The sequence below is a fragment of the Acartia tonsa genome, chromosome 7 (assembly GCF_053477335.1).
Source record: "Acartia tonsa isolate MP-2025a chromosome 7, ASM5347733v1, whole genome shotgun sequence".
Classification (NCBI taxonomy): Eukaryota; Metazoa; Arthropoda; class Copepoda; order Calanoida; family Acartiidae; genus Acartia; species Acartia tonsa.
In genome coordinates this window covers 36,313,862-36,385,950 of record NC_137266.1, presented here as the reverse complement: position 1 = coordinate 36,385,950, position 72,089 = coordinate 36,313,862, and the positions used below count along the sequence as shown (strand labels likewise).

General features: G+C 38.8%; 1 protein-coding gene across 1 annotated transcript; it reads left to right on the top strand.

Annotated features, from left to right (window-relative positions):
* Window positions 1-21,507: 21,507 nt before the first annotated feature.
* On the top strand, window positions 21,508-65,043 carry LOC145323674 (uncharacterized). Its single transcript, XM_080166120.1, has 28 exons — window positions 21,508-21,564; window positions 22,330-22,390; window positions 22,735-22,804; window positions 23,416-23,492; window positions 25,512-25,563; window positions 28,137-28,242; window positions 28,579-28,756; window positions 29,090-29,176; window positions 31,788-31,863; window positions 53,410-53,459; window positions 53,742-53,801; window positions 54,153-54,267; window positions 54,847-54,957; window positions 55,205-55,292; window positions 55,431-55,480; window positions 55,595-55,667; window positions 55,860-55,924; window positions 56,006-56,072; window positions 56,187-56,240; window positions 57,524-57,577; window positions 57,826-57,903; window positions 59,723-59,807; window positions 60,575-60,708; window positions 62,792-62,878; window positions 63,292-63,419; window positions 63,641-63,723; window positions 64,299-64,461; window positions 64,751-65,043. The coding sequence occupies exons 1-28, from the start codon at window positions 21,558-21,560 to the stop codon at window positions 64,775-64,777; spliced, it is 2,286 nt and encodes a 761-aa protein (XP_080022246.1). The 5' UTR covers window positions 21,508-21,557; the 3' UTR covers window positions 64,778-65,043.
* Window positions 65,044-72,089: the final 7,046 nt, after the last annotated feature.

Below are 72,089 nucleotides of genomic sequence, written 5' to 3'. Positions count from 1 at the left end.
TAAAAACATTTCTGACCGAAAAAGAATTTTAAAAAATTGAGTTTTAGAACGCGACCACTAAAAAATATATTTCATTACTTATTAATATGCAAAGACGACATTTAAATTTTTTTTGAATCAGAACTATGGCTTCATGGTGCTCCCTGGAAAGGCCTTGAGGAGCTGAATCAGGAACTTTTGTCCGTTTTAAAATATCTCGTTTCTAGCCTTAAAAATCACTAAAAAACCACAATTTTTAACGTTTATTTAGAATTGTCTAATTTGTAGAGGTTTTTTAGATATTCTCAGGCTAGGAACGAGATTTTTTTAAACGGTCAAAAGTTCCTGATTCTACTCCTCAATGCCTTTCCTGGGGGCACCATGAAGCCATAGTTCTGATTAAAATAAAATTTGACTCCCATTTACAAATAGCTATACAATTGAATGTCTGGTCGTCAGCGGTTTTAAGACTTAAAAAATTTATTAGAAGTTGGCTCCCCCCTCCCCTTGAGTGCCCATAGAGGCCTTTAGGGGCGTATCTGTTAGTCTAGTTATAAAGTAGCAGCGCTAATAAAATAAAGTGTTGTCATTAAATACAAATTGTTCAAACGTAACGTTTTTGCAAAACAACTCTACTTTTGATTTAACATCAGCAAAATATTTTTAAAGTGTATATCTTGGGGAAACTTTTAAGTTACCCAGCCCTATGATGTACAGGGGAATGGGGGTCGATTCACCCCTTAGGTTAGAAACCTTTTGTAGCCTTGTTTTAAATGTTTTTTTAACTTGTGGCTTTGCCAATTGCTTTTAGAACCTTTAAATTCTCTGGGTAAGGGGGATGGGGTAAGAATATGGCTTAATCAATTTTAAAAAATGAAGCATCTCTTAAAATCAAGAAACTTTTCAGTAAAGTAGTAGGCGAAATCATAACAGACAAATAAAAAGCCTTACTACTTTATATAACACGATGGTTCTACTGAAACTTACTGAAGTACATTATTTAAAGCAAATAAAATTAGGTTTAGCATAACGTTTAGATAAACTTACAGATACTAACTAAAGTAGCTTCGCTACTAAAAAATATAGCTTTATTGTATGAACGTCTAATAATTATCACAAAGGGTGGTAAATTTTATAATTGATAAAATTTCAGGGTTACAGGGATGAGACAATGGCAGTTAATTCAAATCCAAACAAAATTGAGAATTCTAAAAGATTTATATCATGTCTGAGAAGGAGGGGACATTGAGGTGTTTATTACAATAGTCCCCAAAGTTTAGCAATAACGTTTTCATATTAATTGGCTTAACAACTTTGGATTATTGATTGGTTATTTCATTTAGTTGAGTATTCAAACCTTTCAACCACTAACTTTAATCTAAAGAAGGGGTAATTTTATGTATCGTCATTGGGAATGTAATCAATTTATCGGCCATTGATCCCTGTCTTAAAATACTGTTACGGACGTACGGACATACCATATCAATAAGTAGCTTCGCTACTAATAAAAAATATAAATGTGACAAATTAATTTTTAAGGCTTGATGTTATTGGATAGAATTATACAATTAATAATAGATCTTTGTCAGAGATCTAAAGGGATAAGACAATGTTCGATAAATTGATGACATCCCCAATGATAATACACAAATTTGTATTCTGTAGATTACTATTAGTGTTTGAAACATTTAAAAGAAAACGTTATTATTAAACTTTGGGGACTAGTGTAATAAACAGCCCATTGTCCCTCTCTCTCTGAATCTTTGTATATAAGTGTCAATACGATACTGTTAAATAAATGATCACAAAATGTTTATTTTTCGGTTTCAGCTTATACTCCCCTTTATAATGGCCTAAAGCCTGCTCTGAACCATTACCTAGCTTCCCAGAGTATTTTAGACTTTTTTTTAGGTCCAGCCGTTCAGAATACTTACACATACAAAGCTCCTATAGTACTTTTCATCAAAGAAGTTTTAATGCTTTGGTTTTAGGCTATTTTACGGAAAAGTGACACAAGCATATTTTAAAGTTCGTAATTACATAAGAACAAATGAGGGAACGAACATTGGATTGCAAATAATGCTGTTATTGGTGGCTTACAAACCTAGGCTAGTTTAATTCAATCTTGGTTCAATTTAACAGTATCAAAACTTTTCAACCACTATTTTTTGTCTCGGAAGGGGTAGTTATGTTTATCATCAATTGGGATGTACATTATTATATTGTTCATTATCCTATCCATGATAAGAACCAATTTTGTTAACAAACCAATCAAAGATGATTTTTAGACTACCACATCAAGTTTTAGAATATTTTTCAAAGTTTTAATAAAAATGTTAACATGATCGAACATTAGGATGGTAGGATGGACAAAATTAGTCAAATAGTAGCTTCACTGTTAAAAAAGGTAAATAAGGCAACTTTAAGAGAGCCCTATGTAATTCTATAATTAATTGTATAATTAATTGTGCTTGGTACTTGAAAACTGGAAAATGACCATACCATTTTTATTTGGTAATAGGAAACTCATAGATTTTATTTTACAAACAATTTTTAAAGCAAAGCTTTCCTACAATTAGGGTCTGTCCGTATGAAAAAGACAGCTCTAATCAATAATTTTGGCATGTTAAAATCGTCTTTGGATGATGATTCCTAGAACAGTTGGGTACAGCTAAGAAAGCGTAACAACTCTATATTCATTACCAGAAGGTCAATACGTCCAATTGAGAAATGCAGTTTTTTTTTTATAACGTTTAGCAACACTTAAAGGATTTATAGTCCAGTGTTCTGTAAATTAACTTAAGTTAAAGACTTTACTTTTAACCCCATACTGGTAATTATCTTTTGCAGTTACATTTTTGTCATAATCAATAACTTTTTTGTTGGAGCGAGGCTACTCTACAATTTATACTCATTGGTTTGTTGGTCTGTTGTTTCTATAAATTATGTATCATTCTCCGTTATATCTCAGAGAGGGAGGGGACATTCGACTTTAAATTTTACTTGTCCCCAAATTAGTTAAGCTTTTACTCATTCTTTGACTTAAAATCTTTGGGTACACTGTTGCACCCTCAGATGTAAGAACTTTGTTTTAGTGTTTGGCCAAATTGACTTAGCAATTGTATCTGTAAGTACGTCTAATAACACCCTTTGCTATTTTTAAAATCCGAGAAAATTTTTTTTGCAAGAAAATTGCAAAAGTTTGCAACCTTTATTCGCCCCACTACTTAAATCGAGTTTTAAAACTTTTTATATAAAATAATTTTTACAAAAAATATCAATAATTACTTAAAATTAAGCCTGAAAGAAAAAAATCTCATTGCACGTGTTAATTTTCATGTTTTAGGTCTTTTTTTGAGGAAAGTATAACTTCTCCTTTTTTGACAATAATATATTTTTTTAACAATTCAAAGTAAAATATAATAAAACTTAAACGATTTTTCTTGAATTATCTGTTGAAAATTTCATCAAACATGCAATTTAAGTGATGAAAATTTAATAAAATCATTTTTTGAACGTTTAGAATTACCAATTTTCTACATTTAAAACAAAATGTTAACACAATTTAACAACATTCTAATATATAACTTTAAAAATCAATAACATTTTATAAAATGATGTTTTAAAAAATAAATCATTAAAAGGTATTAAAATGCATTTTAAGTTACTTAAAATTAAAACGAGAACATCTTTTTACACTTTATTCTTTGTATTAGAGATTAATCGTCACTTGATGAAAATGAAACATTTAATAAACTAATTGAATCTTTTTGTGACCATGTTTAAACTTTTTAATTTTTACACTAAGGTGTTTTTTAATGAAAATCTTTGTTGATTTCTCTTTTGCGACAAAAAAAGAAAGGTAATTTTTTACTATTTCTAGGTTATCTTATGTAATTTAAACTATATAATATGAAATAAATTTTAATTGTCTTTCTTTTGAGCCACAAAACACTGTAAAATGTAACATATATGCAAAAATAAAAATTTTTTTAATGAATTTTATAATATCCTTATATGACATTACGCCAGAGCATATTCTTCAGATCATATGTTCATGAAAAGTAGCCATAAACTTGGAGGGTTGCGCTATTTATTAGAATATTAAATAAACTTGAATAATTAAAATATTAGCATAGCCTTTGTCAATTCAAATGCTTTAGGTATATTATTCGGAAAGTTAGTTAAAAAAGAGAGAATTTGCTGTGTATACTGTCGAAAGACTTTCAAAAATGTAAATTACAAAGCAATCCTAAAAGATCGGGTCGTAGGCGAGTCTTAGTCGGGGGTTTTCTGATAGCAAATATTGCGTTATTGGTATACAATGTAAAAAAAAACAATATTTTAAAGAAATTCTTTAAATAAAACCCAACGTGTATTGACAGTACAAACATTTTAATGCTAGCAGACATATGTTTATCAACATTTGCCGAAAACTATTTCCACAAGAAAAATTATTCTGGTTTCTACTTTATAATTTTAAATATTTTTTTCTGATAAAATGTTTGACATATATCGTATAATCATTTACCAAAAGAAATATTTTGATAATTTAGATTTCAGAGAAGATGAATCCCTTCAAAAAACTAAGACGACATTTTGCATTTTCTGCTATGACATTTTAGAAAAAAATATAAAAAAACAAAATTTAGTATGAAAACTATTTTTATCGATTTTTCTGAAGGTATTATTGTATTCTGTGGGTTTGTTATTACCATTTACTTATATCGAAAGTGCCAAACATTGTACCCTAACTTATTCATTTAATAAAAAACTAACCGTGGGTACACTTACTAAATCTTGATTGGTTGGTTCAAACTAGCAGTGTTCAAACTTTTCCACCAATATTTATAATCTACAGAAGGGGAAAATCTTGTTTACTATCATTCGAGATTCACATATGTTCATCGTCCATTGCCTTATCCCTTTAGATCCCTGAATATTTTTCATACACCGTCTGTCATTGTACTAGTTTGGTATTTAAAAGCGAAGCTTTTCTATAATAAGGGTCGGTCCGTCCGTCCGTCTGTACGTCCGTAACGGATAGCTTTTTTCGTTAATTTAGGCATGTTAGAATTGTCCTATCGATTTCAAATTTTGCATAGTGATTCCTTTAGCAGTAAGGTACGATTTTGAAAGCGTAGCAACTCTATAATCATTACCAAAATGTCCGTACTTCCATTTTAAACATGTTGATTTTTTACTTTTTTAACATAAAATTTTTATGTGATCTAATCATCGGATTGATCTGATTTTTCGTATATTGATTCCTGGGACAACAAAGTATAATGTAATAATCGAAGCAACTCTATAATCAAGTCCTAAAAATGTAAGTTTGTCCATAAACATTATCCTGTATCAAGCAGTTTTTTAACAAATTTACTTACAATTTTGCTTTGACTCTTATACATTTATATTAAGATTATTCAGTTCTGACACTCTACAAGTGTTAATGTCCGTTTGTCCTACCATTTCAGTGCTTCGCTTTTATGGATGTTGTCATCCTTGTTTAATATAAGTTTGTGCAAAAATAATTATAATTACATTTCATTAATTGCTGAACTATAAAGAGTAATTTTAATAACCTATCATTAGAATCGAAGCTTATCAATGATTAAACTAATATCGTATGTCTATTAGTTAAAGTATCCAAACTTTTGAAATATTGACCTTTATGTACAGAGGGGGTAAATTTGTCTATCATCATTGAGGAGTTAAACCAATGTAGGCTTGGTTTGCTTTTTAATATCCCTTTATATTGTACATCCATTCTAATGTAACATTAGTCTATCAGTAAATCCAGAGAAGGTTTAAAACTATTTTTAGGGGCTGGAAAATGACTCCTACAAAGTATTAAAAACTAAAATTAAAATATTGGGTTAACTTCCCCTTCCCCTTCTCTAAGTGCCCTTAGAGGTCTCTAGAGACAAAGTTGTTTTGAAGGGTACATACAAATTAATGTTTCGTTTATGTGACACAGAATAATGATTAACCTATCAAGCTAAAACGTAAAAAATGTGAACCATTCTATTGATCTAATTAACTTTATTACCACTTACTGTATTTTTTTCATTCAGTTCAAAAAAATATTATTGTTTTATTGATGCATTGTTAGAAAATAATGCATTTATATATGTATGTCTTGACTGTCCGTCCAACTTACTGTTAACAACAATAAGAAACTTTTTTATAGTGACTATAAAAATGACGTCATACTTACCTACCATTTTGGTCAATTAAAATGTATACTAGCCTGCCATCGGTAATTTTGTTTGTGTATCAGCCTATCGTTGGTCATTTGTATTTTATGACGTCATTTTTTATAGGCAGTATAAAGATCTTCCAACAATGACTCTATTTGCCTAAATAAGTATTCATCTTGTAATAATTTAGTCTTCGCTAAAATTTCTGAAATAATAAGGTATACTAATTGAAGCACAGCAACTCTATATGTGACGTTATATGTTGCACTTTTAATCTTTTTATTATAAATGTGTTCTTTAACAAATTTATAAGATTTAATCTTTTTCGGAGATGTTCTATTGCCCTCTTTCTATTTTTAAGCTTCGTGTTCATGTATTTTGTCATGATGCTTTTATAGAGGTTAAAAATTATTAGTTTAAATGCATAAAAATACACATTTTTATTACAAATCTTTAAATTTATTCAATTATATGATCAGTATAGGTTAAGTTATATTGGGAACTTGAAAGCCTTGCAGGGTTAGGCATAGGTTTAAAATAATATTCTTAATTTAAATGTATTTCGATAAAAAAAAGGGGAAAAGGGGTTTTCAGTGCTTTATGGGTATTTTGAAAGAAGCACCAAGCTTGTTTTTCTTACATTATTTCTTTATATTTTTTTCTTAATGTTTTTTCCTTTTTTCAGGTGGCTTAAGAGCAGACCTGTACACAGTCTGGAAGTTCTTGTAAATTGATCCTGTGGTAGTCTAAACAAATACTAAACGTCGTCGGAGATCCATCAAAAGTCGTCGGAGATTGCGCAAAGGTCGTTGTTGCTTACAAAAAAAAGTCGTTGGTGATAGACGGAAAGTCGTCTTGTTTGTGGAATTTTGCAGTGATTTTATTTTTAAAAACAAAAAAGAACAACAGCCAAAATATCAGGAAATAACCAGAATTAAATAATAAGTTATTTAATATTGCCACAAGAATAACAACATCCGTAACTCCACCATTATAAAAAAAGAAATATGCCATAATTCATAATATTATGAAGGTCTATTGAAGCATGATTTACCGACCGGACGGACCAATTAAATTATAAATTGATGATAATGGTAGAGCGAATCGTCGCAAAAATTTCAGGTATCTATCTGAAATAGCAGCTGAGAAAGCCACATTATCTCCTTAATGTTAGGAACTAACTGACAAAATGAATTTTAGAATAGCTTCACAGCTAAAAAGCTTTTTACTAGCCAATAAATTACCAGAAGATTTTTTAACAAATTGTCTTGAGAAAATTAATATTGTTCAATTTATTCTAATAAGATTTTTCCGGCTTTTTCTAACTAATACGACATTATGATTTTGTTTGAGAATTGCTACCATTCATTTTAAAGAGTTAGATCATAATTTTTTGTTAGCGGCAGCGGCCCTTAAATTGCTACCATTCATTTTCATTGAATAATATTTTGTAACATGATTTTGTATTAGCGGCAGCGCCCCTTAAAGATTAAACCATCCATGAAGATTCCATAAAATAGATAACACATTTTATTCAGTAGTTATTGAAATCTTAAGCTTCAGACAATTATAACCTACTATTTTAGGAAAATCGTTCTTTTTGCAACATTAATTGATCAAAATATGGTTAAGGCTTTTGACTTAGTCTTTAAAGGGCTAATTTCTCAATTGAATTTTATATATTACCAAATTTGCAAATTGTTGCGAATTATCAAATCTAAAAGCATTTTTTTTACAATTTATTAAAGTTGAGAAATTGATTTGACTCTTTAAATTTGATATAATCTATATTATTAATATTCCTATTAATTCTATAGACAAGTATTTTAATCCCAATTTAAAGTTTTTTTTTAAAGAAGATTTAATTTGATACCATTTCCTTCTAATATTATGTAACAATTTTGGAAGATTTTTTATCAAATTACCTTTAATTTACCCTTTAAAATATTAAAAATAATAGATCTTAGGTGATTAATTTTGTAAATTGGAAAATAATAAGTCTAAAGACAAGAAAATATCTCAGAAAATTGGATTTGATAAAAAGTTTTTGTCTTGAAGCTACTCTGTAAAAAAATGACCCTGCCAAAATAAAAAATTACATTGGTATCAACAAATTTTAAATAAAAGTTGTAATTGCTGACATATTACATCTAATGTCTAAAATGTCTTTAATTACATTGAATATGTCGACTTTGAAAAAGAAGCTTCACTGCAAAAGTTAACCATATTGATCTAGAGTTAAACGAGATACTTCGTTATAGATCTGGTAAGCCGAGCGTACTCGGCCCACGGGGTAACGAGTTCGGATTCAACGGGCCCTAGCCTTTAAGTATTCTACCAAACAAACAAGCAGGATTCAATCATACAGAATTATATATTTAAACTGAATAATATTTACAAGTTATGTTTACTATATATATACAACAAAAATATGACAATAGTTAGGTTTGAAGGGGGTGTGGGGCGCTAGGGCTTAGCGCCCGACGGTAGACGGCTGTGGGGGCAGCGGTGGTAAAAGGGGAGGCAGTGCCTCCCGATTATATAAGTGCATGATGGACTCGTGATAGTTGCATGTTCAAGTCCCCTCCCCACATTTAGGCAGGCTTAGTTTGACCGCCGGGTGCGGGGTTAACAGCGGTCATGAGATGGATAGTGATATAATAGGATTAGTGCGGTGGGTTTGTTATCATAAGTCACAGCGAAGCAACTCTGTATTGGGCCTGTCCGTATGGGTGTCGTATTACCACAACCTCCCCTTCAAGGGTTGCGTGGCTCTTGAGACACCAGGCCTTGAACCTGGGGATACGACAGCCGGCTCATGCGCCGGACAGGCAGTTCCTGGGGCACAGCTCGGTGGAGGACAGCTCGGGCTACACAGGCTCCTCGGGACACTCGTTGCTCGGTCTGACTGTGGTTGGTGATCAGCATTGTCAGCTCCTGGTTGGCTTCTAGGCGTGGGTTGGCCACGGCCAGGCCTCGCCGCTGGAAATTTTGCCTCGTCTGCAGGATCAGTTCTGTCTCGGCTGGTAACTGGACACGGAGGCCTAAGCAGATTCTGGTGGTTCCTAAGGGTGGAATGGTGATGGCAAAGGGCGCATAGAATTCCATGGGGGCGCCTGCTTGATTCAGGTTGCTTGGCCTCCTAGCTCCTACCCGGATGGGGATGGCTGTCATCAGCAGGGGGCACATGGCTTCTTCTTCTTCTTCTGGGGCGGCTTCTTCCATCGCAGTGGCTGGCTCTTCTCCTACAGGTCCGCTGCTGGCTGGCAGGTTCTCCATGTCCGCGTCAGGGTTCCAGATGGCATCTCTGAGTGGCTCTGGAGCGGGCGGCGGCGGCGGTGGTTCGTTGGGTTGCTCCTGCAGGTTTTCCTCCACTGGGTCACGATCTTGGCCGCTAGGCTGTGGGGCGGCTGCGGCTGGCTGGTGCACTGGGAACTCTCCTGGGTTGCTAGCTGCGGGCGCCGCCGCTCCAACTGGCAGCTCGGTGGCATCCTCGTCGCCGTCCACGTCAACTTGGATGTCTTCTGGGATCTGGTGGGCAGTCACATCTCCAGTGTATTTGCGCAGTCGGCCTACATGCGCGGTAACTTCTGAGATCCTGGCTACTGGAGAGGCAGGTTTGATGACATAATGGACTTCCGTAGCTTTCCTTACTACCTTCCAGGGGCCCGTCCATCTCTTGGTAATCTTGGCTGCCTTTCCTGGCACCAGGCGAGGGGCCAGGTACCAGACCAAGTCTCCAACCTCATACTTGGCCGTGCCTTCGTAAGCTGCCGCGCTCCTCCTGATGGCTCCCTCCTCCTTCTGCTGGATGGCATCATAAACTGCATAGTAGCGCTGCAACAGAGCTTGGACGTTGGCTGGAACTGAAGCATATTCGGTCTCTGGCAGCCGTAGCACCATGTCCACCGGAAGTTTGGCCTCTCTCCCAAAGAAGGCCAGGAACGGGGTCACACCAGTGGATCTACAGGCCTTGGTGTTGTAGGCAAAGGCGATGGCAGGCAGGTGGGGCTCCCAGTTGTTATCGTCTCTGTCTAGGAACAGGCGCATGCCTGTGTTGAGCGTCCTATGAAACCTCTCCACTCGGTTGGACTGCGGATTGTAGGGTGGTGGATGTGTCAGGCCAATCTCGAGCCGGGAGGCCAGTTCCTGGAATACCTGGCCGGTAAATTCCATTCCATTGTCGGAATGGATCTTCAGGGGGCACCCGAACGTGGCCAGGTGGCGGTGCAACAGGGCTTCAGCCACCGTGAGGGTGCGCTTGTTGGGGATGGCGTAGAGGCTGACAAACCGGCTAAATCCATCTTGGCAGGTGAGGATGTAGCGGTTCCCAGCTGGGGTCTCTGGCAGTGGCCCCACCAGGTCGATGAATAGGACTTGCTGTGGATACCCCTGGCGGGAGGGCACGTGGATCCCCTGCTTCAGCCTCTCCTTGGTAACTTTCTGGACACACTCAGGGCAGGTTTGTACCATCAGGCGGACGTCACGGGCCAGGTTGGGCCACCAGAAGTGCATGGCAACGCGGGCGATAGTTGCGTCCATCCCAAAGTGCCCAGCCATGGGGGTCCCATGGGCTAGAAAGAACGCATCCTGCTGGAGGGCCGCCGGCAGCAGGTATCTTGTCCTCTCTCCTGTCAGAGTCTGGTCAGTGGTGGTGAGGCAGCCATGCTCGTCAAGCCCCAGGGCTGAGAAGCGGCTGGCGTACTGCTGCTCGTCTCGTTCCTTGCCACGCAGCTCAGCCTTGGTTGGGGCCTTGCCATCAGCCACCCATTGGCGGACACGGAGCAGGAGGGGGTCCTGTGTCTGGGCTTCCAATACTCTAGCTGAGTCCAGTCGGGCGGCAGGAGGCCGGCTAGCTGCGGGCTCCCCTAGCTGGGCCAGGTTGTGGATATACTCCGCCTGCTCTGCTAATTCTTCGGCGCTAGCCGTTGGCATGTTGGCATCTTCCCGGCGGCTGAGGGCGTCGGCGTTGGTATTCTGGGTGCCAGGCCTGTGGCAGACGGTAAAGTCTAAGGCCGCTAGCTCCTCCTGCCAGCGGGCCACCATCCCTGTGGATGTGTTCAGTGATTTCATCTGTAGCAGGGCAGAGGAATCAGTGTTGATCTGGAAGCTGCGGTAGGACAAGATGCCGTGGAATTTTCGGATCCCATAGATAATGGCGGCCATCTCTCCCTTCCAGGACGGGTAGCGCGTCTCAGGGTCGGTTGTCTTGCGCCCCACGGCGGCAATCAGCCTCTCCTTGCCCTCCTGGCATTGACTCAATATGGCAGAGATGGCGCGGCTGCTGAAATCTGTGGTGAGCTGGAACGCTGCTGGTAAATCAAACCTGGGCGGCGCTCGGATGGGGGCCTGTCGGAACTTGTCCTTGAGTTGCAGCAGCTGGGCTTCCATCTCAGGCGTCCAAGTTAGGGCCTTGGCCGTCTTCTGCCGATTCATCTCGTATGTGAGGTCTGCATACTCTGGGATGAACAGGCGGTAGTATCCAAAGAAGCCCAGCAACGCCAGCAAATCCTTGGGGGTGCTAGGGGCTGGCCAGTCCAAGATGCGGTCAATATAGTCCTCTTGCATGGCTATCCCCTCTCGGCTGAGGGTGTGACCCAGATAATCCACCTTGGACCGGAACAACTTGGTCTTGGCTGGCTTGAGGCGGATCCCTCCCCTGCGGTGGGCTTCCAAGACCTCTCGGAGCCTGGCCAGGTGGGCCCAGGTATCCTGGTGGAAGGTCAGGACGTCGTCAAGGTATGACTGGAGGTTGGCTGTGCCTAGTGGGTTTAGGACCCCTGCAATAAACCTGGAATAGACAGACGGTGCCGTAGCCAGGCCAAAGGGCATCCTTTTCCATTGATACAAGCCCCTGGGGGTGGTGAAGGCGGTGCAGGGCCGGCTATCCTCAGACACACGGATGGTGTAGTATGCGGCCACCGCGTCTAGAGCACTGTAGACACGGTGCCCGCCAGCTCGTTCCACCAATTGCTGGATCCTAGGCAGGGGGTAGCTGTCCAGCTCCAGACACTTGTTGAGGGCCCTGTAGTCGACGGCCCAGCGGGTGCTCCCGTCCTTCTTCTTGATGGGCACCAGGGGGCTGCTCCAGGCGGAGTCCGACGGCTCTATGACTCCTTCCTGCAGCCAAGTGTCCAGTTGTTTCTCCAGTTCAGCCTCTTGCCGCGGGTTCAGATCCCTAAATCTCTGGCGGATCGGCTGGGTCCCTGGCTTGAGGCGCAGCTGCAATTCAACCACATCTGTGCAGCCGGGGGTAGAATTGGAGAAGACGTCCCTGTACTCTGACAACGTAGTCCAGACCTCCTTCTTGAGCAAGGGGTCCTTGCGTAGGAACTCATTGTCTTCCATCTCCAAGGCCTCCCACAACTCTTGCATGTCTATAGGCTCAGCAGGTTCTTGGACCGAGTGGAGACGCGGGGGAGGCGTATCAGAGACCTCCAGAATGTCAGGTTTGACCAGCTCCCCTGCCACTGGGAGGCCAGCATCCAGCAAGAGGGGCACCTCCCCCTCATTGACCACCAGTACTCTAAACACAGTGGCAGAGCCAGGCCTGTGGGCATACAGGCCCTCTGGAATAACAAGGTCCTCCCCAAACCTCTGTTCTGGGGCAGCTAGTTGAATGGCATCCTTGGTGCGATGGCCTACTAGCTCAACAGGGACTGCCATAACCCCGCGGCCTGGCAGGACCACCCGCTTGGCTGTGCGGAGCTGGGGTGGTTGACCGTCAGTTGGAGTGACAGCGCTCAGCCTATACGTGGCTGGTGAGGGGTCAGCCTTGGCTCCGGGACCCACCGGCCGCGACTTGACGGGCTCGGCTTCTGGAGAGGCTGACGGGTCGGAACCAGGCTTGGCCCCGGGGGCGTCCGGCCACGATTTGACGGGCTCGGCGCTGGGAGAGGCCAAAATGCTGGGTCCAGCTTTGGCTCCGTGGGCGTCCGGCCGCGACTTGACGGGCACGGCGCCGGGAGAGGCTGGGGCCTGAGAGTTGAGTGTGGCTCCGGGTACATCAGACCGCGACTTGACGGGTCTGGACTCGGGCTTGGCTGGTGGACTGGCTGGAGGTCCCAGGTAGAGGGGGCCAGGTGGACACGGCTGGCCGTTGATAAAAATGTCGGAGGAGAAGATTGGTTCTGGAGGGCTGGCAATCTCAGGAAACGTTGTTGGCAGGCTCTCCCTTGGCACCTTGGGCACTGGGGGCAACCCCATGGCTAGCAGGTTAGCGCCCTTGTGTGCGTTGAGCTCAGCGTCCACCCAGTGTGTGCCTTTCTCAACCACACGCGGCTGCTCAGGCAGGGGGCCTGGCAGAGGCCCCTCATAGCTTAGCTCTCTCTCGGCTGTCTCCCGGTCAATGGGGACGCCACGGAGTGGGATAAACTCCCCACGCGCCCACAAGCAAGGTGGTTGCATGTCGAAACAGAGCCTAGTTCCGAACTCCTTGAGAAAATACCCTCCTAAGTTCAGAGGGTGGGAGAGATTTCGGACCACAGTCACGTGGTATAGATGGAGTATAAGAGTGTGTGAAACTGCCATATATAACTCTTTTAATTTTCCAATTACCTGGAGGGGCTGGCCTTCCTCATTAGCAGTCAGGATCTGGGTGTTGTCCGGAATCAACATGCGTTGTACGCCCATCGCGTGCATGAGGTGCTCAGAAATTACAGCAGACCCTGGTACACGGTTGCCAGAATCAACCATGGCATCAACCTGTACATGCTGGGCAGGGTCAGGAGTAGGAAACCTCACCCTGATATGGCAGGGGAAGTGGAGGTCCTGCCCTTGGGACAAGGGGGCCTCTCGTTCGGCTGGGGTTGGCAGAAACTTTGGTGGTGGCCGCACCGCAGCTATGGTGGTATCGCTTACCATGGTGGCTTAGACTGTAGCTTCGAATCACTAGAGCTTATTAATTATCACTTGGTCAACAATTTTATATTTATTCTTATCACTTGGTTGACTTTTTATACACAATGATGTGTTGTTATCACTAGGAGCTCTAGGTGTGATTCTGGAAGCACTGGCAGCAGGGAATGTCCGTCCTGCAAGGTTCAGAGGGGTGACGGCGGTAGGGAATGACCCGTCCTACAGCGCCGCTGGTTCGAATCCCAACAAATGGCGGCAGGGAATGGCCCGTCCTACAGCGCCTCGGGTTCGAATCCTGGGAGACAGCGGCAGGGAATGTCCCTTCCTGCCGTGCCTGTGGCTCAAAATCTGCTATCCGTCGCAGTGGTAGGGCTTACTTGTGTGCTGAAGCTTCGCAGCCACACATTGCCTTCTTAGGGAGACCAGCACACAGCTGTCTGTCTCGTAGGTTTGGCCTGGGTGTCCTGGGGCTTGTCCCAGCTACACTTGCCAATTTAGACTCAGTTTTGTAGCCGTCTGAGCTAAATTATCCGGTTGCCGTGGCTGCGCACCTAGCGCTACTCCTACACGACACGGACAAAGCGTCTTAACCGGCGCTTTTAGCAGGCTAAATCTGCTTGCCGTAGGCCAGAGGCCCACATATTGCGTTCAAAATGATGGAAATTCGACCTAAAAAGGCCGTCTCACGGGTCAGTTGGCTTCTCAGTTGGCGGCTGATTGTCCCCTTACTTGCCAAAGGGTCCAATCAGAGGTAGAATAGGCTAGTTCTGTAAGGCTCGATTGAAACACGCTGACACCAAGTTCTGGTAAGCCGAGCGTACTCGGCCCACGGGGTAACGAGTTCGGATTCAACGGGCCCTAGCCTTTAAGTATTCTACCAAACAAACAAGCAGGATTCAATCATACAGAATTATATATTTAAACTGAATAATATTTACAAGTTATGTTTACTATATATATACAACAAAAATATGACAATAGTTAGGTTTGAAGGGGGTGTGGGGCGCTAGGGCTTAGCGCCCGACGGTAGACGGCTGTGGGGGCAGCGGTGGTAAAAGGGGAGGCAGTGCCTCCCGATTATATAAGTGCATGATGGACTCGTGATAGTTGCATGTTCAAGTCCCCTCCCCACATTTAGGCAGGCTTAGTTTGACCGCCGGGTGCGGGGTTAACAGCGGTCATGAGATGGATAGTGATATAATAGGATTAGTGCGGTGGGTTTGTTATCATAAGTCACAGCGAAGCAACTCTGTATTGGGCCTGTCCGTATGGGTGTCGTATTACCACAATAGACACAAAGATACCAGGGAGCTAAAGGTATAAGATAATGGCTTATAAATTGATTAACACACATTGTTGATACACAAACAAAATTAGTGGTTGAAACTTTTGGATACTCAACTAAATATACCAACCAATCAAAATACAATAAAAGTCCCCAGAGTTGTTAAGCCAACAAATAAGAAAACGTTATTATAAAACTTTGGGGACTAGTATAATAAATAGCCCCATCTTAGGTTTGAATACTACTTATAATTAATGTTATTAAAGTCGAATTTTTTCATGGGGTAATTTCTCTTGGAAGGATGGAGTTACTCACCCCAAAATAGTCATAAACAATTTCGAAGTAATATACGAAGCTTCACTGTAAAGGTTAAACGAGATACTTCGATAAAGACACAAAGTTGCACACATAGACAGACAAACATCTTGTTATTTTATATTTATTTTTTTAGTACTTTATATACTTTGACTAGCGGCTAACATTAACGGAGGGTGAGGAAGACGATCCCCCATTTAAAATTGTGGTTTTAGAAAGAAAAAGTTATTTTTTTTTTTGCGGGGGGGGGATCATCATTTTTTATAGGGGCGATTTTTCTTAGGAGGGAGGTGGTTACCACCTCCTCCCTCTCAAATAGCTATAAACCTTCCTAGGACCTATGAGAAGCTACCATAAAAGGAGAACCATATCGATTTTGTAGAATTGAGATCCTTTTACTTTATTATAAGTATATTCTGTCTATCGTATCAAATGTTAGGTTGTTATTACTGCGCTACTTATGGACATAATTGTCCATAATCTAACTTTATTTTGCCAAATCTAAATTTAAACTTTTCATATTTATGATTGTCATTCATTATGATAAAAATAGTTCAGTGTCACTGTTAGACTTTTGTGCTGTTATTATATCAACATATATCTATGTTAATATTATTAGAGTGTTATATGATAATAAGAAGTGGACAGTAAAAAGTAAATTTCTCTGGTACCCAAAGTTTTATAATCACATTATCTTGTTCGTTGGCTTAAAGTCTATGGGTATTATTGATTTTGATTGCTTGTATAATTGTCTATACTCTATACATTCAAAGCAATATTTAGCATTTAGAGAGGGGGGATTTTTTTATAATAATTGCGGATTTATCCATTAAGATCTATGAGTAATGATATATTGATAATATGTCAGAAATAAACACTTTAATAAAATGTAATTTTGTCGACTTATAATATCATAATTTAATGTCAATGCAAGGCCATCTCGTTCAACAAGGATAGTTGAGATAATAGCAGCAGTGTTTTTATTATTATTTATTTTAATGGTATCAAACAATAAAGTTAAAAGAAGTAGATTGATCTTAAGAATATTGTGATCAATCTGTCTCTCTGCCTGTTACTTAGTCAAGGCACCGAGTTTAAAATCTATTATGCGTCTGACAATATAACAGTTTAAAAAAAAATAAAGCAGTCCGGACAAAATGTTTAAATATTAACACCTTTTTTTTATCTAGTGTCTTTTTCCCTATAATTTAAAGGCTTCACCCCAAAAGGTGGTTTGGCAGTAACTCCCCTCTTTTATTTTAGATTAAAATGGGAGAGTGCATCTATAAATGGGATATATTGCAAAATCTTACATACATATAGGCAGACATTCATCCTGTTACTTGTTTATAGAATGTTAGAAATTTTCTCTATATTTTATAATATTCGTTCAAGCGTGGTGTGCTTTAATAAAGTGTGCCTGTAAAACTTTAAATTATTGAAATTAGCTGGATGTTTATTTTTAGAAATTGTTAGCTGTGCTTGTTAGGAAAGCTTTTTGGTGGCTAATACTTTTTAATCTTTTAAATACTTGATTAACAATGAAGTATGATCATTATTTAGGTAAGATGTAATATTTTACTGAATAAATGTTATCATATTTATTAATTTTTCTAAACTTGCTATATACCTGAACCTAGTCTAATACTCAATTTAAAAACTATTTTTGTATATTTAAAAAGAAATTAGAAAATTCAACCCCCTTCCCATTATTCATTTTGGTTTGAAAAAAAAATTAAACTTTGTGGGGAGTAAAGAATACCCAACCCAAAATAGTTATAATCTTTCTAAGGACCTATGAGAAGCGACATTGTAAAGGAGATCCATATTGGTTCAGCGAATTCCTTCAGTACAGACCGATAGAGATGCTGTTACGTTTATATAAGGAATTAAGCTATTGATTTGCTGTTTGATATGAACGTGCAAGCAGTTTTTAATCATTTCTACCATGTAATTCTCACTTAATTGTTTTACATCAATTAATAAATTTTCAGTATTGCTTCGAAACCGATAAAAATCCACTGGACAAGAACCGGTTCTCATAATTTTAATATCCGTGGAAAGCTGTCGATAATATGATGCGATAAATAACTATTAATTTATCTTTTTCGAATGAAAAGTTTAGCTCAAACAATAATTTCACCCCTATCCCATCAATTGTAAACTTTATGAGGGTATAAAAAATTTAAGTGCGCTACTCGCACCAAAAATACTTTGAGGATTTAAATTCAAGAAACTATGGTTTTAAAATGACACAATCAGCCAATAAATAAGACAAATTTTATAATAGCCTCAAACATGCCAACTTTTATCTGACACAGACCATAAATCCACGAAGAAATGAGATTTTCTCAGCTGCTATTTAGGATAGAAAGATTATATTTTCAGAGTAAATCCTATATGTGCATATTGTACAAATTGTTTGTTCGTCTGTATTTTTTATTTTATTTACAACAACTGAACTTCTGCTCTATTACTCAGCTTTGTCTGTTTGCCAATCTATTTTATTTTTGTGATTCGGTATGTTGTCATCCTTGTTCATAAAAATAGTTAAAATATTAACAGTAGTATATTTTGATTCTAATTGTTTAAGACCAGATGATATTAGTTATTTATCGCAACGTATTACAGACAGCTTTCAGCGGATACTGAAATGAAAAGTAATAACATTGATACCAGTTTTGTTGGACCGGTGGTGCGAAGGCCCTTGTCAACAAAACTGGTATTAGATTTATTATTGGTGGAAAAATGTCTATAATACGATACGACAAATGTTTTTTTAGTGTGGGTAAAAACCGCTTCTAATCCTAAGTAGAAAATTTTGTTGGATGGGAATTTTTTCGGAAAATGGAGTATCCTCCTCAAAAATAGTTATGATCCTTCCCAGACCCTAAGTGAATCTCCATTTTAACCATTTAGCGAGTTAGGGGTTAGCGAAATCCTTCAGTGCACCCACACAAACAGAGATCCTGTTACTTTTAAATAAGAATAAAGAATTGTCATTTCAATGAAAAAACTTTTAGGGAAATTTGCCTTAATTCAAGTTGTAGAGATTCAAAATTTAGGAATCTTATAAAATCTTTTATTACTTTTTTATTGCTGCGCTACTTATAGCTTGTCTTTCTTAGACAAAATGTTCAAAACTTACAGACAAAAGACAATTTTGAAGTACAATGATCATATTTTTCCAGATGTCTTATAATCTTATTATTTATGACTTATTGTCGTTTAATAATATAATATGTAGTTATCAAATGTAGTTTCTAAAAACCTTTGTTCTATGAACCATTTTGATACATTTTTAGAATCAAAGCTACTCTATTATTTGGTAAGTCAGTCGATATGCATGTCTAAAATATTTTTGGAGAAACGTAATTTTCTCAGCTTCAGTTTAAGATAGACGGCTGAATTTTATTGATAAGATTTGGATCAAGTTAATCAGCGAATTTCAAAACCAGGTTTTGGAATGCTCTGCTTAACTTGTCGATATTATTGACTTTTAACTGTTTGGAAATTCATTTTTTTTGCGATTTTATCAAATTGGTTTTTATACGTAAATGAATGCACACTGCCAGCTGGGTACTTGAAATCTTTTGTGTCTAGAACCAGGGAGGGAGGGGACATTGGACTCAAAATTACACTGGTGCCCAAAGTTATATACCCAAGTTTTCTTCTTCGTTGGATCAAAACAATTGGAAAAATCTGTTTATTTTAATTTGTTGGTACTAACCTCATAGTGTCAAAGCTTTTAAGCCATAGTTATTTCTCGCATCGTATTATAAACGGCTTTCCGCGGATATAGCCCCAAGGTGCCGAAGGCACCGGCTAAAAAAACTGGTTTTAATCTTATGATTGTACATTTTATATTCGTAGAAAGCTGGATATAATACAATGCTAGACATAGTTTTTTCGTATGAATGAGAACCGGTTCCTATCCACCGGGTTCGAATGAATACGAAAAATAATTTTTGTATATAAATTTATCATCAATTGTCTTATCCCTTAATTTCCCTGGTATAGAATATAAAAAAAACATCTTTTGTTGTTATCATTTTAACTTTTTTGGTATAAAAAATGACATCTTATGGCGTCTAAAGTTAAGTAACATTATGGTGGTTGAATTTTTCTAGTTAAATAAGTCTGTACGTCCGTTAGGTCTTGTTTTACTTAGTATATCTTTATACTAAAGTAACAGGATGTCTATCTGTGTGTCTGTGTGTGTGTTTGTGTGTTTGTTTGTACCGAAGGATCTCGCTAACCGCTGAACCGATCGGGTTCTCCTTAACAGGGTAGATTCTCATAGGTACCGGGAAGGTTTATAACTATTTTTGGGGAGGGTACCACCATCCTCCCAAGAGAAATGACAAAAAAATCATTTTTTTTGAAATTCAAAGAGAAGCCAACGAAACATAAACGTCAAACGCAACATAGACATATTTAAATATAAATTTAAGGGACGGACAGACAGACGGTCAGACGGACAAACGGACAGACAGACATCGTTCTACTTTGTATTATAGATAGTATTTAAACCAGCGTTGCGGAGCCGTTTGATTTTAGTGCGGCTCCGGCTCCGACCTAAAATCAAGAAAAACTCGACATACTTTTTTCCCCGCGTCTATTTTCGACTTTTGAAAGTTTTATAAGTTCAATTTTTGATAAAAATGGACTTGGAAAACTTAATAAGGGCATTTGCACATGACAAAACAGAGTTACCAAATTATAATATACTAGCGGCTACGCCCCTAGAGGCCTCTAGTGGCACTTTAAATGTTTTTGTTTGTTAAAGTTAATTTTTATGACGATACCTCTTTATTTGACGTTGAAGTCTCCCCTAATTTTTTTAAAATTTCGATTTTTTTGTCATTTCTCTTGGGAGGGTGGTGGTACCCTCCCCCAAAATAGTTATAAACCTTCCCGGGACTTATGAGAAGCTACCCTGTTAAGGAGAACCCGATCGGTTCAGCGGTTAGCGAGATCCTTCGGTACACACAGACACACAGACAGACACACAGACATCCTGTTACTTTAGTATAAGGATAGTAAATCTCTTTATTTATCTAGTCCGAAGCCGGAGCCGTTTTTTAACGAAAATTACGGCTCCGGCTCCAGCAAAATATGGCGGCTCCACGGCTCCCGGCTACGGCTCCGCAACACTGATTTAAACAATAAAATGCTGCGCTACCTAGTCATTTGTACAATAATCATTCTTGTTTTGAAGAATATTTGAGAAACAATTAAACCAAAGACATCAATAAGCTTTTTAGACACAGAACGCGTTTGGAGGGGGTAAATTTTTTTTTATTTTTCATTTTTTGTCCCACTTTTGATACTTGACCAAAGGTTGTTACTTTAGGAACTATTTGAACCTTAATATTCAGAGTAGCGAATTACTGAGTAATTAAATCAATCAGTCATTTTAAAACTTCGTTGTCTACCTGTGTGATTTTCTAGAGGAAATAGAAAAACTACAGATTATTTGTGAAGACATATACGTCCAAAAATACCCCCCCCCCACAAAAAATTTACAACAGGGGTAAATTTTTGGGGGGGCAAAAAAAATTTACCCCTGCCAACAGATTTCAGGAAAGGATAATTACCCCCCCAAGCAAATTTTACCCCCGGGGTAAACATTTTTTTTTTTTTTTGGGGGGGGGGGGGTAAAAAATTTGCGGCGCGCTTCGCCCGCCATTTTACCCCTCCCAAGAACGAATTCCCCCCCCCCCCAAAAAAAAAGCTTGGACGCCCCTGTGTGAAGATATCCCTTACTAAAAGAGCATAAAATTTACTTAGTCAACTAGAAAGAATTAGATAATTTACTGTTTTGGTGCTTCGCTCGTTTTGGATGTTGTCATTATTGTCTTTTTAAATTTTGGTTATTGATCTATAGATTGATTATACGAGAAGAAAATCATAAAATGAAAGGTAATATTTTCAATTATAAAATACTAGTAGCCAGGGACGGAGGGAACATTAAGTTGTTTATTACACTAGTCTCCAAAGTTTTATAATACCTTTTTTTTAAACATTGGCTTAACAACTTTGGGGACTTTTATTGAATTATGATTACTTAAATCATTATATTGAGTGTTTAAACATTTCAACCATTAATTTTAATCTACAGATGCGTTATATTGTTTATCATCATTTGGATGTACATCAATTTATCAGCCACTAGCGGATACGCCCCTAGAGGCCTCTAGTGGCACTTTAAATGTTTTTGTTTGTTAAAGTCTCTACGATATTTTTTTACGTACGAAACCTCTTTATTTGGCGTTGAAGTCTCCCATAAATTTTTTAAAAATTTGATTTTTTTGTCATTTCTCTTGGGAGGGTGGTGGTACCCTCCCCCAAAATAATTATAAACCTTCCCCGGGCCTATGAGAAGCTACCCTGTTAAGGAGAACCCGATCGGTTCAGCGATAAACGAGATCCTTCGGTACAAACAAACACACAGACAGACACACAAACATCCTGTTACTTTATTATAAGGATTGTCTTATCCCTGACAAGTAGCCCATATGATGGCGGGGAAAGGTTTATATTGGGGTCTGGTTCAATTATAATCACGTTCACCTATACTGTTTCTAACAGACGAAGTGACAGGTGGACATACATTTCAAATTACAGAGGATATTAGCTACTAAAAATTATTTTAAATTGAAACACTTATTTTTTTTTTTTTTACAGGTTTAAATTGTGTATTACTGGTGTGCAGTGTTGGTTTCTCTACGGCTATTAAGCTTGTCAGGTATTCAAAACAAATAATCAAAAAAGACATTTTCTTTGGTAAACAGCGCCGCAATAACCCAAAAATTACAATTGGAAATGTATCAATGTGTTATATATAAAGTCAGGTATTATAAGGGCCGATGGATGTATATAGTACCCAATGATGATAAACAAAATTACATTAAGATTTTAGGTTAAAAAATTTAGACACTATTACTATTATTGATTTAGTTTAGAAGTAACAAATCAAAGTACAATAAAAGTACCTAAAGTTTTTGAACCAATGAATAATATAACGTTGTTATAAAACTTTGGGTACCAGTATATTAACAGTTCATTGATGAATATGATTTGTGTTTCTAGGGAAGAATTATCAGCCTATCCTCTTGCCAAGTGTAATGATGGCAGTTCAGCTGTTTATTTTCATCAACAGGTATAATATGTCTGATTGTCTATCTATCTGTCTGTCTATCTGTCTGTTTATCTATCTATCTAACAGCTTGCCAAGTGTAATGATGGGAGTTCAGCTGTTTATTTCAATTAAAATGTATCTTTCTGTCTGGCTTCTTATCTTCTTTGTCTGTTTGTCTGTCTGTGTGTCTGTCTGTCTATTAATCTATCTGTCTGTCTGTATATATTCTTGCCAAGTGCCAAGTTCAGCTGTTTTTTTTCACCAACAGTTATCTATCTGCCTGTCTGTCTGTGTATCCGCTTGCCAAGTGTAATGATGACAGTTTAGCTTTTAATTTCCATCATCAGGTTAGGTATATATCTGTATGTCTGTCTGTATATCCGCTGGTCAAGTGTAATGATAGCAGTTCAGCTGTTTATTTATCAGCTATCTCTATGTCTGTCTGTATGTCTATCTGTCTGTATTTTCTTTTGCCAAATGTAATGATGGCAGTTCAGCTGTTTATTTTCACCAACAGGTATCTATCTATCTGTATATCTGTCTATCTATCTATCTATCTGTATGTCTGCATATTCTTTTTCCAAGTGTAATGATGGCAGTTCATCTATCTATCTATCTATCTATCTATCTAGGGCACCGACTATAAAGATAAGGATGTGATGATATTCCTGCCCGACGGTGGACACTGTACTAGCATCCAAAATTGCAGGTAAATAAATACACAAATATTTTTACATTTTTTTCTCTAGTGCAATTAAACATTTATATGCGCATGTGCAAATTATAATATACAAAAATGACCAATCAAGGCAAATACAAAGAATAAAAAACCTATTGCAGGCCAATATACATTTTAATTGACCAATGGTAGAAAGGTATACATTTTAATTGACCAATGGTAGAACAGTATACATTTTAATTGACCAATGGTAGGTATGCCGTCATTTTTATATATATTTTTATTATAGGCACTATAAAAGCTTCTACAAAACTACAAAATAGTACTTTTTGGGTTTTGTTTACTAAATTGTAGATCTTATTATAGACACTAAACCTTTTGATTACACGACCTTTGTCTGCAATTTGAATGCTTAGTAATGAGTTTTGCCTTTTTAAAGAAGTTGGTATATAGATGCAGGGTTCTAAAGGTATAAGACAATGACCAATAAATTGATGTACATCCCTTTTGTTAATAAATAAAATTACCCCATATGTTGATTTTCATGAGTGGTTGAAACGTTTGAATACTCAACTTAATGAACACTATAAAAATTCAAGAAAAGTCACCAAAGTTGGTGAGCCAACGAATTAATAAAACGTATTATTAGAAAATGTTGGAGACTATTTTAATAAAACGTATTATTAGAAAACGTTGGAGACTATTTTAATAAACATCCCATTGTCCTCTCCCTTCCAGATATAAATGGTATTATAGGTCGTCTTTGTAAAAGTACAAAATTGAAGCTTTAATAACTTATACATCCTATTGAATATTCTACAGACAAAATTTGAAATTCTAATATGTATTGTATAGTATATATATTGTATTTATGGCAGGGATAGTTTGGGATAAGACAATAGACGATACATTGATGTACACCCCATATTAAGAAAAACTAAATTACCCCTTCTGTAGAATAGAATGGGCGAAAAAGTCTTGCCAATGCATTTTAATAAAAATACACACAGTTTGTAAGCTAACGAATAAGAGAAAATAACTTTAACACTTTGGGTTCCATTAAAATTCACCGGCTAATATCCCCTCCCTCCCTCCTTGTTGTATGGATGGAATTTTTCCAATATATCGATATCAAGTTTGGATCATATAAAAAGGAAACTGCAAACTTAATTTAGAAAATGTATTTCTCGTAAGACCAGAATTTTGGTATGGTAGGTATCAGGAATCTTAAGGGATAGGACTATGGATGACAAATTAATATCCAAGTCCATTGCTGATAACATAAGCACCCCTTCTGTAGATTAAAACTATTGGTTGACAAGTTCAGACACGACTAGTTTGATAACAGCAAATAAGATTTAATAAAAGTACCCAAAAGTCATAAAACTTTCGGTACTAGTGCAGTTTATAGTCCAATGTACCCTTTCTCCTTTGGTGGATTCTGTCAGTCAGTCTGTCCTTCCGTATGTAAGATAAACTTAGTTAGACTTTTTCAAATGCCATTATGATACAGATATTATTTTTTCTTCAATGCGAATGTAACTATGGGGCACATTTGACCATAGTATATCAATGGTAGCCATAACACCATTTAAAAGCTTTTTAGCCGCTTTCATGTTTGTTTTTACTATTTATTGGTTAACAAATTTTTTTTTCGAGGCATGACATTAGTTGTTCGACCAATCTTTAATTGATTTGATTTATTTTTGGTATAAATAACTTATTAGTCTGTTATGTCTAATTTTCCATGTAATTTTACCATGCAATAAAGTTAACATTTTAACAAACCATACAAGAAAATGAAATCTTCAAAAAAAAATTATTTTATATTTTGAAAAGATTTATTAAAAAGGATGCTTACAAATAACGATAAATGAAGCATCTTATGGTGCCAATAAAAACTTACGTCATACTGGCCTACCATTGCATTGGTAATTCAGTCTGTATATCGGCCTATTTTTGGTCATTTGCATTGTATGACGTCATATTTTTTATAGTCACAATAAAGAGCTTCCTGATAAATATGAAACTAATTTTGGTAATGTTTAGGGAGCGTTGTGACCTAACCCCATCAGCTTGTGGCTCTACTTCACTTGAAAAGGTAACAATTTAGAATCCCCGCTGGTTTCTTTGCAAGTAGTTTTAGGCATCTATAGCAGAAGAAAAAAGCCTACGAATTTCTTAACTTCACCTTATTTTAATGAAAAAAAAACGGTAGTACAAAGTAAGTATTGGTGTATATTATCATTCATTATAAAGATTAAGAAAATAATGTATTGCGGTCAAACAAATTATCTTCCCTTTGACGGAAGGTCAAACGAACGTACTTTTTCAATTATATGTATAAAAGTAGATTTGCAATTTAGAATAGACGACCAATTTCATTAAATGCTTTGAATATTACAATAGTTTTATAACCACGTTTTAATATTAGTTTGCTAAAAAACATTGGATACTTTAATTAAATTGTGATTGGTTGGTTCAAATCTATTCGTGTCCAAAATTTTCTGTTAATAATTTTAATCGACCTGAAGGTTAAATTTGTTTATCATCATTCAGAACGTAAATCAATTTTATCATCCATTTTCTTTTCCATTAACAGTTAGGGAGTTGAATCTATTTTTATAGAAGCAGAAATATAAACTATGATTATGGTTTGGACCCTCTAAAACTGTAATCTACCCTTCCACTTTCCCCTCTCTTGGTGAAGATATCTTCAACGCCGATACGATTTTTGAAATATAAGATTCCACTTTTGTCTCTCTTGTTAAAGATATCTTCACCAAGAGAGGCAAAAGTGGAATCTTAAATTTCAAAAATCATATCGGCGTTGAAGATATCTTCACCAAGAGAGGGGAAAGTGGAATCTTACATTTCAAAAATCGTATCGGCGTTGAAGATATCTTCACCAAGAGAGGGTAAAGTAGAATCTTACATTTCAAAAATCGTATCGGCGTTGAAGATATCTTCACCAAGAGAGGGGAAAGTGGAAAGGTAGATTACAGTTTTAGAGGGTCCAAACCATAATCATAGATTATATTTCTGCTTCTATAAAAATGAATTCAACTCCCTAACTGATTAAGATTGTTTAAAAGTATTAATGATATTTCTATTCTGTATATTTTTGAATACATTAAGTTATCAAAAACGGAAATATTTGCTTGTTTTAAACGATAGAATCTCTCTACTTTTTGAACATACTCAACCTTTTTTTTTTACCTACATTGTATTTTGCTATAATCTGGGGTGCATGGATAGAAACATGGAATTTAATTACTCTCCACCAAATCCCACAATTAATCCTAGTTTGGAACTACACCCTAATCCCCTTCCCTCCCTCCGCTTTATTTTTGAAATAATTTGGAATTAAGAGAAAGGGTTCCAGGTCAAACGCAGGAGTCCCGAACGTCGGAGTGGACAAACGCATGAGTGTTAAAATATTAATTTTATCAAGTATTTCTATACAGATTAGGTTAGGTTAAGATATGAATGAACAAATAAGCACCCCGCAGGGGTTAGGCATTTAAAAAACCTATAATATGGTCTAAAATAGGTTAGGTTAGGTTGAGAGTCCACTCCGACGTTTGGGACTCCTGCGTTTGTCGTAGGACCAAAAAAAGGTGTTTTTTTTTTACTTTTTCTAACCCTAGAGGGGAGGTTTTAACCCATCGCCGCCTGCGGAGCTTACACCTGCAGTGTCCTAACCCTACGGTCCTCTCAGTATCTAATATAACCTAAACTAATCTGACCTAAAGCAATAATGAAAAAAAGGAAAAAACTACTTCTACCCACCTAATTTTCAATGTATTAAGGGAGGGGTTGTATGCTTAATAAGGCACTTTAAGGGAAAATGCCACAATTGCGAGGCTAATTAACGTAATTGTCCTTTGTTTATAAAGTAGAAATAATAATTTATCATCCATTGTCCTATCCCTGTACCCCAAAGCTGTAATAGACAATAGATTATGTTTTATTGCAATGTGTCATACAAAAGATTTATGGATAAAATATTTCTCATGCTCTTTTACACACAATTCTTACATCACCAGGGATCTTAAGGGTTAAGACAATGGAAGATAATAATTAATGTAGATCCCCTTTGATGTAATAAGTTACTACTCCTGTAGATTAAAATCATTGGTTGAAAAGATTGGATGCTACTAGTTAATAACCACCAATCAAGATTTATAAAAAGTCACCAACAAATGAGATTACGTGTTTAAAAACTTTGGTCTAATAAATGCCAAGAGATGATTAGTGAAAAACCCCAAACTGTACCAGTTTTGAGCAAGACGATTCCAGTTACGTCATATACGTTTCGGGAAAGAAAAAGGGAAGGGGGGAAGAAAATCTCTTCAAAAGAGATGGGAGAAAAGGGAAGAAATTTTCTTCCCCCCTTCCCTTTTTATATGACGTCACAGGAATCGTCTTGCTCAAAACTAAGACAGTTTGGGGTTTGTCTGATTAGTTAAAGGAAGCCTTGATTAAATACACCGAAGTACTGCTAAAAGACTGCCACAAGTAGGCCCAAAACCTCAAATTCGAAGTATTTAGCTTCAATAATAAAAAATCTGAAGGCTTCAAATGTGGAGTATTGGGTCTATTTATGGCAGGCTTTCAGTTGTTGGATCAATGTTTTTATTGCAGCCTTCCTTTAATCTAAACTATGTCCAGGAACTGTCAAGAGATCATGGTATCTGGTCAAGCAACGCCAAAATGAATCCGTTTGCAAATCATCACAAAATTGAGATTCATTATTGCACTAGCGATAATTATGCAGGTATTGTAATAAATTTAGTAGCGCAGCTACTTTATAACTGTGGCAGGGCTAAAACAATGTAGAGTTGCTACAATTTTAACATAATTCCCAATCGTCCAAATATTCAAAGTTTTAAAAAGTATGAAAATATGAAGAAAAAAAATCAACATGTCACATTTCTGGCAAGTGGCAATGATCATTTTTTAGCTTTCCAGATTATGCCTAGTTATTAAAGAGATCATCCTACATGATTTAAATTCGATATGGCCATTATGATTTTCATATTACATATAGATGGACAGACTGACATTAAATAGAGAAAAAGCTTTACTTTTCAATCATTAAAATTTGTCTAAGGTACAAGAAGTTCGTCCGCAGGGACCGGAAACATGTTCTTCCACGGCAAACACGTGATGACTGCCGCACTAGAGGACCTTTCAGCAAGGTTTGGTTTGGCCGCGGCCCGCTCAGTCACACTGGTTGGAACCGGTTCTGGAGCACGTGGCGTGGGATACAATTGTGATTATGTTGATAGGTAAATTAAGATAGATAGATTGATTGATAGATAGACAGACATGCAGACAGACATATAGGCAGAAAGAAAGACAGAAAGACATATATATAGAAAGACAAACAGACAAACAGAAAGACAAACAGACAAACAGAGAGACAGACAGAAAGACAAACGGACATACAGACAGATGGATGGATTTTCAAACACTCAGACATACAGACGGAAAAAAGACAATGAGACAGACAGACATAGAGACTAATAAAGATGAACAGAAATAAAGATAGACACACAGACTGACAACAGACAGATAGATAGATTAATATGAGGTGTCTGACAAATATTGTTATATTTTAGTGTTCTCCCCACAGTGAATGTGAGATGCCTGGCTGACAGCCCTGATCTTGTACCCTGGTGGCTTACCAGTGACCTTTGCCAGCAAGGGTAAGGTTTCCATGTTACCCGCGACCGTGGCTCAACACCTAGCGCATCTGCTTGTCGTCAGAAGGTGAAAGGTTCGAATCTTGGCAGGACACCATGTCATAACTAAAGACATTAAACAAAGACGTCCAAGGGAGGGGGTAAATTGGGGATTACTCCCGCCAAACGAATTTGGGGGTGCCGTAGGCACTCCAAAATTTTTTCATTTTACCCACCCCATTTAAAATTTACCCCTACCCAAGGGGTGCCGTAGGCAGCCCCAAAACATTAAGGAGGGGGTATTTACCCCCCCTAAACAATTGGGGGGGGGGGGGGAAATATCCCCCCAAAAATAAAAAATTCCTAACAAAAAAATTTTGGGAACTTTTAATGAATTTTGATTCATTAACGTGGGTGTCCAAACGTTTTAACCAACAATTGTAATCTTCTTAATATGGCATTTTTCTTATCATCATTGTTGATGTAAATCAATTTATAGGCCATTCTCATATCCCTTTAGATTCCTGAGTACTACTAGTATAGATCAATTTTATAGACCAATACAAAACTTTTGGTCGCTTTAACCTGCGTTGTTAACCTTGTTAAAGTTATCTGCAAAAAAATTGAGGGCTTGTCAATTTTTGGCAAAATCCTTGGGCTTATTTTAATATTTTATTTTCATGCCAATAGATGCAATTTTCTACTATACAAAGGGTGCCTGGGTTTAAAGACAATTTTATAAAATATAATAACCACAGAGTGACACTCTATTATTACACTTTATAATAACGTTTTCTTATTTGTTGGCTTAATTACTTTGGGGACTTTAGTGAACTTTGATTGGTTGGTTCAATACCAGTGTTCAAACTTTGTGAATTAATAATTGTAATCTTTGTAGAAAAGACATTTTGTTTATCAACATTGGGGTTGTTTTTATATATATTTTTGCACGGACGTACTGACGTACATATTGTACATATCCTAATTACAAAAGTAGCTAAGATACAAGAAATAACAATACACTTAACGATAGAGTAGCTGCGCTCCACTATTCAGTGATTATGTAATATTTTTATTCTAGAAATTCTACTAATGTGCGTTATGCATATTTTTCAGCAACATGTATTCATAAGAGAATGCTTACAGGGTGTTCAAAAAACAAGCAACAATGATTATGTCCAATTATACTTTATTAATTTTTGATAAACAAGGATAGTTGTGACCATAAGTGATAAACAATGGATGATGAATTAATGTACACCTTCAATTATCATGAACAAAATAATGCCTTTTGTAGTTTATTTTTGGTAGAAAGGTCTAAACACTGCTTATTTTATCGACCAATTCAATAAAAGTCCCTACAGATTTTTAGCTATGAATGAAAAAACTTGTTTATAAAATTAAAGTACTAGAATAATTTACAATATCCTCTCTCTCTTCTTGTTAAGTAGCACATAATTAACGACCTTGAAATATTTAATGCATAAATAGTAATCCTTACAAAGTCAGAATATATTATAATGCATATATAAATAGTTGTAAATATTTTTCGTATTTTTCGTCGATAAAACTGAAGCTAGAATGGCTAAATTTTAAATCCTTTTTTGTTATTTTAAGGGAAAATATTTTTTTGGCAGCCACCTTGTAAATATGAAAGTATGTATGTGTTATGTGGGAACACATTTAACCAGGGGCGAAACCATGATTTTTGGCGAGTGGGGGGTGGGGAAAGATATCAACCCCCCGTTTATAAGAACTTATCTTTTGGTACCAGATATAGGAGCAGTAGGAAATATATTTCTACTTTAGTTAATTTATATTTAAGAATATTTATCAAAAATTAATTTTTTTTTGGAAGATTGGGTGGGGGGGGGGGTTGTATAAATCTTCCTCCCCCTAATTGCGACTATGTATTCAACCACAAACTAGAAACCGCATTTTTATTATTTTTATTTTCAGTGACATTCAACTTTAGCTTTTTTGAATATCAAAAAGCATTTTTAAACAAATATCATTCAAATTTTTTGTATTTTTTGCTATCTTTCCTGTAACCCGGGACCGTGACTATACCCCTCGTCGTCGGGTAGGTAATGGTTCCTACTGCTGCTATGTCAGGTGCGTGACATAAATAGTTTGAGCAATGGGGGGATAAATTGGCCCAAAACAGGTGCAACTTATTACCATTTACAGTTTTGACTTCTGAGCCACAGTTAGTTCAATCAAAGGGTTTGTCGTCTGTTGGATGTTACTTAACATAATATCCACCATTGAGCGTTAGAGTATTGCATCCCATTACAAGCCGATGATGCCCTTGGGTTCTCTAGATGATCTCTTTAAATCGAAGGAGCATCCCGCCCCAATTAGGCAATAGGATTAGAGTATAACACCAGAGGAAAAAAGGGTTAAATAACAGTATCTCCCCATCGCAACCGCCTTGTGCAACCTTTCTATTGGGTCATTAAAAATCAACCAATGGTGTCGCTTATATAAACACAGCTAAGTAGCAGAAAATAATTTAGAAGCAGACGAAAGAGGTCTTTGAAAAAGAAAGTGAAATAGTTGTCTATATATACAGCTATACCATAGATCTGTTGTAATAGGTAATAAAAGAATTATGATAGAATAAATTTTTCAGGTATCCTGGAGACGAGGAAATGGTGAAGGTGTTCTGGGGAAGGGAAGAGGATGAATCTTGTATCAGAGAAAATAAGGTACATACTAGTTATAGAGAAGCTTCGCCATTGTAAACTCTTATAATCACTTCTAAATATGTAAGAGCATAAACGCCGTAATTAATTAGGAATATGAAAATCATTAATGTTTTCATCTGTCACATTAAACATTTATGCAACTGAAATATGGTCTTTGTGTGAATATAGATAAATTTTCTTAACTTTAGGACAATTATGATGAACAAAACTACCCCTTCTGTAAATTAATATGATTGTATGAAAAGTTTGCAAACCATTATTGGTTTTGGAATCAACCAATCCAAATTCAATTAAAGTAACCAAAGTTTTTGAGCCAAAATAACGCGGATATAAAACTTTGGGTATCAGTGCAATTAACAGTCTATTTTCCCCTCCCTTCCTGCAAATATATGATATAAACATTAAACATGTAATCTTTTGTGTTTGTATGGATGTTTGATAGTTGCGCTACTTATAGACATATTCAGTCTTGTTAATAGTGTAGCTACTCTATAACTAGGATATTTCTTTACATCCACCCGTATGTATGTCCTTTCCTATTAGAGTATTTTAGAATCCAATTATCTTTGTCTCTCTCCCGGATGCTAGTTAGCAAAATTAATTAATTGGTCTAGCATCACTTAGTATTCTCACAGAAAGGGAGAATCCTTATAGAACATGATGTTTGTCTGTTTGTCTGTACCGAAGGATCTCATTAACCGCAGGACTGATAAGGTTCTCCTGTACAAAATTTATAACTTTAAGTTTAGAATAAGCGGGTGTTAAATAATAGTTATTTTTAGCATCGTATTATAGACAGCTTTCCGCGGATATTAAAACGAAAAATTATAAGATTAAAACCAGTTTTGTTAGCCCCGAGTGCCTTGTATCCTTGTTTGTTTTTAAAATTCTGAATTTTAGAATATTTGTCTATTTTACAATTTTGTAAATCTTTTCATAATCATTGTTTTATAACTAAATGGGCTATTTTTAACTTTTTAGATAAACATTTAAAAGGTAATTAAAATACTTTTGGTGGGTAAGGTTTACTAAAGGAAGTTTTTTTTGTTTTAATATTTGTTGATAAATGAGGAGCTTTATAAGGAAAGATTGTCGTTATTACGTAAATCAAAACTATCTATTTTGAAAACTTCCATAATTGTGTGGTATCCGCCGAGGATAAATGGCAGACACCGGAGTTCAATTAGATTACGGCAGTGTGACAGACGTGGACACCTTACTATAGAGAAGCTACGCTTCTCTAGCATTCACCAAATAATAATCAACATCTATTTCAGTTGTCACTTTATTGCAGGTCTAAAGGGTACTAAAGCTATATACAACAATAGTCGTTCATAGTCGTTCATAGGGATAACATCTCCTCCCTAATGTGCAATTAGATAATAATAATACTATCCTATAAAAAAGGGGCGTGGCCATTATCAATATCTCCTAAACTAGTAGCTACTATTTGTGTAATCTATATCTTTTTTAAAGTGGAGTGAATCAGTGCATTATCATTCTCTATTCTTCTGAGTATTTCTGTGATTATAAACATTCTCCTTGTGACATCTTTTAGCTCAAAATGGATTTAAGTGAAATTACTTTACTAAAAAAGGAGATTGTGACCCTTAAGGAGGCTTTAAACCAGCGAGAGCAGTATGTTCGTAACTGGTCAGTAAGGATCAATAACCTTACGGTGCCCAGGGAAAATGTTAAAAGGTACAAAACAGTTGGGGCTTGTATGCTGGAAGCATACAAGCGCATTATTCTACCTGTGCTGAAAAGGGCCATTCCTGATGTTCAAGATCCTGAATGGGGACCTGTCACAGTACCCCCCCTCCACCAGCTACTTGAAAATGCTCATTTCCTTGGAAAGGCCAAAAGGTGCAAGGAGAGTAATGTTTTACTGCCCAGAACTATTATTGTCCGATTCCGTTCCCGCTACTGGAGAAACCTGTTTCTGGAGCACAAAAGAGACCACATCCCCTCTCCCACAGACCAAGAAAAAGAAGTCTTAAAAATTGAAAATTATTATGTTACCCCTGACCTGACCAAGATGAATCATGAATATCTCCTCAAGTTGAAGTCAGATCCAGAGGTAAAATCAGCCTGGACACTGGACTCTAAGTTTGTGTTCATACTGAAGTCTCATCCCAACACAAAACACTTCATTAAGAACACCAGCACACCTCTGCAAGAAGTGATTAGAAGTGCCCTCTCCAGACAGCAGGATCCTGTCCCACCAACACCTACAACTTCCGTCGGCATATCAACACCTACACCCACACCTACACCATCCTTTTCACAGATGGGTGCCAGACCAAAAACTCGTGCCTCAACCCAGCCTCAGAAGTGTGTCTTCAAGGCTGGCACCAGAAAATCAGCTAAGAAAAATAAGAAGAAGCAGAAGTTGAACACAGCACAAGAGTCCTTAAGCGAGAGCCATAATGACGTCATCAACCTGACAACAGATCTCCTGAACAATATCCAACTACATCAATTACCAACGGACAATGACCTCAAAAGGACTCTTTTCCAAGAGAAAAATTTTAATTAAATATTATAAGCCTAAAAATTTTATTTAGTCAATTTTCAGCTTTAATTATCATTTCTCAGCAAAAGTTCTAAAAATATTTTCATACTTCTCTCTTTATCATTTGTTAGTTATCACTAGAATGAAACTAAGCTAACAATATATTTCTTTATATTCTGAAGAAAACATACCTTCTCTTGGAAAATATAAGTAGATACAGGTTGAATTTATTTAAAACAGTTCAGGTTTACTTTTTTTTGCTACAAGTATGATTTATTAATAATTAGTTTGCTTCATCTAATACTGCTTGGAAAAATTTAATATAGAATAACATAATACTTTGTCATCTATTCTAAAATCTATGACTGTTCTATTTTTTCACACAATGAAAACATAATTATACATATAATTCAAAGTAACTTAAAATAGCATTAGCTACTTTAATATATGATTATGAAATTCCATTGTTTAAAGTCCACACATAAGCCGTTAAGCCTTTAATCCCCAAAATTTCGGAACCTAGACTTAATCTTTACTTATTTTCATAATACCTTCTTAAACTAGCTCCGCCCATTGTTATTCTACTTTACACTTTCTATGAGAAGCTAGGAATTAAAAATTATAATCCCCTCTTCTCACACATAATATCTTTCCCTCCCCCTTTTTTATTTGTAAAAGTAACTATTCTCCCACATTCTTCGAATCCAAAATTATATGAATGAAGTGCTCTGAATAAGATACAAAATTCTATAACAATGCATAAAAAATAAGTTTGTTTTTTAATAACTTGTATATATCTCTTGTTCTTTTAAAGTCTTTGAAAAATTATATTGCAAAGTATTTCCTGTATTCTTACAAAATGATAGCATCGTAAAATGTTTTACTTTATTTTATGACTTCATCAACTTAAAATTACTTAAAATATTTTCTACTTTATTTTTCTCTGCTGAAATTGACTTCTTAAATTTGTCCGCAACCCGCCTCTTTTATACGGATAGTATTTTAATCGCACATAACTTTGGTGCTGTTATGCATCTATTATTTTATTCGTTTTGTTTGCTAACCTTTCTTACACATTTTTACATTAACCCATTCCCCCTTCCCAATCCTTTTTCTCTGTGCTTTATAAAAATGTATTTCTACATGGAAATTAATGAATTTACTTAACATTTATAATCTACAGGTTGACAAAAAATTTGACTTTGTCCATGTTTTAAATAATAATGAACAAGATGAAAATTTTTCACCTTATGAAAGCATTATAATAGACAGCAAATATTATAGTCCTGAAAGTTTTATCCAATCTTTTCAAAACTCAAAAGATCTTTCTTTACTTAATATTAATATAAATTCGATTAAGGCAAATTTTCAGGGCCTCTTAGATTTAATATTATTTTTTAGTGAAAAAAACTTTTTCTTTGATATTATTTGTGTCCAAGAAATAGGTCAAATTGTTGAAAAGTCCTTATTTATCATACCTGGATATCATCCAATCATATTTAAGCAAAGAACTAAACATTTAAGAGGGGGAATAGGTATATTTGTTAAGGCCAACTATAAATTCTCAATTATTAACAATCTTTCAATCTTTGAAGAAATGATATTTGAAAGCCTTACTTTGGAAGTTGAATTCACAAAAGATAAGAAATTTCTTATATCAAATATATATAGACCTCCCTGTAGAAACAACCAAAACTTTTCTGTAAACCAGCAGCACCAATATTTTTCTAATACACTGTTGGGATTACTGGATAATATAAATAGCCATAACAAAAAATGTATCTTAGCTGGTGATTTTAATTATGATATTTTGTCTTGTTATCAGGACCCACATGTTGCAAATTTCATAGAGAATATGTTTGCATCAGGTTTCCTCGAAATTATTAAACACCCAACTAGGGTGGCCCAAAATATAAATTATTCTACTTCTTCATTAATAGATCATATTTGGGTAAATGAAATTAAAGAATCTTTCACAAGTGGGATTATAACTACTTACTTCAGTGATCATTTCTCCACTTTTTACATAATAAATGACAAAAAACCACCAGTAAGTTCTAAGTATATTAAAATTAGAAATTTCTCAGAAAATAATATAAACTCTTTTAGAAATGATTTAGAAAATGTTGATTTTAGTAGAATGTATGAAATGGAAAATGTACAGGAAAGCTTTGATTATTTTAATTCAATATTTTATAGCTATTTTAACCGTTACTTTAGTGAAGTAGAGGTTAGATTTGACAGGAGTAAGCATAGTATCCAAAAATGGATGACTCCTGAAATTTTAGGGGCAAGAAATAAAAAAATGGAACTCTATGAAGTGTTGTCTAGGAATCCAACAGCATATAACAGGCAGCGTTTTAATGCTTTTAAAAATCATTACAATAGACTTATTAGAAATAGAAAAAAAGAATATTATTCTGAACTTTTAACATCAAATCATGGTGATACTAAAAAATGTTGGGAAATTACTAAAGAGGCTGCTGGGCTTTCTAATACTAAGGATAAGTCTGTCACAGATAAATTACTTATTAATGATAATGAGGTCACAGGTGGAATAGATATCTGTAATACCTTTAATCAACATTTTACCTCAATAGCAAGCAAAATAAATGAAAGGATCGAACCATCTGATAGACCACCTGATTCTTACCTTGAAGAATCAGAACACATCTTTTCAATACCTGAAATTACCCCTGCTCAAATAGTTGAGGTGGTCTTAGAATGGCAAAATAAAAGAAGCTCTGATTTTAATGGTCTGTCCCCCTTTTTACTTAAAAAGATTATTGATTCTGTAAAAAATCCTCTCTGTCATATATTTAATCTTTCCATAAAAACAGGGAAAGTGCCAATACAACTGAAAATAGCCAAAATAACGCCAGTCTTCAAGACAGGGGGTGACATGCATTGTGTGAATGACTACAGACCCATTTCATTGCTATGTATCTTCTCCAAAATTCTTGAAAAGATTATAGCCACAGCTCTGAAACAATATTTAGCTTCAAACAATATCATTGATAGTCTTCAATTTGGCTTTCAAAACCTTAACTCAACTTTTCACCCTATGATTCATTTACTTGATCATGTGGCCAAGGCAATAAACAGAAATGAATACACTATTGGTATATTTTTGGACATTAAAAAGGCATTTGATTGTGTTCCTAAACATATTCTCCTAATGAAACTGAAAAAGATAGGTATTCATGGAAATTTGTTGCAATGGTTCGAATCTTATCTATCAGAGCGCAAACAGTTTGTTAAGGTAGGAAATGCTGAATCCTCTAAATTGGATATAACCTGGGGCGTCCCCCAGGGATCAGTACTTGGCCCGATTTTATTTTTGATATTTTTTAATGATCTTCCAAACTGTACTTTACTTAAAAGTCTGCTGTTTTGTGATGACACCACATTACTAGCTTCAGGGTCTAATTTGAATCAACTTGCTAATTTTGTAAATGATGAATTGCAAAAAATTTCTACATGGTTTAGATCAAATCAGCTCTCTCTACATCCTGATAAAACTAAATTTACAGTGTTCTATTCTAACTTAGGATCAATACAATGGGATGATATTCATTTATATATCAATGAGAATAATTCTAGTGCAAGGAATCCTAATCCTGACCTTATCAAACCCATTGCTTATGTCAACAATGCATCTGAAATTCCAGCCATAAAATTTCTAGGTGTTTACTTTGACCCTAACCTTAATTTTAAGTATCATATACAGAAATTAAATGAAAAGCTCTCAAGAGCTCTCTTTATATTGAGACAATGTAAAAAAATTCTAACTAGGAGCGCACTTAAAACCTTATACTATTCTATATTTCATTGTCATTTAATCTATGGAATTTTGATTTATTCAAGCTCGTATGAAAGTAACTTAAAATCTATTGAAATCAAGCAAAAGATGGCAATCAGAGCAATTACAGACTCTCATTATATAGCCCATACTGGTCCACTATTTAAAACAATGAATATTCTACCATTTGAATTGTTAGTGCAATACTTTAGAATTAAATTCATGTATGAATTTAAACTTAACATAGCCCCTTGCTCATTTTTTAACATGTGGAAAACACGAGGACATATGTCCCAGGGTAATATTAGACTTAGAAACCAAGAAGATTATAGCATCCCATTTGCCAGATTAAACTTGGTTAACAATCTTCCACTTTGTACTCTTCCAGCCACCTGGAATGCGTTTTTCATTAACAATAGCTTTATAGTGGAACAGGCAACTTCTAGATTTAAATTTTATAAAAAATTGAAAAGAAAGCTTTTAGACAGTATTGTAGTTGCCTGTGACAGGCTATTGTGTCCCTCCTGTGACCTTAACATTAATCTATGATTGTACAAGTCAACCTGTAGTTTACCTTTTGATTGCCTAAAATATATACATTTTTTATAATCGCACAGAGACCCTATTTTTTCTCCACTTTCCTATCCCCCCCCCCCCCCCCCCCTACTTTTCCGAAACATCCTTCCTTGCATATTGCTGTATATAGTGTACATATATTACTTATATAAAAATACCGCTTAAAAAAAAAACATTTAAATCGAAGTCTAAAATTAAAAGGCTGTCAACACCGCCCTCAGGCGTTTTTCAGTCCTTGGATACTTGTATTATATTGTGTTAAACCTATAGTATTCATTGTTTATAAAAATAGTTTATTAATAAATTCTTAATGCAATGTAATTACCATTTATGAATGTTGAATATTAAATGTATATGTTGTTTTGTCCCAATAAATATTTGAATTTGAATTTGAACAAACAATAACTACACAGATAGGAATAAATAATCATAACATAAAAGCATTATAATACATACACAATAGTCAGTTTGGGCAATAATGATCCCCCATCCCTGGAAAGGGTGGGGGAGAATTAACAATACAGTTAACCATAATAAACTTGGCAGATTCAATCATTAATTTTAAGCATAGGGAGGGGGTCGTCAGACCCCTTCCCCAGGACTCGGGGGAGGGCCATTGACCCTCCACCGAACCCCGGTCAGGGGTGCCATAGGCATGGCTCACGGTTGCCGAATACCACAACTCTCCCCTCGGAAGGCTGGAAGAGGGTTTCCCTACCAGACTTCCGACAGTGGTTGAGGCCTTCGGTCCGCTCCTTAGGGCTAAGATATGTACAAACGATAATGATTTAATGGAATCCTAGTGGTGAGTGTTTCTCAGGGTTGATGGGCTCCCAACGTGGGGTAGAAGGCAGAGGCTGGCTTTGGTTGGACACGTTGTTCAGCGCCGGCAGGTGTCAGGTTGGCGGGTGGCACAGTTGTTGCTGGGACAGTCAGCAGTGGGGCATGCTGGTTGTTGTTGGCAACGGCTGGGGCACTGGCTGCCAAGTTGACCGTCTGGGCGGCAGCCTGACCACCCGAGGGGCCGCGGGGTCTGCCAGAGGGCGGTCCTGGCCTGCCTGGGCGGTCATGCCCGCTATCGGCTGATTGCATGGACACCATTTCCTCGGCTGCTTCCCGGCCGATGGGAATGGCATCCCAGTCTACTGAAAAGTCCCGGGACTTGGCATGGGTGAGCCGGGCTCTGGCCAAGGCTTTCCTATACAAAGTTGGATGGTACAGGAACACTTGTGACATCGCATTCAGGGCTGCCCGGACACCTCCTTGTGCTGCTGCCAGAGAAATGATGGTCAGATCCCCCAACAGTTTGAGGATTAGCAACAGCAGACACAGGATGGCTGCGCCATCTCCCCACTCGTGAATAGCTTGTCTGAACCCAGCCCAGACATCCAGGGCGGCCTCTCCTTCCTCCGCCAGTCGGTCGATGTTGTAGGACACTATCCCATGGTCACCTGTGGCCAAACAGCTGCCTTGCTGAACGCATGAGCCATAGGACAGGCCGGTCAGCATGGCGCTTTTATATGCTGGGAACGCCAGCAGTTGCTGCCAGTCATTCAACTCAGCCTGCGAATACAAGCCCCCTGAACTGAAGTCATCCAGGGGTTCTGTCAACAGCTGCTTAGGCGTATCCAGCGGGGGTGGCCTCTTCTTAGGAGCGGGGGTTAACTCTATCCAGCCTTCCTCCGCGTGCACAGTCAGGGGGTATGTGGATGAGCAGGGAATCTTGGTGGCGTGGCCGCTATACACTCGTGTCACGGCGTCTACAAACCCTGTGGGCTCTACTGGCACTTTGTCCCAACACTCCTTGTGTTCACGGACAACATATTTGTTGCGTTGGCAGGTAAGCTGGAGCAGGACATCTCCCCTCAGCACCGAGAACGTGCTCCCCTGGACACGCACCGGGTGGGCCTGGTCTAGTTGCTGGAGCTTCCAGCAGTTGGCCGCTACTTCTTCTGCTGCTGTGCTTTTCATGCGGGTCTCCAGAGTAAATCCAATATAACCTGCATGTATCTGGGCCTGCAGGGGGACATCAACATCCCTGGCCGATACTCTGGGTAGCGCTGCCGCGGCTGGGTCAGCTGCCACGAACAATGCTGGGTGGTTGGTGGCATGGGCCTCAAAGTCGCAGTTCACTATTGAGGTGGGGTTGGTCATGTTGATGAAAAACTGGGCCTGATGGTCAACCAGGAACGCATCCATCACTAGGCTGGGCTGGAGGCTGCGGATCAGCCTCAAGGGGCAATCTCTCCCCAGGTGATCCCACACGTAGGTGGCTTCCCCAGTGATGCAAGACAGCTCTGAATGGGGACACTCCAAGGTCAGGTGGTCAGATTGGGACTCCACCCGTCCATCCTCTACTACGTAGGTCTCTTCCTTAACCAGCAGCCGTCGCTCCTGGAGCACTAATTCATTGCGGTACAGCTGGCTCTCGAAGTGGACGTCCTCCCCTTCACAACCCACCCCCTCGGGGCTGTTGACGAGGGCGCCCACCATGTCGAGGGTGAAGAACAGGGGATGGTTCAACTGGAACGTCAGTGGCTGGGTCTTGCCTGGCAGCGTGTAGACTCGGTTCCTGGCCAGGTCTCGGCACGTTTCTGGATCTATCTTGGTTGGCCTCATGAGGGTGGGGACCGAGGTCACCTTGAGGTGACCCCATACCCCACACCTGAATGTCCACTGGGACACAGTGAGCTGGCAACTGTATCCTGTTGTTTCCCTCACCTTGACTTGCTGCAGGACGTGTACTTCATGGCCCAGGGGCACCTCCTGGTGTAGGGGTTCCGTGTTGCACATCTTTTCTTTATTGTAGGCTGTGACGTGGATGGGGTTGGCGCAGTCCCATCCCACCAGGACGTAGCTGGTTGTAGGCCACACGGCTGCCAGCAGGAGGCCCCACAGGACCATCCACCAGTGAGAGAAGCTTCCAGGCAGCCATCTACCTCGCACACGCGGCTGGGGATCTTCGGCTCGGACCACGGCTGCTTCTTGGGGCTGGACACGGCTGGGCTGCTCCTGGCTAGATACAAGTTTCCATTGAGCGTTATCTTTGTGTGGCCGGGGCACCCCGATACCCTCCCCAATGACAGACTGGCAAGCGACTGGCACTTGCCTGGGTGTCGGCTCCCCTAGCCCCAAGTGGTCCCTTCCCTTGTCCAAGGCATGCCCAGTGGCATGGGGCTGAAGTGCGTGTGGCACAGGCTCGCCCTTACTCATGTCCCTCCCCTGCCCTAGGAACTCAGGTGCATGTGGCACAGGCAAGTCCTTATTTTCCCAAATTTCAATCTCCCCAGCCTCTGGTGCAGGGGGCACAGGCAAGGCTGGGGTTTTACAATGGCTTGGATACAACACATTTATCAAATTTAACTTATCCTGGCTCGACTGGGGTTGCTGGGCAGCTGGGTTCCTTCGGCTGGCAGGGGGCTCTGGCTGGCATGTAGTTGGGCTCTCCCTGCAGGCTGGTGGCGCTGGCTGGCTGGGGGTGACGGGTGTCACCCCTTCCTCTGGGACTGCTGGCTCGTTCCAGGATCCAGGTCTCTCGGTGGCGGCGACGGTTGTCGCCCCAGGCACCAGGTTGGAGGCTGGCTCGTTCCAGGATCCAGGTATCTCGGTGGCGGCGACGGTTGTCGCCCCAGGCACCAGGTGGGAGGCGCTGGATAGCACCCCCCAGTCATCACAGGTGGCGGCGCCGGGTGGCGCCCCATACATCAATGTTGATGCGCTGGCTAGCGCCTCCTGCCTCTCTCGTTCAGCGGCCGCCAGGGCCTCCCCGTACATCGTCTCAGTGACGCTGGGTAGCGCCCCTTCACTCTTGCTGGGTAGGCTCGGCCGAGCAGGCTCCATCATGTTGAGGCTAAAAGGCTGGGGCCTCAGGACTTCTGGCTCGGCGATGTTGTAGGGTTGCACCAGCTCCGGCCCCAGGTGGTTGAGACTGAAGCCCAGGCCAACCCGGTTGGGTTCAGCCGCGCCGCCCAGTACGTTGATCCTAGCTGGAACGGTCCCAAACTGCGGCATCCCGTCGGCTCGGTCCGCGGCTTTGGGGGCGGTTGCTTGCTGCGGTGGTGCTGGGGGCGCGCTCCCTTCCATATGGGCCACTCTGCTGGGCTTCCCGGGAGGGTCACCCTTATCGGCGGTGCGCCTGCGGCTGGCTACCTGGGCCCAGTCAGCTCTGCAATCGGCCGCCGTGTGACCGTCGTAGTGGCAACGCTCGCACTTGGCAGAACGGTCACGGCGTGGCTGGGTGCGTCTCTCCTCTAGGCTAACTTCCATAGGCGTCGGACAGTCTCGAGCTCGGTGGCCTCTCCCCTGGCAGCGGAAGCAGCGACCTGGAACCTTGTCATCTGGAGCGACCCTCCCCATCTGGTGGAGACCCGGAGCCAAGGAGCCAATCTCCATAGGCTCCGACTCATCATATTGGGGCAACTGGATGCAGGCAGATCCAGTCAGCCCGTCGGTAGAGTCCACTAGGCACACACCCTCCTTCAGCTGCTTGGTAATCATGGTGACGGTGAACATGGCTCTACGAGTGTACTCAGGTACACTCGTGATCTCATGTCCCATCATGACGCATTTCACATTAGCGTTACCAATGCCACGATTTAATTCGTCCACCAACAACTCGAGATCCTCATGGCTGTAGGCGTCCCTATACAAGGCACACTTAGTTGATATGTATGCTTGTATAGGTTCTGTCGAGTGTTGCTTGTAATCCCTAAACGCTTGTTTAAGCGTTTGGGATTCAAAAGCAGGACGAAATAGCATTTCACACTCGGCCTTGACCTGTTCGTAGGTCAAGGCTTGGCCTGCCTCGCCAAACAGATGGGACGCCATTTCCACCGCTTGCCCTACCAGTGACAGTAAAAGGGCGTTGCGGCGGTTGAGGGAGTCATGGGGTGGCACGCGGTAAGCCGCCCATGACATCTCGAGTCTGCGGATATGTGCACTCCAGGATTGCTTGGGCGGTCCTCTAAACTCCGGCAGGTTACTCAGCATCAGCTTGCGGTACTCGGCTGGAGCCGGCTGAGGGTCATCCTGGAGCCATCCTGGGGCTTGGTCGCCTCCTGGCGCTTGCGGCTGGTCCATCGGGTCAACGGTTCAACGGCGAGACGCAAAGTTATAAAATAATAGAATAAATGGTTTGTCACTTGAGGCTTTCTAGCCTAACAGCCAACACTGTTTTTATCACTAGGTTGGTAGTTTAGTTACAAAGATATAACTTAGCTGTGCTTATCCCTAGTTGGATTCTGAGGTTGTAGAGTAGGCTGGTAGGGGTAGATAGATGTTGAGGGTCTGAACTGCTGTCAGGAACTGATTTGGTTTTCCTTTATCACACTATAGATAGGAGGAGGGAGCTTGTAATTCCTTATCTTCGAAAAATACCTCTGCTAGATGCTATTGAGTGGCTCCGCTCCGGTGTGTGTGTGTGTGCGTGAAATCTCCTGCCCTTGCAACGCGCTTACGCACCGTCAAATCCGCGCACACAGGTAAAACGCGCACTTATCCCTCAACTCGCTCTCTCATTGGTCCGCTTTGTCCGTTGAATTTTATGATATTTCCGCACTCCGTTGCGTTATCCGTGAATGGCGCTCTGTGTTCCCGGTCACTAGCTCCACACCGCGGACGGACTTAGTCTGGTGTGGGTAGGAGGGGAGAAGCGCGTGAGGGGACGGGGGTAAATCCGTCCGTTCCCCCTGTGAGGAAGGGGGGGAGTGCTGTGGGTTTGAGATAACTGTGTGGTGAGGTAATGATGCCTTTTCTCCTTAATCCTAGGCTTATCTATTATATCACCTTGATTGTATTTCCTTCAGTGGAGAGTGGGCTCCTCCCTTTCCTCTGGAATAAGGGGTGTATTGTTGTTGTGCTGTAGGCTTGAGGGGATTAGATTGTGTATCAGGGTCCTTGTTATATTACATCTAGCTTCTATTTTTGTCCTTATCACAATTACATAACAGATTTGTTTACCAACCCTGTTCTATTTTTAGTTGTTATCACAATACACAATAAATCCAAGCCTGTTCTATTTTTAGTTTTATCACAACACAACAAATTGTTTGCCAATCTTTGCTCATAAATCTATTGTTTAGCCATCACACCAGGGTGGTAATCCCTGCAATGTGATATAATATCTGTTTTTCTAGATGGGTGGCTGTGTTGTAGCCTCTCAGGATACTTGGAGTTGACGTAGTTTTCTCTGCTTTGGTGCACTACACTCGTATGTTGGCTCGCAGCTCGCAGCTATGTGGCGTGTTTCAGCCTATCGGCGGCAGGGAATGTCCCGTCCTGCTAGCGCCGCTGATCCAAAACCGGCTGATGGCGGCAAGGAATGTCCCGTCCTGCTAGCGCCACTGGTTCGGATCCTGCTATCTCTTGCAGTAAAATTGGCCTATTTTCAGCCGTTTACACTTATTTGGCTTGTTTCAGCCGGTCCGCAGGCCTGTTTCAGCCTTTTGAGCGCTCAATTCTCCGTTAGATGTCGGCGCTTCTCGCGGTTCTTCGTCAAGTTTCGCTGTGTCACTTCCACAACTGCCGGATGCAGAGTTAGACCTTGCTGTCCAGGGTGGGTAATTCAGGTTGCTTGTGTCAGTTTTGCCAGTTTCACTGCTGGGAGTACCTTAGCCTCAGCTGCGCGTCTGCTCTACACTTGTGGTTCGCCGTAATCTCACACAGCTGTCACCAAAAGTTGTGGTATCCGCCGAGGATAAATGGCAGACACCGGAGTTCAATTAGATTACGGCAGTGTGACAGACGTGGACACCTTACTATAGAGAAGCTACGCTTCTCTAGCATTCACCAAATAATAATCAACATCTATTTCAGTTGTCACTTTATTGCAGGTCTAAAGGGTACTAAAGCTATATACAACAAACAATAACTACACAGATAGGAATAAATAATCATAACATAAAAGCATTATAATACATACACAATAGTCAGTTTGGGCAATAATGATCCCCCATCCCTGGAAAGGGTGGGGGAGAATTAACAATACAGTTAACCATAATAAACTTGGCAGATTCAATCATTAATTTTAAGCATAGGGAGGGGGTCGTCAGACCCCTTCCCCAGGACTCGGGGGAGGGCCATTGACCCTCCACCGAACCCCGGTCAGGGGTGCCATAGGCATGGCTCACGGTTGCCGAATACCACAACTCTCCCCTCGGAAGGCTGGAAGAGGGTTTCCCTACCAGACTTCCGACAGTGGTTGAGGCCTTCGGTCCGCTCCTTAGGGCTAAGATATGTACAAACGATAATGATTTAATGGAATCCTAGTGGTGAGTGTTTCTCAGGGTTGATGGGCTCCCAACGTGGGGTAGAAGGCAGAGGCTGGCTTTGGTTGGACACGTTGTTCAGCGCCGGCAGGTGTCAGGTTGGCGGGTGGCACAGTTGTTGCTGGGACAGTCAGCAGTGGGGCATGCTGGTTGTTGTTGGCAACGGCTGGGGCACTGGCTGCCAAGTTGACCGTCTGGGCGGCAGCCTGACCACCCGAGGGGCCGCGGGGTCTGCCAGAGGGCGGTCCTGGCCTGCCTGGGCGGTCATGCCCGCTATCGGCTGATTGCATGGACACCATTTCCTCGGCTGCTTCCCGGCCGATGGGAATGGCATCCCAGTCTACTGAAAAGTCCCGGGACTTGGCATGGGTGAGCCGGGCTCTGGCCAAGGCTTTCCTATACAAAGTTGGATGGTACAGGAACACTTGTGACATCGCATTCAGGGCTGCCCGGACACCTCCTTGTGCTGCTGCCAGAGAAATGATGGTCAGATCCCCCAACAGTTTGAGGATTAGCAACAGCAGACACAGGATGGCTGCGCCATCTCCCCACTCGTGAATAGCTTGTCTGAACCCAGCCCAGACATCCAGGGCGGCCTCTCCTTCCTCCGCCAGTCGGTCGATGTTGTAGGACACTATCCCATGGTCACCTGTGGCCAAACAGCTGCCTTGCTGAACGCATGAGCCATAGGACAGGCCGGTCAGCATGGCGCTTTTATATGCTGGGAACGCCAGCAGTTGCTGCCAGTCATTCAACTCAGCCTGCGAATACAAGCCCCCTGAACTGAAGTCATCCAGGGGTTCTGTCAACAGCTGCTTAGGCGTATCCAGCGGGGGTGGCCTCTTCTTAGGAGCGGGGGTTAACTCTATCCAGCCTTCCTCCGCGTGCACAGTCAGGGGGTATGTGGATGAGCAGGGAATCTTGGTGGCGTGGCCGCTATACACTCGTGTCACGGCGTCTACAAACCCTGTGGGCTCTACTGGCACTTTGTCCCAACACTCCTTGTGTTCACGGACAACATATTTGTTGCGTTGGCAGGTAAGCTGGAGCAGGACATCTCCCCTCAGCACCGAGAACGTGCTCCCCTGGACACGCACCGGGTGGGCCTGGTCTAGTTGCTGGAGCTTCCAGCAGTTGGCCGCTACTTCTTCTGCTGCTGTGCTTTTCATGCGGGTCTCCAGAGTAAATCCAATATAACCTGCATGTATCTGGGCCTGCAGGGGGACATCAACATCCCTGGCCGATACTCTGGGTAGCGCTGCCGCGGCTGGGTCAGCTGCCACGAACAATGCTGGGTGGTTGGTGGCATGGGCCTCAAAGTCGCAGTTCACTATTGAGGTGGGGTTGGTCATGTTGATGAAAAACTGGGCCTGATGGTCAACCAGGAACGCATCCATCACTAGGCTGGGCTGGAGGCTGCGGATCAGCCTCAAGGGGCAATCTCTCCCCAGGTGATCCCACACGTAGGTGGCTTCCCCAGTGATGCAAGACAGCTCTGAATGGGGACACTCCAAGGTCAGGTGGTCAGATTGGGACTCCACCCGTCCATCCTCTACTACGTAGGTCTCTTCCTTAACCAGCAGCCGTCGCTCCTGGAGCACTAATTCATTGCGGTACAGCTGGCTCTCGAAGTGGACGTCCTCCCCTTCACAACCCACCCCCTCGGGGCTGTTGACGAGGGCGCCCACCATGTCGAGGGTGAAGAACAGGGGATGGTTCAACTGGAACGTCAGTGGCTGGGTCTTGCCTGGCAGCGTGTAGACTCGGTTCCTGGCCAGGTCTCGGCACGTTTCTGGATCTATCTTGGTTGGCCTCATGAGGGTGGGGACCGAGGTCACCTTGAGGTGACCCCATACCCCACACCTGAATGTCCACTGGGACACAGTGAGCTGGCAACTGTATCCTGTTGTTTCCCTCACCTTGACTTGCTGCAGGACGTGTACTTCATGGCCCAGGGGCACCTCCTGGTGTAGGGGTTCCGTGTTGCACATCTTTTCTTTATTGTAGGCTGTGACGTGGATGGGGTTGGCGCAGTCCCATCCCACCAGGACGTAGCTGGTTGTAGGCCACACGGCTGCCAGCAGGAGGCCCCACAGGACCATCCACCAGTGAGAGAAGCTTCCAGGCAGCCATCTACCTCGCACACGCGGCTGGGGATCTTCGGCTCGGACCACGGCTGCTTCTTGGGGCTGGACACGGCTGGGCTGCTCCTGGCTAGATACAAGTTTCCATTGAGCGTTATCTTTGTGTGGCCGGGGCACCCCGATACCCTCCCCAATGACAGACTGGCAAGCGACTGGCACTTGCCTGGGTGTCGGCTCCCCTAGCCCCAAGTGGTCCCTTCCCTTGTCCAAGGCATGCCCAGTGGCATGGGGCTGAAGTGCGTGTGGCACAGGCTCGCCCTTACTCATGTCCCTCCCCTGCCCTAGGAACTCAGGTGCATGTGGCACAGGCAAGTCCTTATTTTCCCAAATTTCAATCTCCCCAGCCTCTGGTGCAGGGGGCACAGGCAAGGCTGGGGTTTTACAATGGCTTGGATACAACACATTTATCAAATTTAACTTATCCTGGCTCGACTGGGGTTGCTGGGCAGCTGGGTTCCTTCGGCTGGCAGGGGGCTCTGGCTGGCATGTAGTTGGGCTCTCCCTGCAGGCTGGTGGCGCTGGCTGGCTGGGGGTGACGGGTGTCACCCCTTCCTCTGGGACTGCTGGCTCGTTCCAGGATCCAGGTCTCTCGGTGGCGGCGACGGTTGTCGCCCCAGGCACCAGGTTGGAGGCTGGCTCGTTCCAGGATCCAGGTATCTCGGTGGCGGCGACGGTTGTCGCCCCAGGCACCAGGTGGGAGGCGCTGGATAGCACCCCCCAGTCATCACAGGTGGCGGCGCCGGGTGGCGCCCCATACATCAATGTTGATGCACTGGCTAGCGCCTCCTGCCTCTCTCGTTCAGCGGCCGCCAGGGCCTCCCCGTACATCGTCTCAGTGACGCTGGGTAGCGCCCCTTCACTCTTGCTGGGTAGGCTCGGCCGAGCAGGCTCCATCATGTTGAGGCTAAAAGGCTGGGGCCTCAGGACTTCTGGCTCGGCGATGTTGTAGGGTTGCACCAGCTCCGGCCCCAGGTGGTTGAGACTGAAGCCCAGGCCAACCCGGTTGGGTTCAGCCGCGCCGCCCAGTACGTTGATCCTAGCTGGAACGGTCCCAAACTGCGGCATCCCGTCGGCTCGGTCCGCGGCTTTGGGGGCGGTTGCTTGCTGCGGTGGTGCTGGGGGCGCGCTCCCTTCCATATGGGCCACTCTGCTGGGCTTCCCGGGAGGGTCACCCTTATCGGCGGTGCGCCTGCGGCTGGCTACCTGGGCCCAGTCAGCTCTGCAATCGGCCGCCGTGTGACCGTCGTAGTGGCAACGCTCGCACTTGGCAGAACGGTCACGGCGTGGCTGGGTGCGTCTCTCCTCTAGGCTAACTTCCATAGGCGTCGGACAGTCTCGAGCTCGGTGGCCTCTCCCCTGGCAGCGGAAGCAGCGACCTGGAACCTTGTCATCTGGAGCGACCCTCCCCATCTGGTGGAGACCCGGAGCCAAGGAGCCAATCTCCATAGGCTCCGACTCATCATATTGGGGCAACTGGATGCAGGCAGATCCAGTCAGCCCGTCGGTAGAGTCCACTAGGCACACACCCTCCTTCAGCTGCTTGGTAATCATGGTGACGGTGAACATGGCTCTACGAGTGTACTCAGGTACACTCGTGATCTCATGTCCCATCATGACGCATTTCACATTAGCGTTACCAATGCCACGATTTAATTCGTCCACCAACAACTCGAGATCCTCATGGCTGTAGGCGTCCCTATACAAGGCACACTTAGTTGATATGTATGCTTGTATAGGTTCTGTCGAGTGTTGCTTGTAATCCCTAAACGCTTGTTTAAGCGTTTGGGATTCAAAAGCAGGACGAAATAGCATTTCACACTCGGCCTTGACCTGTTCGTAGGTCAAGGCTTGGCCTGCCTCGCCAAACAGATGGGACGCCATTTCCACCGCTTGCCCTACCAGTGACAGTAAAAGGGCGTTGCGGCGGTTGAGGGAGTCATGGGGTGGCACGCGGTAAGCCGCCCATGACATCTCGAGTCTGCGGATATGTGCACTCCAGGATTGCTTGGGCGGTCCTCTAAACTCCGGCAGGTTACTCAGCATCAGCTTGCGGTACTCGGCTGGAGCCGGCTGAGGGTCATCCTGGAGCCATCCTGGGGCTTGGTCGCCTCCTGGCGCTTGCGGCTGGTCCATCGGGTCAACGGTTCAACGGCGAGACGCAAAGTTATAAAATAATAGAATAAATGGTTTGTCACTTGAGGCTTTCTAGCCTAACAGCCAACACTGTTTTTATCACTAGGTTGGTAGTTTAGTTACAAAGATATAACTTAGCTGTGCTTATCCCTAGTTGGATTCTGAGGTTGTAGAGTAGGCTGGTAGGGGTAGATAGATGTTGAGGGTCTGAACTGCTGTCAGGAACTGATTTGGTTTTCCTTTATCACACTATAGATAGGAGGAGGGAGCTTGTAATTCCTTATCTTCGAAAAATACCTCTGCTAGATGCTATTGAGTGGCTCCGCTCCGGTGTGTGTGTGTGTGCGTGAAATCTCCTGCCCTTGCAACGCGCTTACGCACCGTCAAATCCGCGCACACAGGTAAAACGCGCACTTATCCCTCAACTCGCTCTCTCATTGGTCCGCTTTGTCCGTTGAATTTTATGATATTTCCGCACTCCGTTGCGTTATCCGTGAATGGCGCTCTGTGTTCCCGGTCACTAGCTCCACACCGCGGACGGACTTAGTCTGGTGTGGGTAGGAGGGGAGAAGCGCGTGAGGGGACGGGGGTAAATCCGTCCGTTCCCCCTGTGAGGAAGGGGGGGAGTGCTGTGGGTTTGAGATAACTGTGTGGTGAGGTAATGATGCCTTTTCTCCTTAATCCTAGGCTTATCTATTATATCACCTTGATTGTATTTCCTTCAGTGGAGAGTGGGCTCCTCCCTTTCCTCTGGAATAAGGGGTGTATTGTTGTTGTGCTGTAGGCTTGAGGGGATTAGATTGTGTATCAGGGTCCTTGTTATATTACATCTAGCTTCTATTTTTGTCCTTATCACAATTACATAACAGATTTGTTTACCAACCCTGTTCTATTTTTAGTTGTTATCACAATACACAATAAATCCAAGCCTGTTCTATTTTTAGTTTTATCACAACACAACAAATTGTTTGCCAATCTTTGCTCATAAATCTATTGTTTAGCCATCACACCAGGGTGGTAATCCCTGCAATGTGATATAATATCTGTTTTTCTAGATGGGTGGCTGCGTTGTAGCCTCTCAGGATACTTGGAGTTGACGTAGTTTTCTCTGCTTTGGTGCACTACACTCGTATGTTGGCTCGCAGCTCGCAGCTATGTGGCGTGTTTCAGCCTATCGGCGGCAGGGAATGTCCCGTCCTGCTAGCGCCGCTGATCCAAAACCGGCTGATGGCGGCAAGGAATGTCCCGTCCTGCTAGCGCCACTGGTTCGGATCCTGCTATCTCTTGCAGTAAAATTGGCCTATTTTCAGCCGTTTACACTTATTTGGCTTGTTTCAGCCGGTCCGCAGGCCTGTTTCAGCCTTTTGAGCGCTCAATTCTCCGTTAGATGTCGGCGCTTCTCGCGGTTCTTCGTCAAGTTTCGCTGTGTCACTTCCACAACTGCCGGATGCAGAGTTAGACCTTGCTGTCCAGGGTGGGTAATTCAGGTTGCTTGTGTCAGTTTTGCCAGTTTCACTGCTGGGAGTACCTTAGCCTCAGCTGCGCGTCTGCTCTACACTTGTGGTTCGCCGTAATCTCACACAGCTGTCACCAAAAGTTGTGGTATCCGCCGAGGATAAATGGCAGACACCGGAGTTCAATTAGATTACGGCAGTGTGACAGACGTGGACACCTTACTATAGAGAAGCTACGCTTCTCTAGCATTCACCAAATAATAATCAACATCTATTTCAGTTGTCACTTTATTGCAGGTCTAAAGGGTACTAAAGCTATATACAACAAACAATAACTACACAGATAGGAATAAATAATCATAACATAAAAGCATTATAATACATACACAATAGTCAGTTTGGGCAATAATGATCCCCCATCCCTGGAAAGGGTGGGGGAGAATTAACAATACAGTTAACCATAATAAACTTGGCAGATTCAATCATTAATTTTAAGCATAGGGAGGGGGTCGTCAGACCCCTTCCCCAGGACTCGGGGGAGGGCCATTGACCCTCCACCGAACCCCGGTCAGGGGTGCCATAGGCATGGCTCACGGTTGCCGAATACCACAATTGCAAAGTTCAAGATTCAGACGGTGGGACAAATGAACATTTACACTTGTAGAGTGTCAGCACTTAATAAGCAATATGAGCATTATAATGAATTTAAAAGTTTTTCTATTTTATACACATAACTTGTACCTTGTTGTCATAGAAATCATTATTATGAAAACTATAATTACTGTCAAAGAGGTTTTACATGTCTGTAGTTCATCATATAGTGTTGTTGAGCTTTTTAAATCATTCCTAACTTCTACAGGAATTATCATCAAGTTTCAAATCGATAGTACAATTATAACATGTCGAAATTAACAATAAAAGAGTAGAAGACAGGTTTCGCAGCAAACGAGAATCGAACCACTCATCTACTTTAAGCTAGGGTCGTGGGTTATGTAAGGACTCAATAGAGTGTGTCATTATCATTTAATGAAAAATTCCTATCCTTAGATATAAAGATACAAAACAAGGATGAAAACATAAGTAGCGAAATCATGGATGGTAATACGGACTAGGAAATTAATGAGCAATTGATAATATAAAAAAAATATTGGAGAAAAAAAAATAATATTTTTATATTTCATAGCTGGAATGACAGATCGACGGGCAGAGTAAATTACACACTGAATGCTCATAAGGGAATTTTCTCAAAAAATTTATCTTGAATATCAGCTGAGAAAATCACATTTTTCCCATATCGTTACGGATGGACGACAGACAAACTTAATTATAGAGAAGCTTCTCTACTAATAATAGTATTATTAGTTCTGCTACTCTATTACTAGGGTAATTCGTTTTCTGTTCGTTTTGCCGTCCGTACGTCTGGTTTTTGTTATTTCATACACTAGTTGCTTCGGACCTGGCACATAGGGGAGGGCGAGTGAGGTCAGGAAAGAAGCATCGAACAAACCATTGAACAAACAATTTTCGAAATCATATGCTATAGACATATAAAACCTTACTACAGTATGAAATAATGTATATTATAGGAATGCAAAAAGATTGTTTTAAATTGAAAGTTTGGATCATGTGAAGAATATAATTTACATACTATATTTAGTTGCTGGTAAATTCTAGTGAGCTGGCACAAAGATGTGGTATCTGGTCCAGGTACTGGGATCATATGAAGAATATAATTTACATACTATATTTAGTTGCTGGTAAATTCTAGTGAGCTGGCACAAAGATGTGGTATCTGGTCCAGGTACTGGGATCATATGAAGAATATAATTTACATATTTTATTTAGTTACTGGTAAATTCTAGTGAGCTAGCACAAAGATGTGGCATCTGGTCCAGGTACTGGGATCATATGAAGAATATAATTTACATATTTTATTTAGTTGCTGGTAAATTCAAGTGAGCTAGCACAGAGATGTGGTATCTGGTCCAGGTACTGGGATCATGTCAGGACTCCTCTCTTCATTGTGGCCAGCCAGTTTGATACTAACAGGTAAAATTTTGCTTATTACTTTGAGATGGTGGGTCGAATCTCAGCCCCAAACGCGCCATAACTCTCAGACAAAGGTAGTACAATCAAAGTGTTGGTTGTCTGCAATAGTTAGGATGTTAGTGTCCTAGTATGAACCCAATATAAAGGCATGGCTAAGGCTTTACCTTTACTGTCCACAGAGTTGTTAATCAGGGAAATATTATTTTTTATTATTTCATCTCAAATTTTTTTTTCCTGAACAAAAACAAAAAAAATATAAGTAGGTAAAATTTGGATGAGAAAAATCAATTTACTTGAACATTATCAAAACCAATATAAACTCAATTAAAAAAATAACTTTATTATTTCTAGCCTCCCTGACCCTGCTTGTTTGCCTGACCCTGAATCTGAGGAGTACACGGAATTCGAGTTGGCCTGGAGACGTGGAGTAGCTGCGCTCTTTGAAAGCATGCTGGCTACTGACTCTGTAAGTTTTGTAAAGATAAGGAGGTCTTTATGTCTGTCTGTCTATCTGTCTGTCTGTGTCCGTCTGTCTTTCTGTCTGTCTTTCAGTCTGTCTTTATGTCAGTCTTTCTGTCTGTCTTTCTGTCTGTCTTTCTGTCTGTCTTTCTGTCTGTCTTTCTGTCTGTCTTTCTGTTTGTCTTTCTGTCTGTCTTTCTGTCTGTCTGTCTTTCTGTCTGTCTTTCTGTCTGTCTTTCTGTCTGTCTTTCTGTCTGTCTTTCTGTCTGTCTTTCTGTATGTCTTTCTGTCTGTCTTTCTGTCTGTCTTTCTGTCTGTCTTTCTGTCTGTCTTTCTGACTGTCTGTCTTGTCTGTAATGTAGAGATGTGGTGTATCTGGGCTCTTTTAAAGCATGCCGGCTACTTACTCTGTAAGTTTAATAAAGCTTAGGATTCCCACTCAGTCTGTCTTTATGTCTGTCTGTCTTTTTTTCTGTCTGTCTGCCTCTCTGTGTGTCTGTCTGTCTACTCTATTAGTTAACTGTCTGAATGTCACAGAAAGATTATTTTATCTTCAATAAACTATCTTTGTATTTTTGATTGGTAGGGTAAAAGCTGGTTTGTCCCTGACTGCAGAACCCACGGATATCTGAGCATGAATGGAGATACAGAATCTCAATTTAGCAGACTTACAGTTAGCAACCTTGAAGATAATAAGGTATTACTCAAAATTCGCTTTATAAGAAAATAGCACAAAAATCTACAAAATGGACCACAGAAATTAGCACTGAAATTAATTGGGATACAAAATCTCAATTTAGCAGTCTTACAGTTAGCAACCTTAAAAATAATAAGGTATAACTCAAAATTTGCATTTTTAGTAAGGAAGCACTAATATCAAGCAGGATATAATACACAAATTATAGTTAGTAACCTTCAAGATATAAAAATCAAATATATTTTAGACCATGTCACTAACAGAATCGTTAGCTGAGTGGATCAACACAACAACTCCTATACACTCTATTGATCAAGTAGCTGCAGGAAATCTAGGTACCTAATTTTTTATTTTTATTAAAGATTGTTTTCTATTGACATGAATGTTGTTAATTTTTTTTTTGCAAAATTCCAATAGATGGCAATATAAAGACAAATTACTTTGTTTTAATGACTATTCATGTCTAATTTCAGAATGTAGAGAATCAGCACCACTGTGTCATTCATCTTTCTCATGCTCATCTGTAAGTACCCTGTCCCTAACACATGTTTAGTTTTCTTTCCTGTAACAAAATTAATAATTAAAATAGTTGTGAATGTTAAAATATTATAGAATAAAAAACCTTTTTGTTTATCAGGGAAGAAGATCATTTAGTAGTTACCCATCAGTCAGATCTAGATGGTTGGCACCTTCCTCTATCTATCCTAGAGGTAACAAACATGAAATTTGATTGATCATGTACACGTTGTAGACAATTATCCATAAATATTTTTTCTTTATCAGCCTTGACCTTTTTTCCTTTAGAACAATAAAACAGTAACTTCTACATTTTTCAAAGTTTTTAACCTCAGATATCTTTGCATATATCACCATCAATAAATCTTTATACTTTTTATAATAAGGATATTCAAGAGGATGGAGTGTAGATCCTTGGTATACATCACGGTCTTCTCATGGCGGTAACAAGGTAAAGTAGCCTCTTTAAATTTAAAACTATTATAAAAATTGTAAAAGTAAATAGGCTATTATCAATACATTTAAATTGAAGGTTTTAGTGTCTGGTGCTGGATATGGAGGAACTGGAATTTTGGGAGGCACTTCTGTAGTACCTGGAGGTAAGTTAACAATTAAGAATTAAAAAAATATGTATAACATATTATCAATATGATTGCAAAATCTGTATTAGCAGGTATACTAAGTAATTAGTATGTACTATTAAATATTTGTAGGCGTTGGGTACCAGGGAACACATGTACTTGGTACTTCAGGGGTTCTTGGGGGAGGTATGTACAACATTTATAAATATACTCTATCAACCTAAATAAGGTAATAGATAGTACACATTAATAGGCGTTTTCCTGTTACAAAATTTTTTATCAATTTGAAAATTTGAGTACCCCCCCCCCCCCCCCCCCCCCGACAGTCTGGATAGTCTGCGGGAGGAGGAAAAGATTTGGACACAGGAAAAAGGCAAGCTTCAATTTAATTCAATAACGTGCTGTGTGGGGAAGCCGAGCGAAGCGAGGCTTCTCCACAGCACGTTATTGAATTAAATTGAAGCTTGCCTTTTTCCTGTGTCCACAACTTGATGTCGGGGTACTCTAATTTTCTAAATTTCAAAAACTATTTTAGGTTAGGTTAGGTTAGGTTATAGGCTAGGGAGCCGAGCGCTGCGGCCACGGATGTTCGTTGTCTGGGGTAATTTAATTTTCTAAATTTCAAAAAACTATTTTAGGTTAGGTTAGGTTAGGTTATAGGCTAGGGAGCCGAGCGCTGCGGCCACGGATGTTCGTTGTCTGGGGTACTTTAATTTTCTAAATTTCAAAAAACTATTTTAGGTTAGGTTAGGTTAGGTTATAGGCTAGGGAGCCGAGCGCTGCGGCCACGGATGTTCGTTGTCTGGGGTACTTTAATTTTCTAAATTTCAAAAAACTATTTTAGGTTAGGTTAGGTTAGGTTATAGGCTAGGGAGCCGAGCGCTGCGGCCACAGATGTTCGTTGTCGGCTATTTCTTTTAAATATTGCTACGCAACCCACAAATAAAATTGTTCTTGCTAAAAAAACGCGGACGAGAGGGAGAACATAAAGGGGACTGGGAAAAGGGGGTTGTTGGTCAGATGGGAGAGGAAAGGGGTAAACTATACAGTAAAAAAACGCGGACACGTAGCGGACATGGAGTGCTCGCATGATGTGAGGGAGAACATTAAGGGGGTGGGGAAAAGGGGGTTGTTGGTCAGATGGGAGGGGAAAGGGGTAAACAATACAGTAAGAATTCTGCTATAAATAGACTGAAAGCTTGTAGCTGTTTGTTAGTCGACTACAATATGCCTTGTAGTGAGGGACTGCGATCCTAAACTGGTTGGCATGGTTGACTAAGGAGCCTGAGGCAAGGCAAGGCAAGGCTCGTGTCTCGCCTTATATACCCTCCCTCCTTTCCTCCTGTCCAACCTAATAATAGTTTACTTAAATTATTATTTTGTTGTCGGGGGGGGGGGGGGGGGGCTACTCAAATTTTCGAAATCGCTAAAAATAATACTAAGAGGAATCTACCCATTAATATTTGTAGGAGTTAGGCATCACAGAACAGATATATATGGTACATCAGGGGTTCTTGGGGGAGGTATGTACACTTTATCACAACATATTATGGTATTTTTGTTCAATTTGTGTAAGTAAAGCTGTAAAGCTATATATCTGTTTGAAAGGTTATTACTAGTACACCTTTATATTCATTAATGGAGGTTGATACAAATATAAATTATGCATCAGTTGTTTTTGATAGAGGTTTATACACTAAGGGTAACTGTGTAAAATAATTGTGTACTAAATAATGTAATTAAACGTACACATGATTAATTTATATTTGAGGTGGGTATCGGGGAACTAACATACTTGGTACTTCAGAAGTACTGGGAGGTACTTCAGGAGTACACTCACAATCATCAGGTTTGTACTCAATACTATTCTCTAAAAAGGAGATTTTAGACTTATGGATAAAAGTAACAGGATTGTCTATGTGTCTATCTGTTGGTGTGTACCATTTGATTTCAATAACCCCTCAGCTGATTTGATTCTCCATTACAATGAAGCTTCTCATAGGTAATGGTAAGGTTTATATTTTGAGTAAGGGTTCCACCACCCTCATAAGAGAAATTTTTCTTAGAAACAAATTACCTCGCCTCAAAACATTTTTCATTTTTCCTTTTTATACTAAAAGATAAAGTTTGTACTAGAAAGCTAGGTTTCTTTAATATACAAACCTTTTTTTTGCGCCCCCCATGAAGTTGCATGTTTTGAGTATTTCCTCTTGTTGTTTTAATTTAAAGAACAACTAATACAGACCGACATGGTTGAATTACTGAGTAGAATTAACACTTATTTTAATTTTACTTTTTATGTTTATTATTATCATAATAATTTATTTCATTTTAAAATATTTCAGTTAGGAGGTAAAATCCATTTTTATAAAGGCCGAAATATAATCTATGATTACGGTTTTGACCCTCTAAAAAACGTAATGTATGATTCCATTTTCCCCTCTCTTGGTAATGATATCATCAAGGCTGATATGATTTTTGTAATCTACCATTCCAATTGTGCCTCTCATGGTGATGAATATAATATCATCAAAGCTGATATGATTTTTGTAATGAACTATTCCACTTTCAAGAGCGATGAAACTGGAAAGGTGGTTTACTCTTTTAACATCGACATAATTGAAATCATATATACTATTCTTAAATTATGTTAATCGTAAAAATGCAGAAAATATTATTTATAATCAAAATTTTTTTATGTAAAATTGAAAAATAACTAATACCATTACTATTATGTCGATTTTAAAAAAATCAATGTTTATGAATAAGCTGGTATGTAAACAAGAATGTACCATTCGAGTTTCGCCTCTATTGAAAGTGGAATGGTACACTACAAAAATCATATCGGCCATGATGATGATATAGATAATTATCTTTCTTAAAGGGACAAAACCGTAATAATATATTATATTTCTGCTTTTATAAAAATGATTTCACCCTCCTAACTGTTCATTGTTTTATTTGTATCCAATATTAATTGAATTTATATTAAAAGTGTTGTACATAAATTGATGACGTCACATAATACAAAAATAATATTTACATATATCAATTTTTCCGATAAATAGGTTACGCGTACAATAGAAATATAAATTTATTTCTTACAAAAGTTCATTTTGAATGAAACTATTTTTGAAAACAATTTAAAAATGGACATATTTTTCTTTTATGTTATACTAGCGGCTTCGCCCCTAGTATTTCTGGTGCTGCCATTTTTTGTGAAGTAGTTTCCCCAGAAAATATATTTTTTTTTGCTGGGGTTGGGGGGGTCCAACCCTCCAAGAAAATAGCTTAAAACCACCACAGGACCAATAGGTATATACCTTGAAGAGTTAAATCTAATTGGTTCAGTGGTTATCGAGATCTTAAGGGACGGACGGACAGACATGAAGCTACTTTGTATCATAGATAATAAAGATTTTCACTTTAATTCCTAAGTTTATACTGTGTTGTACTTTATTGTTCCTAAAAAAAGTAATGGATATAATATATACGTGGATATTATGACAGGGGGAAATCGTCAATCTAGGTTGCTGACAATATAGGTCAGTTCGGTTATCCAGTCGGAAGTGAGTGAATTTGGGGTTATTGTTACGAGTTAAACTTTATTAGAGAACATGAATATCTGGTCTAAGCTCCACATAATAATACATCCATTTTTGTTATAGATCGTAGACGACGTCTGTGGAAAAGATTGAGAACTCTCCAATATTTGAAAGAATTGTACAACAGACATAAAACAGAATATGCAAGGTTGGTTTTAAGTAGCGAAGCCACTCCGTCTATGTGTCTGTTGGTCAGATAGTAAAACTAACTTTTGCTGAAGCAGCTAATAAAAATGACGTCATACAATACAAATGACCAATGACAAGCCAGTATACATTTTACCATAAGTCAATTACAATGTATACTGGCCTATCATTGATTATTTGTACTGTATGACGTCATTTTTTAGCAGGCACTGTAAGCTTCTTCACTCTTGCTATCCTTGTAAAAGTAACAAGTTGTCTGTATGTCTCTATAACTGCTGAACCAATATGGTTCTTCTCTACAGTGAAACTTCTTAAAGCTCCAGGAAAATTATTTTGGGGTAGAAAGTAGAAATATACACTCCCCAAAAATATTAAAATGAATTGATATTCTTCGCTGCTATTGGTTGTCATCCTTTTTTCTCTCTCTCAATATTTCAATATCAAAGGGGAAATGTAAAATATTGTTATTTTCTACGGCTTTAACAATGGTAAGTCCATTTTATACGATTTATTTTAAAAAATAAAGGGGGAGTGGTGGGGTGTAATGCTTGACAGGAACTTTGTGTGAAAGCACTAAATTAAAACCAGCTTATAGTGCCTATAAAAAAATGACATTAACGATACAAATGACCAATGATAGCACAGTATACATTGTAATTGACCAATAGTAAAGTGTTTACTGGCTTATCATTGGTCATTAGTATTATTTTACGTAATTTTTTTTATAGACACTATAGAGTAGACTGTTCCACAAAATTATCTGTTTAGAGATTACTACGGGTACGATGACGTGCATGACCATCCTGTTGTGGTGACCACTGGTACCAGAGCTGTCGACCATCCTGCCGTTGTCACAACTGTTGCTAGAGTACCACTTGCTACTGATATTGGAGTCGGGCTAGGTAACTTGAATCTTTTGTTGTAGTCAGGGCCGGGAGGGAGGGGACATTGGAATGTTCATTACACAAGTCCCTTAAAACTATTAATATGGTTATCTTATTCGTTGGCTCAACAATTTGTCGATTTTAACAAATTTGGATTAGTTTGTACATTAAGTTGAGTGTCTAAACCTTTCAATCACTAATTGTAATCTACAGAAGAGGTAATTGTGTGTACACGAATAATCGGCCACTGTCTCATCCCTGTGTTGTAGTGCAGCTACTCTATAACTAAGGCTAGTCAGTTCTCATGTATATTTTACAGGGAGGGAGGGTACATAGGACTGTAAATTGCAATGTTTTAATAATTGAGAGTTGATTTTTTAATATCTCCATCCTGACGGGCGCAGGATGCCAGCAACCCTGTCAGATCATCCAAACAAAGCTTTTTATTTTACTAAAATACTGAAAGATCCTATAGCAGTATATCCTAATATGAAATATAGGTATTAAAGTCAATTTCAAGTTCCAGGTGAGATCCTGCACGTACTGATCCTCCAGGTCTCCAGCAACCTTTAAATTACTTCTCTGCCCGCAAATTTTAAACTTAAGCTTTTTTAACATGTCTACATAACATAATTTTATGAAAATTCATCAACGGCTGTGAAATAAGATTGCCGTCACCGATATGGTTGAAAAGTCTGGACACTACTGTTTGAAACTAAACAATCAATTTAACAAAAGTACCTATCAGGATAATAAAACTTTGGGTACAATTATGATTTCAAGAATCATTCTAATCAAATTCTAAAGTTTTACTAAAAGTAAGAAGGTATTCATTTGAAAATGCATTCTAAGAAAATAATGTTTCATAAAAGTTCAAAGAAAAAACTTTTAAGATAAAATGTATATTTAATATATTCTCCAAAATAGTGTGAATTCACTTACGCACATACATATATCATAGTATCAAATCATTTGAATATTGCATATAAATAAGCACCTTTCCCTTAACGCTATTCGCATCATGAAAAACACCCTGTTAAATTTATATTTTATAAGTAGCAAAGCTACTCTATAATTCACTTTGTATTTTCGTCTGTTCGTTTGACCGTCGTCAGTCATGATAAGTCCATAATGCTATGGGGGAAATGTCATTTTTTAGGCTGCTATTTAAGATAGAAAGCTGAAATTTTCAGTGAAGATTCCTATGGCCTTTTTTCTTTTTCTTGTTTTGACTATAGAACATCTGCTCTATAAGTCACTTTGTCTATATGTCCATCCAGTTGTTCTGGCTAGCTACTTATGGATGTTGTCATATTACACAAATATGAAACACTGTATTAATTTATTATATTATTACTAGCGGCTTCGCCCATAGCCTCTAGGGGCTTTGCCCCAAGAGGTTTAATCAACCTATTTTTGAGTTATTTAAATTCAAAAAGAAAAATATAAAAAAAAATTGGGTATATTCCCTGAAGAGTAGAGCCCAATCGGTTCAGTGGTTACTGAGATCTTAAGCTTCAGACAGACAGACAGACGGGCAGACAGCAGACAGACATCGTACTACTTTGTATTATAGATGTGGATGTGAATGGTTCAAAACTGAAATCATAAATTTTTCATAAGAATTTCTTAATTCAAACTGTTTGTAAAAATTAAAGGATTTTGAATATATATTGTATGTACAAGTTGCAAAATTTAGGGTCATTAGAAAGAACAGTTCCCAAAGTTTCATAACACTGTATCTTATCAATTGTCTCAATTTTTTTTGATACCTTTTTTTCATTTTGTTGGTTCCAAAATAGTATTGTCAATACTTGTTAACCAATAATTTTATTGTACGGAAGAGGTAATTTTGTTTTTAATAATTGGAATATATAAATATTTTATATTGTCTTTTTCTTTAAGAACCCTGAATTAAACAATTACTTGAAGCTATTTATAGTGCCTATAAATATGATGTATTACTAGCTTACCATTGGTCAATTAAAATGCATAAGTGCCTGCCATTGGTAATTTAGTTTGTGTATCATTGGTCATTTGCATTGTATGACGTCATTTTTTTTAAAAGGCACTATACAGAACTTCCAATTACTTGATTTAGGAACACGCGTCGCCACTGCTGGAATACCTGACGTCGTTGGTACCCGTACAGTCCTTGGTCTAGCTCCTGGTGACTTAGGAGGTGTAGGTAATACATAGTGATAGATAGATACCAGATATTCTGGGTATCCTTACAGTCCTGGGTCTAGCTCAAGGTGACCTTGGTGTAAGTAATATATAGTGATAGATAGATACCAGATGTTCTGGGTACCTGTACAGTCCTTGGTCTAGCTCCTGGTTACTTAGGAGGTGTAGGTAATATATAGTGATAGATAGATACCAGATATTCTGGATAACCATACAGTACTTGGTCTAGCTCCTGGTGACCTAGGTGTAGGTAATTTAGAGTGATATATAGATACCAGATGTTCTGGGTACCTGTACAGTTCTTGCTTTAGCTCCTAAAGACCTAGGTGTAGGTAATATATAGTGATAGATAGATTAAATTAAATTTTCTTATGAATCTTCACAAGAATCCTACAAGTTTCCATATTTGTTAAGGTCTTGGTTGTGGAGGTTGTGGAGGTGGACGTGTTGGCACCCGTGTCCTAGGAGGACTTCCAGACCTTGGTGTTGGACTTGGAGGCACCAGAGTTGCTGCTGCTGCACCTGGCAGAGAGGTCGTTGAGGTAACAATCATTTGTGGGTACCTATTTGAAATCTATTATTTCACTATCATGTGAAAGGATGCATATTTTATTCCAAAGTGTCTGGGAAAGTAGTGTAGTATATTTTTGTGATTATTCTGTTAAAATACCATGTACATTGATATCACATTGTTATTATAAAAATTACTTATATGATTTTGGGTTTAATATCCATGGGTGTTTTCATCCTTGTTAATTTGTAGGTTGTCCAAGATTATGACTATGACTATGTTTACTATGAAGATTATGGCAATGGATTGGTTTCAAGAATCAGAAATGCTATTAGGTATCAATCTATATATTCTATCTACCTATCTACCTATCTACCTATCTACCTATCTACCTATCTACCTATCTACCTATCTACATATCTACCTATCTACCTATCTATCCATCTATCTATCTACCTATCTACCTATCTACCTATCTACCTATCTACCTATCTACCTATCTACCTATCTACCTTTCTACCTATCTACCTATCTACCTATCTACCTATCTACCTATCTACCTATCTACCTATCTACCTATCTACCTATCTACCTATCTACCTATCTACCTATCTACCTATCTACCTATTTACCTATCTACCTATCTACCTATCTACCTATCTACCTATCTACCTATCTACCTATCTACCTATCTACCTATCTACCTATCTACCTATCTACCTATCTACCTATCTACCTATCTACCTATCTACCTATCTACATATCTACCTATCTATCCATCTATCCATCTATCTATCTATCTATCCATCTACCTATCTACCTATCTACCTATCTACCTATCTACCTATCTACCTATCTACCTATCTACCTTTCTACCTATCTACCTATCTATCTATCTATTCTATCTTAGGTTGAAGAAACAGAAGGATAGTAAGGACAAGGATGATGTGAAGGAGCGGAGCAACAACAACTCTGACAATGACTTTGACGACTTTGAGGATTTCGGCCCACTGATTGAGAAGATTATTGAAGACGAGTCTCGGCGCCGCCGCCAGCTCAGACAAAATCAAAGGGATAAAAATATACTTAGTGGTTGAAAATAACCAAGGATCAAAGGTTAGGATGGGTTAAAAAGGGTTTGTGTAACCTCATAGGGTTGGGGTCCTAAAAATTAAAACTATTTGGAAGGTTTTATTATAAGGGAGGGGAAAGGATATTGGACTGTAAATTACACTGGTCCTCAAAGATTAATTCTTATTATATTTTCATAATTTTTTTTTCTCGAAATTTTAGTCTCAATGTTAACTTCTATTTATATACGGGGACAACCACAAAAAAAAATATTTTTATCTAATATTTAGGCGAAATAAGCAGAGAGTTTTAGAATAATTTTTTCAAGAAAATTATTATTTTAAATCAAAATATCCATACTAAAGATTGTAATTGTATTGTATACCATAAATTTTAATCAATTTTGATAGGGATAGATCAATTGGAGATATTTTTGAGTTTTGGAAAATTGAACAAAGTTTTATTATCCAATTGATCTACACCTACATTTTAATAATTTCTCTATATGCATTTAATCAACAACCAATTCTTTCTTAAATTTCTAGTCTTAAAAAATACTTTTTTGAATTGACTGATTTTTTTTTCTTAAAAGGTAAAACAACGAACAAGAAAAGTTAAAAAATTTGTTACCAATATTTCCTAATCCTAGATGTACAAAATTTGAATAAATGTGAAAAAATGTGGATTTTTTGTATTTTAAATGAATCTAGTGCAAAACAACAGTTTTATAAGAATATGTAAATGCCTTGGCCTACAAACAGGCAACTTTTTATTATTGACACTTAGAACTTCCTAGTGAAAGTCTGGTTGTCTGCTATAGACGGGCTGTCAATGCATTTACAGACATAGTCTGTGTTGTTTACAGCAAGAAGTGTAAAATCCGCAGAAAACGAATCTCAACAAATCAGACAAACCTACAGTAAAAAATTTTGAGTGACATAAGACGTATTTGCATTTTAAGACGCTATTAAAGAAAGGCTTTGCTTATAATATTGTGTCTCATCGTTCTAAGAATCGCAATTTAAGAAGAAATTATGTAACATGGTTATACCCAATCTTTTTAAGAGCCTTGATGCAATGGTTGAAAACGATAAGACGATTCTAAAATGCCTAAATCTATCATAAAAAAAACAACAACAACAACCCTATAAGTCGAAAAGCTCCGCATAATTTTCTAAGAGTTATGGGAGATCATTTCGTATTTATCATAAATATAATTATATAAATTTCTAATTAATTTTCACAGTTTTGGGTGACCTTGCTAATTAATTTTAAAATAAGAACAATTATGTACATAGATAGCGCAGCAATAACAGGCTAACAACACAGATCAAATAAACAGTTAAGTATAATATAGTAAGAATAAGGAAAAATATCAGAAAGATAGGCTTCGTTTTTATTCTAATTACAATAACATGAATTTCTAATTAATTGCAAATTATTCAAATTTAGGTGATTTTATTAATTAATTTCAAAACAAGGCCAATTATTTACATAAGTAGCGCAGCAAAAACTTGATTTATAATTTTCATGAAGAAAACAGTAGTACAAGGTTATATAATACAAATATGGTATATAGTAGAAGATTTATATTTTGTTTTAAATCTATTATTACAATCTTAAAACTAAATGTTGTAGGAATTATCCAATAGTAAATTTAGCACATTTTAATGGATATAAAGACAGTTATAGAGTAGCTTTGCTACTAAAAATAAAACAATGGAAAATTATTTAAAAGTGTATATAATTTGAGTCGATGCGATGTTTCTATAAAGCTAAAATTACCAAAAACATTAATCAAATTCCATTAGTTAAAAAAAAACTATTTTTTTCTCACGAAACCTCTGAATGAGTAAACACTAAACATAAATATACTTTTTTTGGTACAATGCAATGTAAGACCTTGCTGACCACTGAACCGATTGAACCGATTTAGGAAAGCTTCACATAGGTCCCAGATTTGTTTTTAAAATTTAAAATAGCCATTTGACTTTTTTGTGTGATTTATCTATCCCTTCTACCATTTGAACCTAACTGCCAAGAGCCCAACCGAAATAGAAAAAAAGACTGGTACTATAAACCGTTTTAAAGTCAAATAAGACATTTGTTTTCAAGGATTCTTTTGTTGGTTTAACAGCTTTGGGGACTTTAATGAATTTTGTTTGGTTGGCTCATAAAGTTTCAACCACTCATAGTAATCTACACAAGAGGTTATTTTGTTTATCATCGTTGAGGATCTTCATCAATTTATCGACCATTGTCTTATCCCTTTACATCCCTGGTTAAGTGTGTATTTACTTCCGCATATCAATTTATCTGCAAAGTTTATAGTAGCAAATTACTCTATAATTTGATCTGTCAATTCGTCAGTCTGTAACTATTTGGGGAAAATGTTATGTTCTCGTTTGCTATTAAAGATAGACACATGTAACTTTTTATGAAGATTTCCAGTATCAATGAACATATATGAACAGAAATGAACAAAAATATGATTAAGTTGTTCCGTCGGTCTTTTTGAATATGAATTCTTATTTTTTATAAAAGTTTAAATTACGATTAAAATCTGCTCTATAACTCACTTTGTCCGTTTGTCCATCCTTCTTTTGCTTCGCTATTCAGTCCTTATATAATGTAGAACCGCGGAAGTGAAAACACAGAATAAAATTTATATTCTTGTAATTACATCTTAAATTAAATTTTAAATGGCTTATTCCACTTGAAGTATAGAGGAAAAGTAAGACTGCTTAAAATATAATCAATTCCCTAAAAGTAATAATATGGCCTATAACAAGTTTTTGACGGTATATCTAAGCCTTAAGGAGAAAACATTTTTCACATAAAAAAGTCTAAATCATAAAAATCATTGAAAAAAATTGCAAAAGCTCAATTTTTCCTTAATAGGTTCTTTATACTTGTATTTCAAATGTTTTGATTTATCTAAGATTTCATAATGGCAGGAGGAGGAGGAGGAAAGGAGTGTCTATAAGCCCTTCACCGAAATAGGGTTTAACATAAAAGTTATTAGAATAAATATTTTGTTCTTATAAAATGATAAAATCATCGAAGTGAACTCGAAATCTTTATCAACCACTTTATTAGAGTTTATTTAGTTTTTTTTGTATTATATTGCACCTGCGCTTCTTACAGACATAATCTTTCTTGTTAATTTTCTCTTGTATTCTTTCTCTATGTAAAAGAGAAATGTTTTATTCCCATCTTTAGAATCAAATAAAACAATTTTATGCCTTTCTAAATGCTTCCTATAAAGATAGAAAGATATCTAAATAGATAAGAACAAGAAACATTTTGTTTATAAGTAGCGGAAAATAACTAGGCTTATTCATGAAAATAAATAGCCTAAAACCATGTCAGGACAAATAAGAAGCTTTATTGTAAAGGAGAACTATACAGGTTCAGCGAAATCCTTGGCTACAGACAAAAAAATATTACTACTTTTTATCAAACGATGGAATAAAATAAAAATTTTGAGTTAATGCTAGAAGGTCTTTGGTCAGCACTCTATTTTAAAAAAAACAACCGAGTACTTCCTACCAAATAGGGTGTTTAAAAAAAAACCAATCGCTTTACTCTTTTCAATATAAAATCTACAGTTTTGATCAAAAACTAAGAAAAAGTGATCCAAATCATGTTCAAGCAATGACAATGAGATAACACTATTGAATTTTGATTTCTACTCACCTCTCCTGAGCACTACAGCTCGAGTCCTAGCCCTTGTGGAAAATTTTTCTCTACGTGGAGAGTGCATATTTTATTACAAATTAAGTCAGTTTTGTCTTCTATTTAAAAGAATAAACCATCTAAAGTACTTGAAATTTTGTAGATAGACCCCATAATGTTTAGACTTTTTGATGGGGCTTATAAAGACCTATCTATAGACGTCTTAATCAGATTTCTGACCCAATCTTAGCCAGTTTGGCATCCAAAAGACAGACCCATCAAACATTTAGACATGGGGAATGTCAATATATTTCTATAGACACCTTAATCAGGTTTCTAACACAATCTTAGCCATTTTGACATCAAAAAGAAAGATCTGTAACACATCAAGACCTGGAGAGACCCGTCATGTCTAAATGTTTGATGGGTGTGTCTTTTAATGCCAAATTGGCTAGGATTGAGTTAGAAACCTGGTTAAGATGTCTATAGAAAGGTCTTTACATTCTCCATCAAAAATTCTAAACATTATGGGGTCTATCTACAAAATTTCAAGTACTTTAGATGGTTTATTCTTTTAAATAGAAGACAAAACTGACTTAATTTGTAATAATTTGTTAGCATGTTCACCTTAGTATTTAAATGGTTATAAAGTATGATGCTGTAGGAGTACCATCCCTATCTTTCGTGCGACTATTTATTCAATAACAAGGATGACAACACCAATAAAAGTAAAGCTCCAAAATCAGAATAAAGACCAATAACAATTGTATAATGTCAGTGTATAATAAGCAAAATTCTAATTCACTATATAAAGGCTAGGGGTGTATAACCTATAAGACAGTTTTAACAAACCTAATTCTGTTACGGATGTAGGATATATCCTAGAAATAGAAAACATGATAATAAAATTTAATTAATTACAATTTTATAAAAATGAATGTAAAAAAATCAACTTTTTTTATATAAATTCATTCGAGCTTAATGTGTAACAAGAATGGCAACATTCATTAAAGATATTCTACTTATCAAATATAACAATGGTTTTAGAGACACCACCTAATTCATAGTTTTATCTATAATACAAAGTAGCTTGATGTCTGTCCGTCTGACCGTCTGTCTGTCCGTCTGTCTGTCTGTCTGTCCCTTAAGATCTCGGTAACCACTGAACCGATTGGATTCTACTCTTCAGGGAATATACCTACTGGTCCTGTGGTGGTTTTAGGCTATTTTCTTGGGGGGTGGGACACCCCCAACCCCCCCAAAAATAAAAAAATCCAACCCCCAAAACTTTTTTTTTTACATTTTTTGTAAAATCTCAGTAACTGCTGATCAAATTGAGCTCTACCCTTCTGGGAATATATCTACTGGTCCTCTGGTGGTTTTAAGCTATTCTCTTGGGAGGTGGGACACCCCAACCCCCCAAAAAATAAAAAAATCCCCACTTTTTTTTTTAATTTTTTTAAAACAAAAACCAGTAATTGGGGTGGGGGAACCCCACTGCAACATGGGGCGAGCCCCCATGAATCCCCCCCAACAAAAAAAAATTTTTGTGTATGCGAACAACCTAGGTCTAATTTTTACGAATTGAAATTTTTTTGTATACGGCAAACAACCTGGGTTTAATTTGTACAAATTAAAATTTGTGTGCATAAAGCGCACAACCTGGGTTTAATTTTATCACAGAGTAATTAAACAAAGAATAATTTTTTGAATATTTCTATTAAGGAGGGTTGACTTCCCAAAACTATATAGGGCGAAGCCCCTAGAGGCTAGGGGCGAAGCCGCTAGTAGAATATATAGTATAGATGGTTGATAATAAAGTAGTGTCAACCATGATAATAGGGACGCAACCTTATCTATAGTAATATAGAATATATAGTGTAGATGGTTAATAATAAAGCAGTGTCTGCTCTAGTCATGTTTATTATATAACTATGACTATAGAGACAAAACTATAGTTATATAGAATATATAGTGTAGATGGTTGATAATAAAGCAGTGTCTACTCTAGTCATGTATTGTATATTATATAACCATGATTATAGAGACACTTCCTTATCTATAGTTATATAGAATATATAGTGTAGATGGTTGATAATTTAGCAGAGTCTACTCTAGTCATGTACATTATATAACCAAGACTATAGAGACACAAACTTATCTATAGTTAAATAAAATATATAGTGTAGATGGTTGATAATAAAGCAGTGTCTACTCTAGTCATGTATATTATTTAACCATGAATATAGAGACACTACCTTATCTATAGTTATATAGAATATATAGTGTAGATGGTTGATAATAAAGCAGTATCTACTCTGATCATGTACATTATATAACCAAGACTATAGAGACACAAACTTATCTATAGTTAAATAAAATATATAGTGTAGATGGTTGATAATAAAGCAGTGTCTACTCTAGTCATGTATATTATTTAACCATGACTATAGAGACACTACCTTATCTATAGTTATATAGAATATATAGTGTAGATGGTTGATAATAAAGCAGAGTCTACTCTAGTCATGTACATTATATAACCATGACTATAGAGACACTACCTTATCTATAGTTATATAGAATATATAGTGTAGATGGTTGATAATAAAGCACAGTCTACTCTAGTCATGTACATTATATAACCATGACTATAGAGACACTACCTTATCTATAGTTATATAGAATATATAGTGTAGATGGTTGATAATAAAGCAGAGTCTACTCTAGTCATGTACATTATATAACCATGACTATAGAGACACTACCTTATCTATAGAGGATTTATTTTGTCGAGGGTTGATAATATAGCAGCGATTTAATTGCTAAATTTCAAAGAACATAAACCAGTGATTAAACTATAAACAACCACTGAATTACGTCCCTCGAAATATAGCATTAGATTAAATAAAAGAGAAGATCACATAGCTTATTAACGAATTTGTAGATTTTAAATCCATAAAGATCATTCGACTGTGATATAGAAAATAATACTTATATCACTTCCAAATAACCTTAATGGGAATAACTCCCGAAAAAATATATTCAGTATAATGATAGACTTTGAGCAAGCTGATGTAACTTATTTCAATGAATTACTTTATATACCAATTATTTAATTGAAATGATGTGGGCGCACGAGGATTGGCGGTCAATTAGGCGCGCTACACCAATAGCGCGCATGCTATCGGGCGGTCAAATACTGCTCCGCGCAAGAGCATAACAGCGGTCAAACTGGACACCTATAACAGGTAAAATTAGAATGATGTGTATCTGTGTCATACCAGGGAGAGAGGGAAGGGACAATGGACTGTTTATTACACTAGTTCCCAAAATTTTATAATAACGTTTTCTTACTTTTTTGCTTAACAATGTTGGGTACTTTTATATAATTTTTATTGCTTGGTTCACTAAGTTGAGTGTCTTTGGAATCACTAATTTCTATCAAGAAAAATTTAATTTTAATTTAAATAAATGAAACGCACAGATTGTTTTATAAATGAAAATGGAGTCTTAAGAGATTTTAAAAAGATATTGTAAAGATACTTTTAGAGTTTCTATGCTCCTAAAAAGCAAAGATTTGTTAAGATGAACCAAGTTTATTAAAATTCTAAAAGATTTTTTTATTAAAAAGATCTTATTTGACGAGAGATTAAAGTTTTTAATGAATTTCTACAATATTTTAGATATAACCGGGACAATTATTTCCATAAGTTTCACAGCAACAAATGGCTTATACCATTTCATTTGAAAAAGATCTTGCTAACCACTGAACCGATATGATTCTTCATTACAGTGAAGCTTCTGATGTTTCCAGGGATAGTTTAATCTATAATGGGAGAGGGTGCCACCACCCTCCCAAGAGAAACATCCCGTTGAAAAAATACACCACCTTTCTTCTTAAAGTGCTGCAACAGGCCTCTAGGGGCGTAGCCGCTAGTTGTAAATAAAC

What these genes read in the sequence shown, in the direction of transcription:
- LOC145323674 (XM_080166120.1), top strand. An exon ending in TTCCTCTATCTATCCTAGAG is followed by an intron (nt 55,668 to 55,859) that starts GTAACAAACATG and finishes TTTTATAATAAG; the next exon opens with GATATTCAAGAGGATGGAGT. An exon ending in CATAAAACAGAATATGCAAG is followed by an intron (nt 59,808 to 60,574) that starts GTTGGTTTTAAG and finishes TTATCTGTTTAG; the next exon opens with AGATTACTACGGGTACGATG.